We start from the raw sequence: 70,320 nt of genomic DNA, 5'->3' as shown, positions 1-70,320 counted from the left end.
CAGCATCTATCTCTAGAGATGGAATTGTTGGATTCGAAGGAAGACTAGAAGCTGCCACCTGCCTCAGTTTAAAATGGTCCTAGGAAAAAGTGGTGACAGGTTAAGTGGGATTTTATTCATTCATTTGACATACCTACTGAGGGCCTGTTGTGTGCTTGGCAGTATTCTTGATGCTACGGACATGCAGGTGAACAGGCAGATGAAGTCTCTGCCAAAATGCAGGTTGGTGCAGCTGAGGGGCTTAAATTCTGTGTAGAAAAGGAAAATACAGTTGCTAAATTCTCATTGGAAGGTGATTTAAAAATGCTTTCCTTAAGAGCCAAAACTCAGTTCCAGCTCTTGTTAATATTTATCCTATAGTAATGAGATGGTCTCAGCCATACAAATCTCAAATTTAAATGGTTTGTGTGTGTTTTGGGGGCACCTGCCTGGCTCACTCAGTAAGCATGTGACTCTGGGTCTTGGGATTGATTATGAGTTCAAGCCCCACATTGGGTGTAGAGATTACTTAAAAATAAAATCTTAAATAGTTTGCTTGTGTTTTGGGACAAAGCAGGTTAAAAAGAAATAAGTAAGTTTTCTTAAATTACTAGGTGGTATTATATCCTTAGGACCAATGAGAGAAACTGATCATGAAAAATGATGAGGAAAAGAAAGTGATTTCATTTACATTCTTGCCCTTTATGTATTTTTAAAAATAGCTTTCTTGAGGTATAATTGACATGCAAAAAAATGCACATATTTAAAGTGTAGAATTTTAGGGGTGCCTGGGTGGCTCAGTGGGTTGGTCTTCTGCCTTCAACTCAGGTTGTGATCCCAGGGTCCTGGGGTAGAGCCCTGCACCAGGCTCCCTGCTCAGCGGGGAGCCTGCTTCTCCCTCTCCATCTGCCCCTCCCCCCTGCTTGTGCTCTCTCTCAAATGAATAAATAAAAAATCTTTTAAAAATTAAGTATACAGGGATCCCTGGGTGGCGCAGTGGTTTAGCGCCTGCCTTTGGCCCAGGGCGCGATCCTGGAGACCCTGGATCGAATCCCATGTCGGGCTTCCGGTGCATGGAGCCTGCTTCTCCCTCTGCCTATGTCTCTGCCTCTCTCTCTCTCTCTGTGTGACTATCATAAATAAATAAAAATTTTTAAAAAATTAAAAAAATAAAAATTAAGTATACAGTTTTATAAGTTTGACATATATATGTGTATACACACACACACACACGTCCATGGAACCATCACCAGTCAAGATAGTGAATATATCCAGTGTACTAGCCAGAGTAATCTTAGTTTGTATAAAGTAAAAGTAAATGCTGATTATAGCTGGGACTTTTCACATACCACATCTTAATTACGTTCAGTTGCGTATTTGTCATATGACTGACTGTAGTCAGTTATTGAACAATCATGGGAATTTAGTTTTTAAAAACGGATTTTCAGTAAAGGTGCCAACATAATTCAATGAGGAAAGAATAGTCTTTTCAATGAATGGTGTCAGAACAACTGGATATCCATATACGTATGATGAAGTTGGACCCGTCTCTCACTGCATATGAAAATTAACCCAAAATGGGTCAAAGACAAAGTGTAAAAGCAAAACTATAAGACTCAGATGAAAACATAGTTGTAAATATTTGTGACTTTGGATTAGGCAGTGGTTTTTTAGACATGGCACCTAAAGCACAGGTGACAAAATGAAAAGTAGTTAAAATTTAAGGCTTTTGTGCTTCAAAAGACACCAAGAAAATGAAAACGCGACTCAAAGTATGTGAAAAATATTTATAAATCATGTATCTGATAAGGGTCTAGTACTTAAGTATCCTAAGTAAGAACCTTTAACTCTTTTTATTCTTTTAATTTTTTAAATTTTTATTTATTTTTTAAAAGATTTTATTTATTCATGAGAGAGAGAGGCAGAGACACAGGCAGAGGAAGAAGCAGGCTCCATGCAGGGAGCCCGATGCGGGAGGACTCGATCCCAGGACTCCAGGATCATGCCTGGAGCCAAAGGCAGACAGTTTAACCGCTGAGCCGCCCAGGTGTCCTCCCCCCGCTTTTTAAAAATGAGGCTCCACACTGTGTGGGGCTTAAACTCATGGCCCTGAGATTGAGAGTTGTGTGCTCTACCAACTGAGCCAGCCAGGTGCACCAAGAGTTCTTTAACTTTTAATCAGTAAAATGACAATCCAATTTAAAATGGGCAAAAGATTTGAATAGACCTTTCTACAAAGAAGATACACAAATGGTCAATAAGAACATAAAAAGATGTTCAGGGTGCCTGGGTGGCTCAGTTGGTTAAGCGTCTGCCTTCAGCTCAGGTCATGATCCCAGGGTCCTGGGAGTGAGCCCCATATCAGGGTCCCTGCTGGGCATGGAGTCTGCTTCTCCTTCTGCTCCTCCCCTCTGCTTGTGCTCTCACACTGTCAAATACATAAAATCTTAAAAAAAGATTACAATGATTTACTACTTCATCCACTAGCATGGCTATAATTAAAATGAGGGACGATAAGAACGATGGCAAGGCTGTGGAGAAATTGGAAGACTCATACCCTGCTGGTGGGAAGGTAAAATGGTACAGCTCCTTTGGAAAACGGTTTGGCAGCTCCTCAAAATATTAAGTAATTACCGTGTAACCTAGCAATTCAAATCCTAAGTGTACTATACATTCAAGAGAATTGAAAAGATATGTTCATGCAAAAACTTCTGCAAAAATGTTTACAACACCGTTCATAATAGGCAACACATGGAGATCACCTGAATGTCTATCAGCTGATGAATGGAGGAACAAATGTGGTATGTCCAGACAATAGAATATTACTCAACCATAAACAGGCAGGAAGCATAGGTACATGCTGCAGTATGCATGCACCTTGAGATCATGATGCTAAGTGAAAGAAGCCAGGTGCAAAAGGCCACATATTATATGATCCTGTTTGTATGAAATGTCCACAGTAGGAAAATCCATAGAGATAGAAAGTGGATTAGTGGTTGCATAGGGCTGGGGGAAGGGAATACTGGGGATTGATTGCTAATGAGTATGAGGTTTCTGTTTGGGGTGAGGAAATATTCCAGATATTACATAATGGTGATAGTTGCAGAACCCCTGTGAATATCCTAAAAGTCACCAACCTGTACATTTCAAAAGGGTGGCTTTTATGGTGTGTGAATCATATAAAAAAAAAAGAAAAAGAAAAATAGGGAGTAGATAACAGAGGCCTCAGAAAAACACAATATGTATACACAATAATGGGGCCAAGCCTCATGTTCTTTCTTCAGAGGGGAGCACCTCAGGTCCTTACACGGTGTTTGTGTGTCTTTCTTTTTTTAGATTTATTTATTTATTTTAGAGACAGCGAGAGGGCATAGGTAGGAGGGGCAGAGGGAGAGATCTCAAGCAGAGTCCATGCTGAGTGTGGAGATGATGCAGGGCTTGATCTCATGACCCTGAGATCGCGTCCAGAGCTGAAACCAAGAGTTGGACACAACTGCACCACTCAGGCACCCTCACAGAACTTATCTTTAATTTATATTAAGTTCTTTTTTTTTCTTAAAGACTTTGGTTTTTTAGAGCATTTTTAGATTCACAGTAAAACTGAGCGGAAGGTACACAGAATTCCTCTGTACACCTGCTCTCACACATCCATAATATCCCTTTTGTTAACGTTCCCTACCAGAGTGTTACTTTTGTTTAAACTGTTGAACCTACATCAATACTAACCATCCAAGGGCTATATAATTTCCATTAGGGCAGCCAGCAGCCTCTATGATAGTGGCTGCACCACAGCAACTTCTTGCTAGACACGTCTTGAAAGGCAAGGGAAACAAAGGCAAAAATGAACTATTGGGACTTCATCAAGATAAAAAGCTTTTGCACAGCGAAGGAAAATAGTTGACAAAACCAAAAGACAACTGACAGAATGGGAGAAGATATTTGCAATTGTCTTATCAGACAAAGGGATGATATCCAAAATCTGTACAGAACTTATCAAACTCAATACCCAAAAAACAAATAATCCAACCAAGAAATGGGCAGAAGACGTGAACAGATATTTTTCCAAAAAAGACACAAATGTTCAACAGACACATGAAAAAGTGTTCAACATCACTCAGCATCAGGGAAATACAAATCAAAACCACAATGAGATACCACCTCACCAGTAAGAATAGCTAAAGTTGACAAACCAGGAAACAGATGTTAGCAAGGATGCAGAGAAAGGGGAACCCTCTTTACACTTTTGGTGGGAATGCAATCGAATGCAGCCACTCTGGAAAACAGTAGAGAGGTTCCTCAAAAAGTTGAAAAAAAAATATCACTGGAATACTACTCAGCCATCAAAAAATTGAAATATTGATATTTGCAACAACATGGATGGAACTAGAGGATATTATGCTAAGCAAAATAAGTCAATCAGAGAAAAAATTCTATGATCTCGCTTGTGTGAAATTTAAGAAACAAAATAGAGGATCATAGGGGAAGAAAGGAAAAATCAGACAAAATCAGGGAGACAAACCATAAGAGACTCTTAATCATAGGAAACAAACTAAGGGTCGCTGGAGGGGAAGGGGGTGAGGGGACGGGATAACTTGGGTGATGGACATTAAGGAGGGCACGTGATATAATGAGCATTGGGTATTATATAAGACTGATAAATCACCTCTACTTCTCCTCTACTTCTTAAACTAGTAATACATCATAATCTTAAACTAGTAATACATCATAATTAATTGAATTTAAGTCAAAAAAATTTTAATGAGAAGATAAGCCAAATACTAGGAAAAATATTTAGAAAAGACATATCTAATAAAGGACTATTATCTAAAATATATAATTCTTCAAATTTGAATTCTTCAAATTTAATGGTAAGAAAACAACCCAATTTAAACATGGGTCAAACACCTTAAGACCCTTAAACAAAAAAGATAGATGGCAAATAAGCATATGAAAATATGCTCCAGATCATATGTCATCTGGGAAATACAAACTAAAACAACAATGAGTTGCCAGTGCACACCTATTAGAATGGCTCAAATCTGGAGCATTGACAACACCAAATGCTGACAAGGATATAATATAATAGGAACTCTCATACATTGCTGATAGGAATGCAAAATGCTACAGCTAATTTGGGAGACAGTTTGGAGGTTACTTAACAAAACTCAAGAAACTCTTACCATACCATCCAGCAATAGCACTCCTTGGTATTTACCTAAAGAAGATGAAAACTTATGTCCACCCAAAAACCTGCAGAGGGATGTTTATAGAAGGCTTATTTACAATTGCCAAACTTGGAAGCAACCAAGGTGTCCTTCAGTAGCTAAATGGATAAATAAATATATAATGGCATTTAGCACTAAAAAGAAATGAGCTATTAAGCCATGAAAAGACATGGAGGAAACTTAAATGTATATTGCTAAGTGAAAGAAGCCAATCTGAAAAGTCTACATACTGTATGATTCCAACTATCATTTTGAAAAGGCAAAACTATGGAGATAGTAAGATGATTAGTGGTTGCCAGGAGTCAGGTTAGGCAAAGGTTGAATAGGCTGAGCGCATTTTTTTAAGGCAGTGAAAATACTTTGTGGGATACTATGATGATGGTTATATGCCATTATATATGTATTCAAACACATAGAAGGTATAACACCCTAATGTAAACTACATAGACCTTGGGTGGTTATGACATATCGTTTTAACATAATTTAGATTAAGTTCTAACGTCTGGATCATCTGATTCCTTTGTGCAGACTAAGCCAGTTTATCACAACACTCTTCCTCTGAAAACTGTCCTCGCATAGGGTGGCCTCAGTAGCCATTTTTGTACTATGGGACCTTATCAACTGGACCACACAGGAACCTAACCCAAAAGGGCCACTCTGATTCTCTCCTCTGGTACTGTGGCTCTGGGAGAGAAGCAGCCTTTTGTTCTCTGCAAATGACTAATGGCTAGAATTGAGTTGATGTAACCTTCCGGCAATGGCAGAGTCCCATCCATGGAGAAGCCCAGCAGAGGAGTCTGCAGAAACAAGAGAATGAAACAGACAGGCAAAGGGGCCCACAGGTGAAAGTGACTAAGAAAATGGCCTCTTTGTTTTCTGCTGAGTTTCTGTTTCCTGCTTCTGCCCCCTTGGTTCACTTTTGCCCCCATAGCCTGATGATAAATGTTCATTGCTTTCCCTCTTAAGCTAGTAGGCTCTGAAACTTAGAATTGAAAAGACTTTAGCTATGGTGCTAGATTCTAAGAGGTGAAAAATGTACTGTCACCAGTAATATGGGCATTAAATGTTTGTGTGAATGCAGCAAATTATTATTTTTTTATTATTATTTTTTGTTTTTTTATTTTTTGAATGCAGCAAATTAAAGGTGTGAGGCACTGCCTGAAGCCACCAATAATGGAGAGTGGTAATAAATAAATTCATAGCCCATAAAAACAAATAAGTCCCATTGGAAAGTGGAGCCAAGACCTCCAAAATGCTCACCAGTCTGGGGCCACTTATTTGAGAGGCTTGAAGTGGCCCATCATGATGCACATGAGGGTGCCATTTGGTCATAGTATGCTAAGAATGATGTTTGTTACAATAGTCATGAGCCATAAAAGGCCTGTCAGATGAAGCTGGATTCTTTGTTCAGGAGTATCTTAAATGGAAAAAAAAGTTTAAATGAAATGTTCAGGCATTTAAAGATGTAAGATTCACTTATTTGGCACACAGACATTGTGAAATACATCACTGTATAACATAATGACAGATACATTGAGTCCAAATGTATAATTATATATACTTCCAGAAATAGCATATCCCCTAAATAAAGAACAAGTTGGAGCAAAAGTGAGGAATACATTATTTTATAATTTTGCTGTTTCTTTTCCCATGGAGTCTTTGAGACTGAAACTCTTATGGAATATAGAAAAAAACAAAACAAAACTCTGACTCTTTTCTAATAGGCCATGTGATAATCACAGATAATCCATCCTCCATGCTCAATCAGTGGATCTCAACCCTATCTGGCCCGGTGTCCCTTTAACGAGAAATGTTTTCTAAATCTCATTAGGAGCCCTGAAAGAAATTAATATGCACTGTAATCTATCCACACTCAAATGTATATGTATATGTGGATGTTTGTATATATATTTGATTTGCATTGTCGTAATTAATAATATTGAATTTTTAAATATGTGCTTATTGGCCAATCTGTACATCTTTGGAGAAATGCCTGTTCAGATCCTTTTTTTAATTGAGTGATTTGCCTCTTTAAATTTTTTTAAAAGATTTTATTTATTTATTCATGAGAGACACAGAGAGAGAGAGACAGAGACACAGGCAGAGGGAGAAGTAGGCTCCATGCAGGGAGCCCAACGTGGGACTCGATCTTGGGTCTCCAGGATCACACCCTTGGCTGAAGGTGGCACTAAACCGTTGAGCCACCCGGGCTGCCCTGCCTCTTTAAATTTTAAGAGTTCTTTATATGTTCTAGATACAATTCCTTATCAATATATGCTCTGCAGATGTCCTCTCCCATTCGGGGCGGGAGGGTTACATATTGTTGAAATACAGAAAATGGGAAGTATGATATTCTTGCAGATGAACTGGATCTATTTCTGTAACTGTGTTTTGAAATCCCAGCACATTTGACAGTTGGTTTCAGACATAAAAAAGACCTCAGATGGGACGCCTGGATGGCTCAGCAGTTGAGCATCTGCCTTTGGCCCAGGGCATGATCCCGGGATCCCCGGACCTGGGATCAAGTCCCATATCAGGCTCCTTGCAAGGAGCCTGCTTCTCCCTCGGCCTGTGTCTCTGCCTCCCTTTGTGTCTCTCATGAATAAATAAATAAAATCTTAAATAGGGCGAAAAGCTGTGAACTCAAGAGGTGATGGAACAGTTGTGAGGTCGACCTGTAAGGACTAGGTCTGGTGTCACTGAAAACAAGGTATTCAGGAATGGGTCCTGTGTGCCAGACACTGGTATATGATTATTTACTGGTTGTGCATCCTTTGAGCTAGTAACATTTTTGGCATGTGTTTCTTTATATATCAGATAGGGACCAATGTTACTGTGTCAAGTATTAGATTGTCTTTATGATAGTGAGAACAATAGCCAAGACACTGTTAAATGCTTTCTAGGCTTCATTTCATTCAGTCTCCCAGGAAGCATGAGGTAGGCACTGAGGGCTACCACAGATTTTTGTGAGCCCATACAAGCAGTAGAGTCAGGATTTTTTTTTTAATTTTTATTTATTTATGATAGTCACACAGAGAGCGAGAGAGAGAGAGGCAGAGACACAGGCAGAGGGAGAAGCAGGCTCCATGCACCGGGAGCCCGACGTGGGATTCGATCCGGGGTCTCCGGGATCGCGCCCTGGGCCAAAGGCAGGCGCCAAACCGCTGCGCCACCCAGGGATCCCTAGAGTCTTTGCTCTTAAGTGTTTCATTAGGTGGCCTTCAAATGCTGTCATTTTGTTTGCTCTAAATCATTGTGCAATATTATGTGGGATGTTTTTACGGTTCTTTTGCCTGCTGTGTACCAAGATTAAGGGATAATGAGGATTGTGGGGATTGACTTGAAATGGGAAAAATCTTGCTTGTACAGATGATAGTTATTGGAACCCCATATGTTTTGTCCTGTTCCCTTACCTTAGCATATAATGTGACCAAATATCCTTGCAAATTTACTTACAAAATATTAGATTCTAAATATTTGGAAGGATTATACAACAGACTTACGAAAATAAGACCCAAAGATATGGTCCCATTAGTGTCAAAATGTTAACTTTCTAAGATGGTGTCTTAATTACTGTGGGAGGCAGAATGATGCCTCCACTCCAGATCCCTATCCTAATCCCAGAAACCTGTGACTTTGTTACCTTATATGACAAAAGGAACTTTGCCTATATGATTAAATTAAGGGTTTTGAGATGGGGAGGTTGTCCAGGATTATCCAAGTGAGCTTATTCACAAGCATCCTTAAAAAAAAAAATGGAAAGGGATCCCTGGGTGGCGCAGCGGTTTGGCGCCTGCCTTTGGCCCAGGGCGCGATCCTGGAGACCCGGGATCGAATCCCACGTCAGGCTCCCGGTGCATGGAGCCTGCTTCTCCCTCTGCCTGTGTCTCTGCCTCTCTCTATCTCTCTGTGACTATCATAAATAAATAAAAATTTTAAAAAAAAATGGAAAGGAGGGGCCAAAGCATCAGCCAGAAAGGACCTGTGACAACAGCAACACAGGTCAGAGTAACGATATTGCTAGTTGGAGGCCAGGGGCCACTGAACGAGGCTGGAAAAGGCAACAGGTGAATTCCCCCTAGAGCCTCCAGAAAGAATGCAGCCCTACCAACACCTTGATTTTAGTTGGCAAGACCCATTTTGGATTTCTGACCTGCAGAACTATAAAATAATATATCTGTGTTGTTTTAAGCCACTAAATTTGTGGCAGTTTGTTACAGTGTCAATAGGAAACTAATACAGTTACTAACTCCATAGAAATATTATGAACATAATATTTGCTGGGGGAGCAGCAGGCAGAGGGAGAGGGAAAAGCAGACTCCCCGCTGAACAAGGAGCACGATGCAGGGCTCAATCCCAGGACCCTGGGATCATGAGCTGAGCCGAAGGCAGACGCTTAACCGACTGAGCCACCCAGGTGCTCTGAACATAAGAGTCTTAATTCAGGGGGATCCCTGGATGGCTCAGCGGTTTAGCGCCTGCCTTTGGCCCAGGGCGCGATCTTGGAGTCCCGGGATCCAGTCCCACGTCAGGCTCCCGGCTTGGAGTCTGCTTCTCCCTCCTCCTGTGTCTCTGCCTCTCTCTCTCTCTCTCTATCATAAGTAAATAAATCTTTTTTTTTTTTTTAAAAAGAGTCTTAATTCAGATTAAGCTACAAAGAATTTTATTTACTATTAATAGCTTTAGTTAGTAAGCTCGGGACAGTTTGGTTTGTTTCCTTCTGGGAGGATTTTGGTGTATGTTTTTTTTTTTTATGTACAGTCAAATATGCGGCAAGGGACCAGGGCTCGGGGGAGAAGTACAAAGCTAAGTTAATCAGATAAATGATTATCCCCCCACAAAATAAGTCTTACAAGCACAGAAAAAAATCCTCTTACCCGAAAAAAATGAGAGCTTTAAAAAAAATCCAAGATCATTTGTGTGAATTTGGATTTTTTCTTCCTTTTAAAAAGATTTTATTTTTATTTATTTATTTGAGAGAGAATGACAGAGCAAGAGAGAGAGTGCGTGCACATGTGGCAGTGAGAGAGGCAGAGAGAGTGGGAGAAGCAGACTCCTTGCTGAGCAGGTAGCCCAACACAGGCTTTGATCCCAGGACCTATAAGGATCATGACCTGAGCCGAAGGCAGATGCTTAACAGACTGCACCACCCAGGTGCTCCAGGATTTTTTTCTCTTTTTTATTTTAAATATTTTATTTATTTATTCATGAGAGACACACAGAGAGAGGCAGAGACACAGGCAGAGGAAGAAGCAGGCTCCCTGTGGGGAACCTGATGTGGAACTTTATCTCATGACCCTGGGATCTTGAGCTGAAGGCAGACACTCAACCACTGAGCCACCCGGGGACCACAGATTTTTTTCTCTTAAAAAATAAGTGGGAAAATAAAGATTTTTAACAAAGTAGGAATGTTTGCCTCATTTAATGATGACTTTGTGGAACTAGATGGGAATCCTATTCAGTGGTAGAAAAAGATACTGTGGTAGGTGATGTAAAGCGACAAAGGCTACAAAGCACAGAGGTTTAACTTGAAAAGTTTATAGTGGTTTGAATCCCGCTCAGGATGTATCGGTACAGCTTAAAGCAAGGGAGGACATCCTTAGGTGATAATCATCCAGGTTTCCTTGGGACTGAGATGGGATCTTTAGTACTAAAACTGGGGAAGTCCCCTGGAAAACAGGTAAGTTGGAGGCCTTGGAAGGCCTAGCTTCAGGAAGACTCACAATAGCAGGGATTCTTTTTTTTTTTTTTTAACTTATCTGACAAATATTGTATTTCTTTATTATATATATATATATATATATATATATATATATATATATATTTTAAATTGAAGTTCTATTTGCCAACATATAGTATAACACCCAGTGCTCAGCCCGTCAAGTGCCCTCCTCAGTGCCTGTCACCCAGTCACCCCATCCCCCTGCCTATCTCCCCTTCCACTACCCCTTGTTCATTTCCCAGAGTTAGGAGTCTCTCATGTTATGTCACCCTCTCTAATTTTTCCTACTCATTTTCCCTCCTTTCCCCTATAATCCCTTTCACTATTTCTTATATTCTCCATATGCGTGAAACCATATAATAATTGTCCTTCTCTGATTGATTTACTTCACTCTGCATAATACCTTCCACTTCCATCCACATCGAAGCAAATGGTGGGTATTCGTCCTTTCTGATGGCTGAGTAATATTCCATTGTATATATATAGCATGGATTCTGAGACAAGCCCCCACAGGTCACCAACACTGCTTACACGCCCCACCCCTGGTTCCACCCCAAGCTTCACTCTTAAGGTATTTGTACTGGTTAAACTTGAATCTGATCTGTTAAAAAACAGAAAGGGCTGTTGCAAAAAGCATGGATGCTCTCTAGGAAATAATGGCCTCTAAACCTGACTTTTCCTGCTCTTACATCAAATAACTTGAAGCTTACTTGGAAGTCTAATGATGAAGCAAAACAAAACAATAGCAACAGCAAAAAGCATCAGGGGTGTACTTTTTATATAACTTGTCTCATTATGAAAACCTATCTACTTTGTTCTCTAGTGAAAACATAGTTTTCTGGAATACACAGACTATGTGTTAATCTTTTCCAGCCACTGATGATTATTGTATCTTATTAGCCAAGTGAACAGCCTCTAGCAGATCTAAATCCAACACAATGGAATCCAGGTTTCTTTGGCAAAAGAAATATAGCACTTATTCCAAAAACCACCTACATGTGAGTGATACTCAGAATCCCATTTTACAGTTGAGTAAAAGCTCCATCTCATTAGTGTTTGACGAGCAGCCCGGAAATGTTGCTTTTTGTCATTATTATGGCCCTGTCATAAGAGATTTCTTTTGGTAATAATTGGTGGATAAGAGAATGAAAGCACAGAGGGAAGGACACGTCAGATTCCAAAAACAACGACCTGATGTTAACACTTTGAATTCCTGTTGTTTGGATGCAGATAGCAATAATCTCTAAGTTCATGTAAGCAAACCACAAAGCTTTCTCTTGGAATTTTCCCAGGTCTTTTCTATCCTTAAGTGTAGCCCCTGAAAACTATGTATCTGAGTAGTAGGATAACTATCAAGTCTTAGGTGTGTGTGATGTGAGACGTCTGAGATACGTGAGGTATATGGTGTGCCCTATGGGTTAGCTCAACCAATAGGAAGTGTTTGTAGAGGGTGGCACCTTATCTCTTCAGTTGCTCCCCCCCTTTTCTGGTTTTGTCATTTCTCTATCAGTCAGTAGGAAATTAAATGGGAAGTGGGGGGAGAAACTGCTGTCATTTTTTTGAGTCAGCTGAGGGTAAATGTTGCCTCTTTTCCTATCCTGAAAATTATCCAGAAGGCTCATCTCCTGGTCCTTGCAATGAGCCTCTTTATTAGGGGTGGGACCCATTGACGTCAGCCTTCTGTTTGGTCCAAATCTGCCATTTGGCTTTGGTTTTGGTCTCAGCCTCTGGAAACCGAAGTAGTCATATGACTACTTCAAATCTTTTCTGGCCTCTCTGAATTTGTATGCCACCAATGAATGTGGGATTGCATAACCAGTGTAACCACTGTCTCCAGAGTATTGATATCAGTAGTATGAATGAGGCTTGTTATTGCAATGCTATTAATATATTAATATTCACTTTTGAATGTAGGTGAGCATTCTAGTTGTAACGAGTGAAAAGAGTCTCCTTAGGTTCTTTATATGTTGAAATTTTATCAATAATTTGTTTATTTATTTTTTAATGATTTTATTTATTCATTTGACAGAGAGAGAGAGAGAAAGCACAAGCAGGGGGAGCAGGAGAGGGAGAAGCAGGCTTCCTGATGAGCAGGTGGCCTGATGTGGGGCCTGATCCCAGGACCTTGGGATCATGACCTGAGCTGAAGCAGACACTCAATCGACTGAGCCACCCAGGTGCCCCTTACCAGTAGTTAAAATATACACTTAGATTTATAACTAAAGTAAAATAATGATTGGAATGATTTTATTTTTCAAAATAATAACTAAGAACTCTCAAATAGTTTAATAGAAAAATTGATGGACAGACTATTAGAGATTTTTGGTGACCGGGTAATTATTTGAATAAGAATAAAGGCCTAGGGGCACCTTGGTGGCTCAACTGAATGTCTGGCTCTTGATTTCAGCTTAGGCCATGATCTCAGGGTCACAGAATCAAGGCCTGTGTGCAGTTCCATGCTCAATGGGGAGCCTGCTTGAGAGTCTTCCTCTGACCCTCTCCCACCTCTCTTTCTCTCCTAAAACAAATAAATATAATTTTTTTAAAAAAAGAATAAAGGCCTAAGGATATTAGAAATTTAAAATATGAGTGAAGAAAATCTATAATTTACTCTTGAGAATATTCAGAAAGTATCTTCAAACAGTATGTAGAGATTCAGTTTATGGGATCATTTCCATGAAGTTACATCATCATCAACTTAGTTTTTGCATACAGAAGTTGAGGAGTACATGTCTTTACCAGGATGATATAGAACCTAGAAGGGAGGAAATTTGGTCATTTTATGGCAACATCACTATAAACAGAATATCAACTGCTATTCTGGCAAAGCAGGCAAAAGTATCTTAGAACAACTTAAAGTGAACGTCTAATGGAAATCCAAATGTTCAGTGGAGTGAGCAATCATAGGGATACTCTTAAGGAATTAATGTTCATATATTATAAAAACCAAACTTTAAAATTTGATTAGTAAAATATAATAATAAAATTGAAATAACAAACCTCTGGGAAATCTCCAGATTTATTCTTATACTGTGACAGTGAAGTTGGGCTGTAATTATTGATTTTAACAGCCATTTGGCCAAGTGTATATTTGGCGTGTGTTATGTATGGTATATATGTGTATTCACAAAATATAAAATTAACTTTTCTTTAGTTTTTTTTTAGATTTATTTATTTATTTTAGAGGGAAAGAGAGCATCTGTGTATTGGGGGAAGGAGGGGAAGGAAGAGAGTCTTAAGTGGACTTCATGCTGAAAATGGAGCCTAACACATTTCAGGCTTGATCTCATGACCTGAAATCATGACCTGAGCTGAAACCAAAAGTTGGATGCTTAACCGACTGTGCTGTCCAGTCGCCCCTAAAATTAACTATTTTAAAGTGAGCAATTCAGTGACATTTGATACACACACAATGTTCTGCATCCACTACCTTTATCTAGTTCCAAATCACTTGTATCCCCACAAAAGGAAACCCCACACCCATTAAAGAGTGGTTCCCTATTTCTCCCTCTTTCTCAGCTCCTGGCAACTGCTAAGCTGCTCACTGTCTCTATGGATTCACCTAGTCTGCATATTTCATGTAAATGGAATCCTACAACATTTTATGTCTGGCTTCTTTTATTTAGCATCATGTTTTTGAGGTTCATCCACATCAATATTTCTTCCTTTTTTTAAAAAAAATTTTATTTATTTATTAGAGACACACACACAGAGAGGGAGAGAGAGATTGAGATTGAGAGAGAGAGAGAGAGAGAGAGGCAGAAACACAGGCAGAGGGAGAAGCAGGCTCCATGCAGGGAGCCTGATGTGGGACTCAATCCCGGGTCTCCAGGATCACGCCCTGGGCTGAAGGCAGCGCTAAACCTGTGAGCCACTGGGGCTGCCCTATTTCTTCCTTTTTATGGCCCAATAATATTCTGTTGTATGGATATATCACATTTATTTATCTACTTATCAGTTGATGGACATTGGGGTTGCTTTCATCTTTTTGCTAGTGTGAGTAGTGCTGCAATGAACACATATGTACAAGGACTAGTCTGAGTCCCTGTTTTTTATTCTTGTAGTATATACCTAAGAGGAGGTTTGCTGGGTCATATGGTAATTCTATGTTTAACTTATTATGCTGCCACCAAACTGATCTCCCCTTTGTTATTCTTCATACCCAGGATGTGTGCACAGTTGTGGCCTCTGAACCAGAAATTCATACTTTCTTTGAGTGGCTCTAAAAATAACCAAGGTGTGGTAACACCGTGTCACTGGTATGATCAGATTCCAGAGACCTTTGCCAGGATTCCTTTACAGTTGTCCTTGTACCTGAGCAAATCTGCTAAAGACAAACCAAAACATCTGTGTTGGGAAAAACTTACCTGACCTCAATTGTACTGTTTTGGGAAAAAATTACCTGACCTCAATTGTACTGGCTTACTGGGGACATTCATCTCTGCATTCATCAAATAGTTTATCTAGAAACAAATAGGCAAAAAATCTCTGCCTCAAGAAATTTATATTCCAGGGTTAGGAGACAGGCAGTAGACAATAAAAATAATAAGTAGGGGGCAGTCAGAGAAAGCCATGCAAATTTATTAGCCTGTGGTTGTTTATAATTGTCTTAATATTTTAAAAATTTCTGTTGTGGCTATCATTATGTTTTACTTTTTCTTTAGTTTATTTGCTTCTTTTTCTTAGACACACATCTCTGCCAAGACTTTCTGTCTTTTTAATTTTTTTTGGAGAACCAGCTTCTAGTTTTGTTAATTGTCTCAGTTGTTTGATATTTCATTGATTCCAGGTTGAATGCTTAGCTGATGTCTTTTTAAAATCTTCCTTGTTTTCTGTCTATAAAGCTATACATTTCCCTTTAAAGTAGTGGCATTTGCTGTGTCCCACCAATTTTGATGTGTGCTATTTTCATTATTGCTCAGTTTTATGCATTTCTAAAAGTCATTTAGAAATATGTTATTTGGCTTCCAAATACTTTTAAAATCCGTCTTTAAAAAATTAATTTCTAACTTCATTGAAATGCAGTTGGACAACCTAGTCTGTATCATACTGATTGTTAAAGCAGTTCATGTCTACTTTTGTAAATGTTCCTCATGCACCTCTAAAGAATGTGTATTCATGGCTGGGTGCTGAATTCTCTATATATCTATTAGCTCAAGGGAGGCCCTCTCTAAGGAAGTACATTTGAGCTGAGATCTGAATGTCAAGAAGGAGCCAACTCTTCGAACATCGGGGAAGAAAGGATTGCAGGCAGAGAGGACAGCAAGTGTGAAGACCCTGATGTATCAACAAGCTTGGTTATGTCCCAGAAGCAGAAAGAGGGCATTATGAATGGAGTGTAGTGGGCTAAGATCCTGAGAGGAGGAAGTCAGAGGCCCATCAAGTAGGGCCTCAGAGGCCATGGTATGGATTTTTTATTTGACTTGATTTTTCTTCCTTTTTTTTTTTTTTAAGATTTATTTAATTGAGAGAGAGAGCACACATGGGGTTGGTGAGGGGAAGGGGCAGAGAGAGAGAGAGTCACAAGCAGACTTCCTGCTGTACATGGAACCCAATGTGGAGCTTGATCTCATGACTCTGAGATCATGACCTGAGCTGAAACCAAGAGTCAGACGCTTAACAACTGAACCACCCAGGCACCCCATGGACTTTTGATTTTAACTAGCGCAGTATATTCACTGACCACTTACCAGGTGCTTTGCTAAGCACTTTGTATAAGCTGGATGTCAAGTACAAACTGATCTCATTTTATACAATGGAGGAATCATTTTGATATTAAAAGTACTTTAATGATCATATTTAGCCCTGTTCTTTTCTTTTGTTAATTAGAAAACTGAGATAAGGCTGGAGGGTTCTCACAGCTAATTGCTTGCAGCCCAGGCTCTGGACATCCCCACATCTCTTTGATAGATAAGCTCCTAAAAAGGAGGACTCCATTTTTATATAGTTTCATTGAAATGTTATTGAAAGGAATCTTATTTGGGCGGCCCGGGGTGGCTCAGCAGTTTAGTGCCTCCTTCAGCCCGGCGCCTGACGTCGGGCTCCCTGCCTGGAGCCTGCTTCTCCCTCTGCTTATGTCTCTGCCTCTCTCTCTCTCTCTCTCTCTCTCTCTCTCTCTCTCTCATTAATAAATAAATAAATAAATCTTTTAAAAAAAGGAAACTTATCTTGTTATGAACCCCTCTGTAAAACAGAAATCACTTTCACCCATACTATGTGCTGATTTTGTACATCTAGATTTTTATTGATTGGATTTATTTAAAGTAAGTTTCCCACAGGGGCTCCTTCCTCTCCTAAAACATTCTGCTCACTCTAATTTTACCCCTCTGCTTCTGGTTGACATTTTGGACGTGTTTCTATGAGGCAGCAGCTTCACTGCCTTTTATTCTCCTAGGTGCCACCTTCATTTCCAGGATGACCTACCCCAGCCCTTTTTTGATGCGGCCTCTTTGGCACATTCAAAAGCCTCCACATCATAAAGGAGTCCTCCTTTGTAGGAGCTTTTTATTCTTAGGACTTCTTTTTCTTTCTTTTCTTCCTATCACCCCACCAAATTAGTAGTCCAGGTTGTTTACTGAGTCACTCCTCTATGATCCCAGCTGGCTTCCTAAGTAATCTTCCTTCCCAGCATTTTCCTCCAGGCAACATCTTCTTGGCTATGTGAAGGATGTTCTTAGGTCACTGCTTTCCTCGTGTCCTGTTAGCCCAAGAATCTCCATTTTGACTTTGGAATTGGTCTAAACACCTCTGCCTTTTCTTTCTTTTTTTTTCAAGATTTTTCCCAAATCAATTTCCATTTCATTATCTACTTTCTTCTCATTCTAGAGAGCCAGCCAGGTCTACCAGTAATCTGAGCACATACCATACTAATTTCTTTCGGAGCGCCTGGCTTGTGCTGCTGTTCCTTTCAGGAGGGTCTCTTCTTGTCCCACCAGATGTTTCTGGCCTTTTCATCTAGAGAGGGCCAGCTGGTGTCGTCACAAAACTCCCTGTGGTTACTCTCACCTATGTGGATTTTGCCTTTCTTTGAACTTTTGGTTCAATGAGATGGGCCCACATAGTTTATGAAGCAGTAAGAAAATGAGGCTTTGTCTCTCCCTGGATAGACGTAGAAGACAAGGACCGTGTTGTAAATGTCCCCATCACACTGGCCATCTGACAATTCTAGGAACATGCTAACTTTCTTTCCCCACTTCAATGTTTGCATTTGCTGTCCCTCTGTTCCTCCAACTTATCACAGCCAGCTTCTTCCTGACATTCAGATCTAGCTTAAATGTCACTTCCTCGGAGAGGCCATTCCTGACCCCTGTCAGAAATAACACCATTGTTTCTGTCTTGGCATGCTGCTTGTTTTTTTTTATACCCTTTACCCCAAGCTTTTCTCATCTCATTTCTTTATACATTGCTCGCCCACATTTTCTACTGTGCCTAACCTCCTGGAGAGCCTGTCGTCTTCACCTGTTTATCCCTAGAACCTGCACAGTGCCAGGGTGCTCACTAAATGTTTGCCGAGTGAATTAATGAGATTGAATGGGATGGGGATAGAGAAGGGGGACAGGAGATGTGGATAACTGTTGCTTGTATTTCTGGTTTGGGAGATTGAGCTGGTGGCATGTGGTGCTCATGAACTGAGTGGGATTTCTGGGGGAGTACCTGTGGGTGAGGAGGAGTGAGTAGAATATGTAACGGTGTTAAATATATGGGCCTGGAGTTTAGGAGTGATATTAAGGTACCACCCAGATAACAGTAATAGCTAACATGGTTAGATTTATGGTTAAAACTTTAAAAATAATAATAGCTAACCTTTATTTTTTAAAAAGATTTATTTTAGGGGATCCCTGGGTGGCGCAGCGGTTTGGCGCCTGCCTTTGGCCCGGGGCGCGATCCTGGAGACCCGGGATCGAATCCCACATCAGGCTCCCAGTGCATGGAGCCTGCTTCTCCCTCCGCCTGTGTCTCTGCCTCTCTCTCTCTCTCTCTCTCTGTGACTATCATAAATAAATAAAAAAAAAAAAAAAAGAAAAAAAAAAAAAGAAAAAAAAAAAAAGATTTATTTTAGAGAGAATGAGCACAAGTAGGAGGGAGAAGGAGAGAGAGAATCTTTTTTAAAAATTAAAAAAAATTTTTAAAGATTTTATTTATTTGAGAGAGAGAGAGCGCGCGCACACAAGTGGGGGTGGGGATGGGCAGAGAGAGAAGCAGACTCCCCACTGAGCAGGGAGCCTAAGGCGGGGCTCACTTCCAGGGACTTGCAATCATGACCTGAGCCAAAGACAGGTGTTTAACGGACTGAACCACCCAGGCATCTGGAGAGAGAATATTTTTTTTTAAATATTTTATTTTATTCATGAGAGACAGAGAGAGAGACAGACAGACAGACAGACAGAGACAGAGACACAGGCAGAGGGAGAAGCAGGCCCCCCGCAGGGAGCCCTACATGGGACTCGATCCCGGGGCCCCAGGATCACACCCTGGGGCGAAGGCAGCGCTAAACCGCTGGGCCACTGGGGCTGCCCCCGAGAGATAATCTTAAGCAGACTTTGAGCTGAGCCTAGAGACTGACATGGGGCTCAATCTCATGACCCCGAGATCATGACCTGAGCTGAAATAAAGAGTCAGACACTTAACCAACTGTGACACCCAGGCGCCCCCAATAGCTAACATTTATTGAGTGCTTACTCTCTAACAGGCAGTGAGCAAAGTGCTCTACATACATTTATACCTACAACATTTAAGACCTAAAACAACCATTGGACGCAAAGATACAAGGATTCTAAGCATTGGATAAGCTGCCTGAGGCCACTTAGCTAATTAGTGACTCAGGATTTGACTCTAGGTCATCAGTTTCCAGAGTCTCTTTCCCACTGCACCACTGTGCTGGAATGGCATGTAATGGCCCCAAAACCAAGATGAGTTCTTTCCCTTTGAGGAAATAAAATATGTATGGCAAGTATTTGGTTAAAATGGCCATTTAGTGTTGGGTACCTCCTCTACTGATTCCAGAAGACTCAGTCTCATGTGACCTTCACAATTAAGAGGAACTAAGGATGTTAGGATTGCAAAATCATCATTTATTTTGGAAACATAATTTACAACCCTTTATAGCTGACTGCAAAAAAAGGAGCCTGAAAGATCACAGTAAAAGCCGAAGAAGATAGTGAGCAGAAGGAGTGAGTGAGGGGACGTTTGGGATTCCCAGAATGATGACTGCATGGGATTAGAATATGTGTTAAGAAATATATGAGCAGCAGGAAGTGAAACTGCACCCAGTGTACCCATTGGCTAATTTGAATAAAAGGGGGTAATGATTCCAGTTTCTTGTGGACTCTAGGAGGCAGGGCTTTGTGCAGACAATGACTATGCAGAAGCCAAGCCAAGCCTCTAATTTTTGAGGGTGGCTGGTTGGCCTGGAATTAGGGGTGCTTTACTCACCTCCTTTACACCCTATTGGTGAGGGAAGGATTCCCACCCTAAGGTAATGGAGATCGCCAATGCATGACATCCAACAGTAAGTCAAATGATATTGGCAGCAGTATGTATGTATGTATTTATTTATTTATTTATACATATTTAATTTATTTATTTGATAGAGAGAGAGTGAGACAGCACAAGCAATGGGACTGGGAGAGGGAGAAGCAAGCTTCTTGCTGAGCAGAGAGCTGGATGCTGGGCTCCATCTCAGGACCCTGGGATCATGACCCGAGCAAAGGCAGACACTTAACTGACTGAGGCTCTCAGGCACCCCTTTGGCAGGAGTTTATTAGTCATATAACCACAGCTCGGGGAGGTTGCATTTGGGAACAGAGTGAACAACCAGAGGTGGTGGGAGGCAGGCGTGCTTTGCAGTATCAAGAGGGTGGTGTGCCCTGTCCTTCCCACAGGAGGATGTGATTGTCTTTTGGATAATTCCACGGGTGGCAGAGAACTTAATCCCACTACTCAGGGGTCAGCAGGAAGTGCCTCTGCTCCATTTGCTAAAGAAGGTATTTATCTAGGTGACCTTTCCATGGGAGTAGGTTGGAGAGGGAAGCTTGCAGGTAAGCCATTCTAGACCTACTTCCTGATTTCATCAGATGTCAAGCCATCATGTAACATTAGTGGCTGGTGTGCTATAGAATGAGATACATCAGCAGTTCTCTTGACTGCCCATTGTCTCTAGATTTGGCACATTCTTACCCCTGACCTGAACCTTTAACAAATGGTCTCAGCCCCACCAAGGAACAGGAAATATTCTAAAAATCAAGGCACACTAGTTTTTCCTCCTTTTTTTTTTCTTGCGGCTGTTCTTTCTGTGACTTCCCAAGATGAAGAGGAGGAGAGAAAAGAGAATCAGCTCAAATTTTGCTGCATATTTGTGGCAAATGTTTCATGGAGTAGGGAAAGACTGAAATAAAAATTAAAACTATTTACCACCACTTCTCGTTCATTCTCCTGCAGCGATCAGAATGATCTTTTAAAAAACAAATATAATCTTACCAGGCTGCTACTTAAAACCCTTCCATGGCTGTCCGGTGATCTTAGGATAAAGACAAAACTCCTTGCCATGGCCTGCAAGGCTCTATGCAGTCCAGTCCCTGCCTGCCTGTCCTGTCTTATCTCTTACTTTACTTTCTCTTATTATCTGTAGAATAGGCATTCAGATCTCCTTTAAGTTCTGTAAACCTGCTATGCATTTCCTGCCCCAGGGCCTTCACACATGCTAGTCTTTCTGCCTAGAATGCTCTTTCCTACCTTATTCACCTAGTTACCCAGTACTTACCCTTCAGATTTCAGCTCAAGGGCTGCATCCTCAAGGAGGACCTCTCTAATCCCCCCAAATGGTCAAATTCCCCTATTTTAGGCTCTCAGAGGATCATTTTTTCTTCTTCATCAGGATTCACAAGATGCAAATTTAAATTTGAATTTTTTGATTAATGTTCATGTCCTCATGTCTCCATGACAGTAGCAACGTTATCTATCATTGGTCTCTAGTGAGTGCCTAAAAGAAAATTCTTTTTCCTATCCTCTACTTGTAATACTTCTGTGGCACCAAATTTTTTATGGGGTTTTCCCACACCAACCAATTCTCCAACTCTCCAGACACCAGCTGAGTGTCCTACAATTCAATTGTGTTATTAACTACTGGAGTTAGCCTAGACCCCATAGGTTGAGGCCTCTATCCCACAGGATTGTCCCCCACTTCAGATGCTAGTCACAAGTCCCAGCTGTAACCTGTATTTCAGACCAACTGGCTGTAAATTGAAGGTTCCCATAACCCCCTTCTCAGGTTCAATCATTTGCCATAATGGTTCATAGAACTCAGGGAAACTCTTGTTTATATTTACTGGTTTATTATAAAGGGTATAATGATACATATGAACAACTAGACAAAGAGGTACATAGGGCAAGGTCGAGAAGGGTCCTTAGCACAGATGCTTCTGTCCCTGTGGAGTTGGGGTACACCACTCTCCCAGCATGTAGATGTGTTCATCAGTTCAGAAGCTCTCCAAATCTTGTGATTTAGACATTTTTAATGGGAGCTTCATCATATGGGCACAATCAATTATTAATTTAATTTCCAATCCTCTACTCTGAAGAACTTGGAACTCTTAGAAGTCCTAAGTTCTGACCATGGCTTTGTCTTTCTGGCAACCAGTCCCTATCCTGAAGTTAAGAGCCTACTAAGCGTTTCCTTGTTAGAACACAAGACACTCTCATCAGCCCAGAAATTCTAAGGGATTTGGGAACTCTGTGTTAGCACCTGGGAGCAGAGATCAAATACATATCTTTTTTTTTTAAGATTTTATTTATTTATTCATGAGAGACAGAGAGAGAGAGAGAGAGAGAGAGAGAGAGAGAGGCAGAGACACAGGCAGAGGGAGAAGCAGGCTCCATGCAGGGACTCGATCCCCGGATCACTCCCCGGACCAAAGGCAGGTGCTAAACCACTGAGCCACCCAGGGATCCCCTCAAATACATATCTTTTTTTTTAAAGATTTTATTTATTTATTCATGAGAGACACAGAGAGAGAAAGAGAAAGAGAGAGAGAGGCAGAGTCATAGGCAGAGGGAGAAGCAGGCTCCATGCATGGAGCCCGACATGGGACTCGATCCCAGGTCTCCAGGATCACACCCCAGGCTGCAGGTGGCTCTAAACCGCTGCGCCACCAGGGCTGCCCTCAAATACATATCTTATTATGTCATAGTGCTTCAATGACTATATGTTGAATGAAAGTGTCAATGAATGAACTGTGATTTGGGGATCTTCTGAGAAAAGGAAGTAAAAGGAACACTTTAGTAATCATAAATCATACATTATTTTTTATAATCAAAACATTGATACAATATTTTATTATCAAAACAGGTTATCTAGTTAGGACATGTACATTGGCAAACTAGAATTAGTAAGTGTTTAAAAACTGGTGCCCTCTGAAGAGAGTAATGCAAGTTCATTACCAATTCTACATGAAACCAGTCAATGTGACAAGAAAGCAGATCTCTAATACAGACACGAAGTAATGAATACTGGGCAATTACCATATAGAATAATGTATTTAAGTACAAGCAAACATCCTACAGAGTGTGATTCTCCTTGGGATGTCTTTGCTGGTGACATTACTTTATGCAGTAGACTAAAAACAAGACATAAATGTGATGCATGTTATTGTAGGAAGTGTCAAGACATTTTACACATGGATGACATAACACATCACCCTCTCACTTAAAGCATCTGTGGGGAAGGTGAAGGAAGACAGGTGGATCTAATGACTAATTGTCATTCTAAATTCTGACTCCATCTGGGGCCCCCAGAGGTGATAAAAATACGCTGGGGATAAGGCACACACGCACAAAAAGGTATAAAGTCTTAGATGTTTATCAGAATGGAAATCTGTAGCTCATACATAGAATTCTAGGAGTAAAAATTTAAATTCTGCAGAAGTCATATGTAATCCACTTTTCAAATATATATCATACATATAAGAAGTCATTTATAATTTACTATCTCTGAAAGGTTGTAAAAATGAAATTTCAGTCTGGCCTACCATATTCCTGAGTTTAAAGCCAGATAAAATCCTGGATCAAAAAAAGAAAGGTTTTGCCCATATTTACTTTATGTGAATATAGTAAAAAGCATCTGGTTTTTAAAAGGTATCAAAATGGTACATCTCAGAATATGTATTTAAAAAAACTCACAGATCCTTCATCAGTTACAGTGTTTTTTTTTTTTTTAGTTACAGTGTTGAATAGTGGCCTCCATTTATTCTTTAAAATAGTTGTTTAGGAATAATCAATTCTAATACCAGAAAAATGAAAAGGAAATCCCAAAGAAGGATACTAAAACTTCTGACTATCCATTTTCATATTCTTAGCAGTTGATGTACAGAAATGGTAAAGGTTTGGGTGTGAGTTACTTTTTAAAGTAGCATCCAGATTGCATCCATTCTAATTGGCTGCAAAGTACAGGGTGTTGAAGGCATAAACTTGGCCTTTTCCAGTTTTAACAGCAGTAGCTACTTCCAGTTGCAGAGATAGGATGTATATTAGAATATATCAGGTAGTTCAGCAGTTAGGTTGGATAGATTCCAGGCCTGGTCTGGTGGGTTACCTGATTTGGTCTGCAGCTTTGACAGAGGTGCCGAACAGAAACCTAAGCCCCTGTGGGGCTTCAGGGGTGGTCCAAGCTCCCTAAAAACCTTAGAACCGGGGGATCCCTGGACGGCTCAGAGGTTTAGTGCCTGCCTTCAGCCCAGGGCGTGGTCCTGGAGTCCAGGGATCGGGTCCCGCGTTGATCTTCCTGCAGGGAGCCTGCTTCTCTCTCTGCCTGTGTCTCTGATTCTCTTTCTGTCTCTCATGAATGCATGAATAAAATCTTAGAAAAACAAACAAACAAAAAACCTTAGAACCATGGAAAGTATGGGCTGAGTCTATGTTCCACTGAGTCAGGCTTCCTCACTGCCCCAGAGTGTTGCTGCATAACAAACAACATAAAACTTAGTGGCTTAAAACAACACTTTTGTTCTGTGCAGGGCATCTCATATAGTTGCAGTCCTATGTTAGCAGGGTGTGGAATCATCCGAAAGCATCAGTACATATCCGAAAGCATATGTACTGAGTGGCTCTCCCATGTCTAGTGACTGAGTTTGTTTGGCTTGGAAGCTGGGAACTGGAGGCATCTCTTTTCTCCATGTAGCTTCTTGAATTTCCTCACAGTAGGGTGGTCTCAGGATAGCCAGACCTTTGTATGGGGGCTGGCTTCCTTCACAGCAGACGTGGGACAGGATAGGAAGTGGAAGCTGCCAGCCTCAAGACCAAGACCCCAAAGCTGGCACAGTGTCACTTCCACTGCTGGATAAAGCCATCAGAACTGCCTAGATACAAGGGGAGGAGACATAACTCTCAGGGACAAGTGCCAAAGAATTTGTGGCCACTTTTAAAAAATATATATTTTATTTATTTATTCATGAGAGAGAGAGAAAGAGGGGCAGAGACACAGGCAGAGAAAGAAGCAGGCTCCATGCAGGGAGCCCGATGTGGGACTTGATCCTAGGACTCTAGGATCACGCCCTGGGGCGAAGGCAGGCGCTAAACCGCTGAGTGTGGCCACTTTTAATCCTCCATCTTCTCCAACCAGCACCCAAAGGGTTGGTTCATAGTTGTACATTTTCCCAGTGTGGCCCAGAAGGAGCTGCTTTGCATTCACATAGCTCTTTGTGCAGTAGCAAGAAAATGCACACTCTCTAAGTTTCTTCTCCCGATGTCTCTGTGGAATAGCAGGTTGGATAGTAAGGCAGCTGAGGCACAGAGTTAAAGCCCTAGGATCATACAACTTCCCAGGGATGGAATTGAGGCATAGATCTGAATCTCTTGACTCTCAGTCCATGCTGAGGGATTCTAGTTTATTTGTTGGGTTGTTTAGTCTGCTCTCTGACACATCTAGAGCTGCAGGAGAGGAAACACATCTCCCTTTGGTTGAAAATTTGGCCACAGATCTTTGCAGGTCAAGCTCAGGTGCAAACAAAGGGAACGTTAACGTGCTTGCTCAGCCCTGTGCCATCAGTAAGGACTCCTGAAGCCACTGTACTGGCCTTCACTCTTGGGAAATTCTCTCCGGATTCTCCAGCGGCAGCAGCTGGGCAGGATGGCAAAGTCGGCTAGGTCCTGGGAGCCAAAGCGCCAGGTGGTGTAGCACCTGTAGGCACAGTGCCGCAGCCGGCTGTTGGAGTTTTCATCCAGCACCAGCAAGGGCTCCTGGTAGAGCAGGAGGAACTGCAGGACCTGTCGGGACAAGATGAGCTTCCTGAACGGCTCTGAGGTGGTAATGCAGGCACCAGCCTTTTTCCGACAGCACAGCTCTTCCAGGCATCGCTGGCTCTCGGGGAGCTGGGATGGGAGGCAGTGTCCACACTGGCACCAGTCTGGGCTGTTGCTGGATCTAGGGGTCGCTTCTTCACTTAACAGCTGCATCTCCTCTGATTGTCCAGGAATAGGGGACGGGTCATGGAGAGACAGGGACAGCCTGGACAAGTCTGTGAATTCCATTGAGGGTCTCTGAAAAAGTCAAGTTTCCAAACCCATCAGCAGTGACCACCCCTAAGGTTCTAGGTTCTTTAATTTTGTTATTAACTTATAACATTGCACTTTGTCACATAAATATAATAGTCATCATTTATTAAATGTATGTATCAAGAACATGCTAGTGTTTTATAAACTCACCTTGTTTAGCCTTTGAAGAATCTCATGAGACATGTGTCCTTATCTCCCATTTTACAGATTTGAAAAGTGAAATTCAGACAAGCCAGGCCGCAAGGCAGGTATAACCTCTTCATGGAGACCTTCTTGCCCTGACCACCCGATCCAGGTGGTTCCCTTCCACCCAGATCACTCTCTTAGCACATCATGAGATTTCGTGTTCTTCACAGTACTTATCACTATCTGAAATGATCCCACTAATTGATATGTTCTCTTGATGATTCTTCTTCCACATGAAAGCAGGGGCCCTGTCTGCTTTGTTACTGCTATATCCCCAGTGCCTAGGACAGGAAGCAGCACATAGTGGACAGTAAATATTTGTTGACTTTGCTCTACTGCTTCCTTTTCCTCCAGCCTTCCTCTTTTAGCAAATCCATTTGTTATCCTCCAAGAGAAGGTTGCCATAATTGACATCATTTATATCTGTTCTTTGTAACAGAGACCTTCATTCACTGGACAAAGATGGAATCAGCACATTAAAATAAATAGTTCTTGTACATGAGCAACTACAGCAGTACTATTTTACAATAGCCAAAGGTTTGCACCCCAAATATCCATCAACGGATAAATGGATAAAAATGTTATGTTCAAAGACTGTACTTTCAGGGATCATTTCTATAGTTTGTTAACAATGTTATGTCCATATAGTGGAGTATTATTCAGCCAGAAAAAGGGGAACAATGTACTGACACCTGCTATGATATGAACCTTGAAGACATTAGGAAAAGTGGGAGAAGCCAGTCACAAAAAGGCAAATACTGTATGATTCCATTTATATGAAATGTCCCAAAATAGGCAAATCCATGCTGACAGAAAGATTAATGATTGCCAGGGACTAGGGGGAAGTGGGTGTGAGGAATGGCTGCTGAATGGATGCAGCACTTCCTTTTGGGTCAATGAAAAAGTTGTGGAACTAGATAGTGAGATAGCTGCACAGCATGTGGATAAACTTTTGAATTTTAAAGGTTTTATTTATTTAGGAGAGACACGGAGAGGTAGAGACATAGGCAGAGGGATAAGCAAGCTCCCTGTGGGGAGCCCAGTGTGGGACTCCATCCTGGGACTCCAGGATCACTCCCTGAGCCAAAGGCAAATGCTCAACCACTGAGCCACCTAGGTGTCCCTGAATTTTGAATTTTAAATGTCACTGAACTGTACACTTTATAATGGTTAAAATGATAAATTTTATGTGTATTCTCTGCCCTGCCAGCCTCTAGTTCACATTATATCCAAACCCAACAAGGACATTATAAGAATGGAAAAATTCTGGCCAGTCTCTCTCAATAAGAGACATAAAAATCTATAATATTAGTGAATCAAATCCAGCAATAAATACAAAGAGTAATATATTACATTCAAATTGATTCTACTGTAGGAATGCAAGGTTGGCTCAATATTTGAAAATCAGTTTGTGTAATTCACCACATCCATAGAGAAAAGAAAACTCATTGATTGTTTTTTTTAAAAATCAGAAAAAAGTATTATTTTAAAATTCAGTATTCATTTATGATAAAGATTCTTAGCAAACTAGAACAGGGGAGACTTTTCTTAATTCAATAAAGCATTCTTTAAAACCCTACAGCAAATATGATAGTGAAATGTGAAAGCTTTCTTCCTGAGATAGGGAATGAGACAAAAAGATGTTTGCTCTTACCATCAGCATTGTACCAGTGGTTCTAACAGGTGTAATAAACACCAGGAACTGGAAGAGGCAAGGAAGGATCCTCCCCTTGGGCTTTTGGACAGAGCCCTACCAACACCTTGACTTCTGACTTCCAGCCTCCAGAAGTGTATGAGAATGAATTTCTGTTGCTTTAAGCTACTTAGTTGTGGTGATTTATTTTGGAAGCTGTAGAAATAATACAGTTAATGAAGATGTCCAGCAATCAGAGCTGCTGAGGAGAGTGGGAATTAAAACACCCCCTTTAGAGGATGGTTTGGTAGTATCATAGGCCTGCCTTCCGACCCAGCAGGTCCACTTGTAGGCACCATATGTTTACCATGGCGGCATTTCTGCATGAGCTCCAAACTGGAAACTACCAAATGTCTACCAACAATGGAAGGGATAAATATATTGGATGTTTATAAAGTGGAAATTATACAACAATGGAATGAACTATTGCTATATGCAGTGTCATAGATGACTCACAAAAACAATGTTGAGTGAAAGAAGCCAGACATTTCACAGAGTATATGGTGAGTGAGTACATATGGGATTCAAATTTTATAAAATTCTGGAAGAGATAAAACTAACCTTTGGGTACAGAATAATGATGACATTTAAGGGAAGGTAGTGGGTGGAGACATGGAAAAGGCTTTTACTAATATTCTGGGTTACATGTACATACTGTGTTAAAATTGCAATTTATACAAATTTGTAGCTATATTTATATTTAATAGTAACTTTTCTTTAACAAAAATCCAGTGTTTTAACTTACTGGGACTTTTTCACCTTTGACATCTTGTAGACGTCTTCCAAGTAGCTGTTGGTCCACCATCCTAATGTGGGCTTCATCCACAAAGGACACGTATTTTAATGTCTAAGAAAAGACAGTTAAAATTTTTACCCATTTTTGTACAGAATTATCCACAATCACATTCCTGAACATATCTAAAGGCAAGTATTATTCCTATTTACCAAATGACAAACTGTTAGAGAAGCTGACCAAAAACTCTTGCTGGCTGAGGATGAATGATTTCTGAGTCCAAAGGTAAATCAGTAGTGGAACTCGATGTACCTTAATATGTGAGCTCAGAGTCTCCATAGCTTGCTGCCTGATGTTTTTAGGTCTTCCACATGCTATGTCAAAGCCCTTTCTTGTATCTCCTCAATTTGAGTTACTCTTGATTGAGTACCCCCAGAAAGTGTGACTATTGCAACTTAAATTATTTATATTTTTGTTGACTTTCATCCCATCTTGGGCTTTTATTTTTAGTTGCAAAATGGTAATTATTTTTAGTTGCAAAAATGCACTTTTATTTCATATTGTAGAATACATGTACAGTGACCGTGAACCGTGCATTCAGCTGCTGGGAAAAGGACAGTCATATTCTTATGAGGGAAAGACAGAGAAAGCCTCTTTGTTGTTTTAAGCACTGGAGATTTCTCCTTGATTGGGAGAAATCATGGAATCAAGGATAGGAGACCTGCTTGGTAGAACCCAAATTAAATCAAAACAATGCAAATGAGCTAAAATTCTATTTGACTAGTCCTTCATCCTAGGCTCCTTTGCAGAAGGAATCGTTGTTGTCACTTTTGTGTGTGTCCAGTGCCTTTTTGTATACATGTTATCCTCCCTATACACATTCATGCATGTGTATAATAAGTGTAGAAAATATATAGAATATATAAAATATCTAGAATATATGTGTGTATTTATGTGTATATATGTACACATTTACATATAGAAAATATGTGAGATTAGTTCATATGTGTAGTTGTCTTTTAACCTACCTATCATAGGGATCCCTAGGTGGCTTAGTGGTTTTGTGCCTGCCTTTGGCCCAGGGTGTGATCCTGGAGTCCCAGGATCAAGTCCCACGTCGGGATCCCTGCATGGAGCCTGCTTCTCCCTCTGCCTGTGTCTCTGCCTCTCTCTCTCTGTGTGTCTCTCATGAATAAATAAAAATCTTTAAAAAAAATACCCCTCTCATACCATATATATTATTCTATAGTTTGCTTTTTTCCTTTCAACAACACATTTTGGATATTTGTTCATGCCAGTAGCTCTAACATATCAGTTATTAAGATGGATTCTGAAACCAGCCTGTCTGAGTTAGAATTGTAGCTCTTCCATCTACTAGCTATATGACTCTGGGCAAACTATTTACCCCTTCCTGCACATCAATTGTCTCATCTTTAGAAAGATATTAGCGTATATTTATAGGGTTGTCCTGAAAATTCAATGAATTAATATATAGAAAGCACTTTGAAGAGTTCTATAAATGTTTGCTCTTATTATTATTCACATCATTCTTTTAAACTGGTGCTTGGCACTCCTTGCTATGGACTGGTCTTAGTTTCTCTCACCATCCACCTGTTGGACATTTGGCTGGATATTCTTTCTTCACTGTTACTAAAGACAGCGCTGAGGTGGATTTAGTTACATGGCACTACTGGGGCACTTAAGTGAGTGTTACTTGCGGGTTGGCATGGAGAAGCGGAAATGCCAGGCTGTAAAGCATATCCCACCTAAGTATTATTAGATACTGCCAAATTGTCTCCAAAGTCACTATACTATTCTTTTTGGCTGCACCAATTTAATAAATCTGACAAAACTGACAAGTCCTAGAACATAAAAATTCATTCTCCCAAAAAAAAAAAAATTCATTCTCCCTCTTTCTGGCCTCTTCATTTTGTTTCTCTTCTTCCCTAAGACCAAAGGATTCATCTGAGAAATGGTGGATCAAGGTAGAGTCCAGAGACTTGTCCACTATGGGATGACACCTGTGATTTTGGCCTTATTTTTGCATAAAATACACCTGACTCTCCAGGTATTTTGGCACCTACTGATTCAGTGAGCCTTACCGGCTTTGGCTCCACAATGGTCTCACACTTCTTCTTGTAGTAGTATTCATTGACTGCACAGTATTCACAGCACTTGAAACAGGGATAAATGTGGGATCGACAGCATTTACTCGAGTAAGTGTTGATGAGAAAGTCAATGAACAGAGTGGCCTAGGAAGAACCCAGATCAGTGCCAGTTAGTGAGATTTCTTTTCTTTTTTTTTTCCAAATCACTTTCCTAAAGTGTGGGAAAGAGAACCCCTTACCAAACCAAAGTAGGAGAGGGTTGAGCCAATGTACACGACCAACTGGATAATGTCAAATTTTCCTCCCTGAAAACAAAATGGTAAAGATTACTTAGCTGACATTCAGAGCAATGGCCTTTGCTCTACCATGTAATTGTCAGCTCCAGCAGATGAGAGAGGCCATGGCCATGACTTCAATAGATCATGCAAGGTGTTTATGGCAACAGATGCTGCAGACTGAAAATAGGAATCCCATTCATCCTATTTCTGCCTTCTGGGATCCGCTCGAAAACATGAATGTGTTCAACAAAGAAGCACTAGAACCCACACACTGAGTTTGTTGTTTTCCCATACAAGGTGAGAATTTCGGGCAAGTTTTCCCTAAAAGTGGTTTGAGATTACCTTGGAAGCAGAGGGAAAGAATATCTGCACACTCTTCCCTTAGGTGTCCTCGTGGTTTTTCTTCTCAAAGATCTTTCCATCCTCTCAGCTTCTATCTCATCGACTCTTGTGTTGCTTACCACCATATGACATAACATATGATGTAAATAATACAGTTTTGGACAAGGCATTATGGGCATCTACAGATTTTTGCATGCCCAGAATACCCTCCCTCCTTCTTGTGGAAACAACACCCAGTTTTCCTTCAGAAAACCATATCTGTTCATGCTTGGTCCAAATAGTTGGAGGGAAAGGGGCTGGGTCAGGGCAGGTCCAAGGCCACTGACATTATGGTGTGACCTAAATATAGTGATTAGCACAGGGCATGGGGCCCATGTTGGGCCAGTCAGAGCCAATGGTATCTGCCTGAATTCTTTGCCAAACCTTTTATAGCAAAGATATGTTCTTGTTTTATTGAGATTGCTGGACTGGTAAAGGTATAAGGAGCTGCCTGAAATCACGGTGTAGACACAGCCAGCTGAGGATGATGCCAAAACAGAGGAGAACAGACGTAAGAAATGAAGGGAAGAAGATTCTTAAGGATGTTGTTTGAATATCCAGCCATGCCCGAAGCCTGAAACTGCCCCTGGATTTTTCAGCTATGTGAAATTAAACAAAAACAAAAACAAAAACAAAAAACAAAAACAAAAAAACAAAAACAACTTTTTTCCCCCTAAGCCAATTTGCATTGGATTCTTTTACTTACAAAGTGTTTTGCAAAAGGATTTCTTACTTTCTCTCTTTTTTAAGCATCGGAGTATTTTTAAAGTTGAATATTCAGTGTTTTTCCCCAATCCCACTCTTGTACTCATCAGTTGACTTCATCTTGGACAGGACCCCAAGGACATTTCTTCCCCCTCTTATCCCACATGTGAGATGCACAGTGCCAGCTAATGACTATGACTGAAACATGTACCCTTTGAGGCACTACAGCAATAATTAGGACACAGTCGCAGGAATGGAGGTGCCAGTGGCTGGGAGCAGAGACTTACGGTGCCAAAAACCAGGATGTCAAAACGGATCCCAAAGACTTTTATCAGAGTCCGTTTTTCAACGTTGTTTTCCTTATAGTACTTGGCGTATCTGTAGGAGGAGAAGGATCCATGTTTAAAAGATCTGTGTGAACATGCTGGTATTTCATGAAAGGAAAACCCAAAACAGGAGCCGAGCTAGTCTTACTTGTTTATCTTCTAGTTCTGCTGCAGTTGGCAGAGGGAAGAACATTATTCAAACCCACAAATTACTCTCTTGGAACCAAAGCACCACTTCCCACATTGCCTCCTCTTCTTCCACCATCACAGAGTGGTACAAAATCTCCTTTCCATTTAAGATGAAAATGAACAATTTTTAATGAGTACAGTATTAACAATAAGCAGAGAAATTTAAAAAAATAGTCTCAAGCAAATCTGATTATTTCTTAAGAGGGTTTGGCTTCTAGAACAAAGTGGGGTGGGGATCTTGGCTACTTATTGGTGGATTGGGGCTAGGTGCCCCTCAGCAATCTGTTCTAATTGTATTTTCTTAGATTCTGTATTTGTCTGTGTGCATCTATTACAACAGGGTCAAACTAACAGCCACAATTGTTTATATCTTCCTTGTGATCCAGCTTTTGCAAGAGCCTGAAAATCATGTTAAAGACCCTCTGCTGATCCTGAATCCATATCTCCAACCACCTTCGCTTTCTACCCTCACACATGGAGCCACTATTTCCCCTGCACCAGGTCACCCAAGGCCAGGTACCCAAAGCTAGCACCTGTAGCCCAGAGCCTGCTCACATTACTCAAGCAGGCTGATTCTAAGCTGTTGCCCTGCCCTGCCTTGCCTGTCCCATGGAAAACACAATGAAGGTTCTGGGCCATGCTTTCCCTTGATCATTCCACCTCCTGACCAAACCTGGTGCTTCCCTTGTGGCCTTGTGTGGCATGGTGTGCCCCTCCTCTTGGGAAATATAATAAAGTTCTTTCAGTGGCAGTGACCTCTCTGTATCATTTCTTAGGTATATTTATAAATTAAGACTCAGGCACAAATCACAACCACCCCAAATGCGTAGCTCTCACCAGTGTTGCAGTCAGGAAAAGCAGAATGTTTTGTTTTCATGGAAAATTAGGAAGGCTTAAACCACATGCGTCACAAAACTTTTAAATCTGTCCCTCCCTCTTACCACCTTTTGGAGGTTGTTTTTAGGTAAGATATTTTCTGAGTTACTAATTCACAGTCTATTTACAGGTGTGGAGAGAGAAGGAAACAGAAGGCAGATGCTCTGTTAGAATACAGTACAGAGTATTTGAAACTCCTGTCTTTTTTGACTCTCAAAATGTGTTGAGCACCAATTTCTGGCCAGAGGGGTTTTGATTTCTTTGTCTCTGATGGTTCTCATCCCCATGACAGTTCTTTCTTCTGCTGCTCTACCAAGTGATTTATTTTTTTAAAACACAAAGCAAAAGGTCTTGGTACAGTGGTTCTTGAACTAAGGATAAGAATCATTTGGGAAATGTGTTCAAGGGTAGATTCCTGGGCCTCACCCCCCAGAGCGTGGTTTCAGAAGGTTTGAGATGTTTCTAGAAAGGTGCTAGGTGGATCTGGTGCACGAGGTCAGTGGTCCACACTCTGAGAAACACTAGGGCTGGAGCAGGCTGTTTTCTGCACACTGTAATGGCTTGAATAATGGCCACCCAAGAAGGTAGGTCCAAGGGCCAAACCCCTGTACCTGTGAATGTGACCTTCTTTGGAATAGGATCTTTGCAGATGTGATTAAGGACCTTAAGATGAGATCATCCTGGATTTAGGGTGAAACCAATGACTGATAACTTTATAAAAAAGAGAGGAGAGTTGAAACAGAAACACAGAGGGGAAGCCCGCATAAAGATGGATACAGATATTAGCGTGATGCAGCCTCAAGTCAAGGAACACCGAGAGCCACAGGGAGCTGGGAGAAGCAAGGAAGGATCCTCCCCTCGAGACTTCAGGGAGTGTGTCCCTGCTGACTGCTTGATTTTAGACTTCTGTCACCCAGAACTGTGAGAAAATACACTTCTATTGTTTTGAACCACCAAGTTTGTGGTCATTTGTTATAGCAGGCACAGGAAACTAACACATGCATATGCCCATTCTGAACCAGAGAGGTGCATCAGGCATGCACTGAGGGTCTGCCCTACTTTATACGTGCTGCAAATAAACCGAATCACATGTTCACTGAATAAGGACCTTTGGGCATTGATCTTTTGTTAAAGGACAAAATTCTGTGATGTGATCAACTTCTTCAACTTCCTATGTTTTAGGAAGTTATATTTTTTCATAAAACTCATATGCAATTCTCTTCTCATTTTTTTGTGGCTGTTTGAAAATAACCTATCCAGTTATCCATCAGAACTTGGAACTTTATTTCTGGCCAAAGATTTCTTCTGGCGTTCATTCCAGACAACAAATGCTCTAACATTTTGTTCTAAAAGAATACTAACATCATAACCACCTCAGTTCTTTAGAAAGCACAGATCTCTCCAGGAGCTGATGTTCTTAGGCTTACCTCAAAGACTCAAAGGATATATGCTAACATCTGTTTGGGACATTGCCCTGCATGCTTCTGCAGACTGCTAAAAAAAAAAAAAAAAAAAAAAACTAAATGCAAACATCCTGCAAAGGCAGTCAGAGGACCACTGATCCAATCATCTCTTGTTGCTAATGGCCCTAAGTCTGTTCAGTGGAACAGCAGGGGATATCAAAACATCTAAACTAGGAGCTGCTTCAGGGCCCTGGATGAAACTCCACTGACTCAGAGGAGGCAAAAAACATCTTGTGTCTTGATCTCAGCTGGCCTTTTTTTTTTTTTTTAAAGATTTAATTCATTTATTCATGAAAGACACACACACAGAGAGAGAGAGAGAGAGAGAGACAGACAGACAGACAGAGGCAGAGGGAGAAACAGGCTCCATTCCATGCAGGGAGCCTGACATCAGCTGGCCTTTAGTCAAGGGTCTCAAACTCAAATGCCTATAGGGTTGAGGCAGATGATGGAATGAATATTGCAGGCCAGCTATAAGGCAATAGGGAGTGGTGGGGACAGTGGAGAACAACAACAACAAAAAAATCACATGCCCTTTCTAAAGGGAACCACTGTCACTCATCTCCAACAGAGTGCTGCTGTGTGAAATATGAACCTAGAGTTGTCAAATGGTTTAGTTTTTTTCCCCCAATACTTAAAATTTTTGAGAAAAGTAGGAAGTCCAGATTTTTATGTAGAATGTCTCAACTCTTAAAACATTGCATAAGCAAAAAATAAGTAAAGAAAAATAAAGACACAGTTTGGAGGCTTCCTGCCACTTTATGATGCTGCTTTAGGTAAAATGTAGAGACCCGTTTGCTTGAGCAGACCCCTCCAGAAGTCAGTAGGAATGCTAGCAGAAGTGTTAGGAAGCAATGAATGTGTGTGTGCATGCACATGTGCCCTTTTGCCTACACTTGCATGTACAGATTAAGTAGATGCCTTATTGTATTCACTGCCCCAGGAAACTGGCAACCTCATCATAGAGACAAAATGTAGTCAGGTGAAACATCTAAGAAGAAAGTATGTTTGGGGTACTAAATGATAGAGTCTAGACTAGTGCTTCTCAAACTTCAATGTGCACATGAATCTTCTGGGAATCTTGTTAAAATGCAGATTTTGATTCAGTTAATCAAGAGTGGGGCCTGAGACTATAATAAGCTCCCAGGTAAGGCCATGCTGCTGGTTCCAGGACTACACTTTGAGTATTGAGGTTCTAGATCAGTGGTTCTCACACGTGAGAGGCTCTTACCTGGAGGGCTTGTGAAGACAATCCACAACATGTCTGATTCAGTAGGTCCAAGGCAGAGCCTGCAAATTTGGATTTCTAACACATTCCCAGCATGCTGATGCTGGGAATTGTACTTTGAGAACCCCTGATCTAGACTGTTAATACTACAAGTTTCTCTAAAGAAACTACAAACTTTTGCAGGGCTATTCCCCTAACATGGGCTCCAGTCTGTGCAGTTTCTCTTCCTAACTAGGAAAGCACAAGCCTCACAAAAGCAGATAATATCTGCAGGGGTCCTACCCTGTGCTTGGAGAGGCGTTCTCTGGTCTCTCCCCTGACCCCTACCCCTGTTCCGCCCTAACCCTGCAGCACAGTATCTTGTTTGATTTTCTTCACAGCATTTATCATTCATTATCTGAAATGGTCTTACTGGGGTTATTTGCTCTATTAAGGTATAGTTTACATAAAATATGTATTATATAACATAAGTCCTCCAAAAGTTGAGTTCAATGAATTTTGACAGATAAATACACTGTATAACCTATATCCCTATCAAGATCTAGAACATTCCATGGCCTCAGAAAATCTCCTGTGCTCCTTTCTAATCAGTACCTATTTTCCTCTCCCATCTCCTACTCCCCAGACCAGCACCCACTGTTGTCTTTTATCATCACAGAAAAGCTGTCTTGCTTGTTCTTGTACTTCATGTAAATGGCATCATACAGTATGGCTCCTTTTACTCCACATAATGTCGGTAGGATACCTCTGTGTTGTTGCATGTGTGAGCATATTGTTCCTTCTTTGTGTATACTAATTAGTGCTTTATTGTATAAATATATACCACAATTTACTTCTCTAATCACCTATTGGACATTTAGGTTGTTTCTGGGTTTTGGTAATTATGGCAAAGGCTGTTGTGAACATTCATATACAAATCTTGGTATGGACTTTTGTTTCCTTTCTAAGAGTGGGGTTTCTGGATTATAGGATAGATGTATGTTTAACTTCATAAGAAATTTTCCAGCAGTTCTCTACCATGGTTGTACCATCTTACACTACCATCCGGGAAAAGGGAGAGTTCCAGTTGCTTCTCCTTCTTGTCAGCACTTGGAACTGCCAGCCTTTCAAAAAGTTTTACCTATTCTTGGGGGTATATGTAGGTGTTTCTCATTGTGATTTACATTTGCATTTCCCCGATGACTAATGATGTTGCCTTGTTGGAGTTTTTAATTTACTTATATTTTTGTCTTATGTTATAATTACTAATATTCATGTCCTATTACAACATAAGCTAAGTAGTAACTTTGTCTATTTTGTTTACCAATATATACCCACTGGCACAACAAGATTTTTTCTTCAACATGTATTTGATGAATGAATAAATAAGTAGTGTCAATATCAATTACCTACTGGCTTCATAGGCAAAATGGTTGAATAGCCATTATTCTAGGGATGTAGTTGACAACTCTTTCTGAAAAGGGAACAGCATAAGCCTACTTTGTGTCTGGAACCAGGGTGCAAAATGGTCAGCCATAATTACAGTCGCTGAAACCTGCCCGGTAGCTGCAAGCAATGAGAGGTCATGGAGCCTTGAACTCTAGGGACAAGTTAGTGCTGGGACAGAGTTGTAGGAACAGGCTGAAAAAATGATCTAGACAGAGGAGGTAACACGGACATCAAGTTAGGACCTCACAGGATCATTACTGGGGGAAACATTAGGAGCAGACGGGTGAACTGTGCCAAGGGTCAAAACAAGAGCAGGTCAGCACCAAACCCACTCCAGCCAATTTAAATGGTGAAAACGGACCAGGAATCTAGTCAATTCTTATAGGGCTGAAGTCCAGAAGTAAGAAGCATACAAGATAAACTACAAAGAACCCGAAAAGTCAGACAAGACTGCAGGTATGGAAGCAATGTGGCATCAGGAGTCTTGAAGATATTCTTACCAAAAGGATTTCCAATCAAGGTGGCAGCCTGAGCGCTAAGCCCACCACCTCCCACCATACACAAAGAAATGCAAGATAAAATATTCTTTAAAAGTCATATCAACGTATTAGTGAACTCAAAACAAGGAAAGACATTTTCTAGGTGCTAGAGATGAGTAGGGAGTAGGAACTGGAGCCATGTTTGGAGTCTGAAGTCTGTCCCCTAGTAGGACCCCAATCAGATCTGTATCTGAGGAGCTAGAATCTTAAACTTCTAGGGAAGGGAGCAGAGGTTGCAGAAGCCCTACACAGAGAGGGAGCAGGGATAGGACCCTTTCAGCAGAGTGAAAACATCTAGCACCCAGAAATTAAACCAAAAACTGGTTGATAATTGATAGATACCATACAGGCCTGCAGACTACAAAATTACATAATCACCCCAGAGGAATGCCTCTGCATCCATGGCATACACAGAACTTTGCACAAGGCCTTTCCTGCTGAAACTCCCCAACAAATACTTTAAAGCCTCGGAAGAAGAAATCCCACACGTTACTATAGATAATGGGTCAGTGTGAAAGGGTATGTTATACAGTAGAATAGACAGAAGGAATAGGATCCATAAGTTAAGAATGGACCTCACTGAAACAGGAATAGTTGGCTTTGAGAAAGAACTGAATATAAACTTGAGAGATGAAAAATATAGCCATAGAAAAAAATTAAAAACCTGAAAGTATCTGATAAAATGTTAATCACCTTTGATCCAGTAATTCTACTTCTAAGAATTTATCCTAAGGAAACAATCTGAAATTTGAAGATTTATGTACAAAAATGTGCAGTGTAGGATTATTTGTAATAGAAAAGCTGGAAGCACTCCAAATGTCCAGTAATGGAGGAATAGGCAAGAAAACCATGCAATGAAAGGAAAAGTTGTGGGTTTGGGGGTCAGAGTGACCTAGGTTAGCTGGAGTTATGGAACTACTGTTAGCTGTGGGTCCAGGGCAAATCATTCAAAGCATTCACCTTTCTCAGCTCTACCTGGGAACACTAATATCCACCTTCCAGGGTTGATGTATGGTGATGACATTGAGGTTCTGGTATAAAAAAGACCCACCCTAGATTGTGCCTCTTTTTATCATTATGCTTGCACAATAGGGTCATTTAACGTGATGGTCGCAAGGAATTCTGAGTGACCCAGGGATTGGCAAAACAAACACACACAATACCAGGTTATAAGTGTGATATGATCTCACAGAAGCCTCATTAAAGAATCAGTTAAACGGTTAGTAACTTCTTGCAAGATACATCCACGAAGGCAAAAGAAACAAAAGCAAAAATGAACTATTGGGACTTCATCAAGATAAGAAGCTTTTGCACAGCAAAAGAAACAGTCAACAAAGCTAAAAGACAACCTACAGAATGGGAGAAGAGATTTGCAAATGACGTATCAGATAAAGGGCTAGTTTCCAAGATCTATAAAGAACTTCTTAAACTCAACAGCAAAGAAACAAACAATCCAATCATGAAATGGGCAAAAGACATGAAGAGAAATCTCACAGAGGAAGACATGGACATGGCCAACACGCACATGAGAAAATGCTCCTCATCACTGGCCATCAGGGAAATACAAATCAAAACCACAATGAGATCCCACCTCACATCAGTGAGAATGGGGAAAATTAACAAGGCAGGAAACCACAAATGCTGGAGAGGATGCGGAGAAAAGGGAACCCTCTTGCACCGTTGGTGGGAATGTGAACTGGTGCAGCCTCTCTGGAAAACTGTGTGGAGGTTTCTCAAAGAGTTAAAAATAGACCTGCCCTACGACCCAGCAATTGCACTGTTGGGGATTTACCCCAAAGATACAGATGCAGTGAAACGCCGGGACACCTGCACCCCGATGTTTCTAGCAGCAATGTCCACAATAGCCAAAGTGTGGAAGGAGCCTCGGTGTCCATCGAAAGATGATGGATAAAAAGCATGTGGTTTATGTATACAATGGAATATTCCTCAGCCATTAGAAACGACAAATACCCACCATTTGCTCTGATGTGGCTGAAACTTGGAGGGTATTATGCTGAGTGAAGTAAGTCAGTCGGAGAAGGACAAACAGTGTATGTTCTCATTCATTTGGGGAATATAAATAATAGTGAAAGGGAATATAAAGGAAGGGAGAAGAAATGTGTGGGAAATGTCAGAAAGGGAGACAGAACATAAAGACTCCTAACTCTGGGAAATGAACTAGGGGTGGTGGAAGGGGAGGAGGGCAGGGGATGGGGATGAGTGGGTGACGGGCACTGAGGGGGGCACTTGACCGGATGAGCACTGGGTGTTATTCTGTATGTTGGTAAATTAAACACCAATAAAAAATTATTTAAAAAAAAAGGGGGATCCCTGGGTGGCGCAGCGGTTTAGCGCCTGCCTTTGGCCCAGGGCGCGATCCTGGAGACCCGGGATCAAATCCCACATTGGGCTCCCGGTGCATGGACCCTGCTTCTCCCTCTGCCTATGTCTCTGCCTCTCTCTCTCTCTCTCTCTGTGTGTGTGTGTGTGACTATCATAAATAAATAAAAATTAAAAACCAAAAAGAATCAGTTAAAGGAAGGAAAATTTACCAGTTATCTTTGATTATCTCAGGCTTGAGGAATTATGGGTGATTTATATACTCCTCTCTTGCTCTTCTCTGTTTCCCCAGTTTTGTTTCTGTTTTACAAAGAGTGTGCATCACTTTAAGAATTAAAAAGAAAAAAAATGCATACAAAAATCCAGTCACCCCTAGTTCTTAGAAGAAGCCTTTTGCATTCATCTTGTTGCCTTGGGAATGAAAATTCCTTCTCACTGACTGCTGGGGATACAATTCAGTAGGGCCTGGAGGTTTCTGGGTGCTTACCTGAAGTTGTAGCCAGGGTACAAGGACTCAGTGGTGGTGTTCTTGTCATCAAGGCGGCGGAAACTGTATTTTGGACGGCAATGATGGAACCAACTGTCCAAGTTGCAGTCCCAATGGATCTCAATGCCCATGATCCCTCCCTGGAGAAGACAAGGAGATACAGTCTCTAAGTCCTGCTGCACATGGGATGCAGCCACCAGACCTCTCCCTGCACAGGGATGATCAATAAGGGAAAGGTTTTCTCTTTAGAGGGGAACACAGATTAAAGTTTCAGAGCCATGAGCACAGTCCCATCTAACACACACAAGTGGCTGCGAATTCACTTCCCTGCTCCTCCTCCCATCCGAGACACACTGATAGATTTATTTTCCTAAAACACAGCTCCCATAATCTAACACCTGGAATGGCTCCCATTGAAGATTATACAGCTTGTTACACTGGAATTCAGGGCACCCCATCACATATCTTTTCTGCTTTCCCTCCCAACACTCCCCTAGAGAAAGCTCTTATTCCACACTGTCTACACTTTGCCCTAAACACACTTGGCATTTTCATTTCTTTTTTTAAAACAGCTTTATTAAGATATAATTCACATACAATTTGTGCAAGTGCATAAAACTGTATAATTCAACAGTTTTTAGTATATTCATGTATACGTGTGACCGTCACCATAATAAATTTTACAACAGTTTTATTGCCTCCAATGGAAACCCTTAAACTTTTTGTCAGTGCCCCTTTGCCCCACCCATCTCTCAGTGTTAAGCAACCACTAATTTACTTTCTGTCTCTATAGAGTTTCTTATTCTGAACTTTCCTATGAATGAAATCATATAATGTGATCTTTTGTGACTGGCTTCTTTCACTTAGCATAATATTTATTTGTTTATTTATTTATTTATTTGTTTATTTGTTTATTTATTTATTTATTTATTTATTTTAAGTGGGGCCTGAATTCACAACCCTGAGACCAAGACCTGAACGAGATCAAAAGTTGGATGCCTAACCTACTGAGCCACCCAGACACCCCCCACTTAGCATAATATTTTAAAAGTTCACCTATATCGTAGCCCCTATCAGTACTTTATTCCTTTTTATGGTGGAAGAATATTCCACTCTGTGGATAGACTACATCTGGTTTATCTATTTACCCTTTGATAGACATTTGGATTGTTTCTACCTTTTGGCTATTGTGAATAATGCTGCTGTGAACACTTATGTGTGAGTTTTTGTGTGGACCTGTGGTGTTATTCCTCTTGGGAATATACTTAGAAATGGAATTTCTGGGTACATGTTGAACTTCTAGATCTCGGCCCCAGTCTTTTTTCTCCCATTGAAATATTTCTCCCACCATCTCTCTAGCTAAATCCTCATCACCCTCCAAGACTCAACTTACATCCTTCCTTATCCATTCAGCCACCCCTGTCTTCCTCAATTCAAAGTGATCTTTCTCTTCTCTGAACTAACATATCTCTATTTGGTACTTCTTTCTTCCTACAAACATGTTTTGAGTGCTATCCTGTTTCACTGAGTCTTAGACACCATTGCTTATCAGACACATAATTTTCTTTTTATGTTCTCAGAAGGAAATGCTGCCAATTAGGCCATGAAATTCCATCAATCAAAAGCACTTTTTGACTTTAGAAATATTCAAGTGTGAAAAAAGTATGCCTTTGAATCAATGAGAGATAGTATTTCAAGACAGGATAGTATTTCAAGCATCCCTAGATGCTAGGGATAAAAAGATGAGTAGCCAGCAGACTCTGACTTGGAGAAAGGGAAAATAATACAGAGTAATCACAATTGTCCTTTACTGGCAATAAGCCATGTATGCTGCATATTACTGTGAATATCTGATGTTTCTATCACTCAGCATCTAGTTCTTCTGGTATAAGTGCCTGGAATTTTCTTTGGGAAACATCTCTCCTATCTGAATTTTTTTTTTTAAGATTTTATTTATTTATTCATGAGAGACACAGAGAGATAGAGAGAGAGGAGGAGACACAGGCAGAGGAAGAAGCAGGCTCCATGCAGGGAGCCCGATGTAGGACTCAATTCCAGGTCTTCAGGATCAGGCCTTGGGCTGAAGGCAGCGCTAAACCGTGGAGCCACTCGGGCTGCCCCCATCTGAATGGTTTGAATGGGATTGTCCCCTCTTCCAGCTCCAGGAATGGCAACATGATCTGGGACTGGCCAGTAAGGACCATGTATCCCTCTGGACCTGGTGACTGGTTCAGGAATAGGTATGTGGCCCACGATAGACCAATCAGAGTCCTCTCTGAGACATTTTGCCAGAACCATTAAAAAAAAAAAAAAAAAAGAAGTCCTCTATTGGTTGGGAGCACTAGCTAGAGATTGTAACAATCCAGAGCAACATTGTCCAACAGAATCTTCTGCAATGATGGAAATATTTTATATTCATGCTGTGTAATAAAGCAGCCACTGGCCACATGTGGCTTTTAAGTGATGGAAATGTGGCTAGTATGACAGAGGAAATAAATATTTCATTTCATTGCATTTCATTGCATTTCATTGCATTGCATTGCATTGCATTTCAGTTAAAGTTTAAATAGCTTCATGTGACTAGTGGCTACCATATCAGACAGCACAGTTGTAGGGCTTTGATGGCTTTGCCTTGACATGTGGACATTTTGTCTGAGAATGATAGCATCATAAGGAAACAGCAAAGAGATGAAAAGAGTCGGATTCCTAAAGACATCATTTGAGTTCCTGGATGCAGCCATGCCTACTGCTATCCCATGCTTCATTCTATCAACAAATATATATTGAGTGCCCATTATGCTGAGAATTCTACAAAATTAACAAAAGATTCCAAAGATGCCTACTGTCATGGAATTTACATTCCAGTCAGGGAAGACATACAACAAACAAATGGTATAAAATATATAGTATTACCTAGATAGTGCTAGGTGCCAGTGATATAATAATAAACTGGCAAGGGCCATAGAGCATGCTGGGATTGAGGTAGAAACTGAAATTGTCCTTTTAAGATTTTTTTTTTTTCAGAGAAGGAGGGAGGCAGGGCGAGAGAGAGAGAGAGAGAGAGAGAGAGAGAGAGTCTTAAGCAGGCTCCATGCCCAGTACAGAGCCAATGCAGGGCTCAATCTCATGACCCTGATACTATGACTTGAACCTAAATCAAGAATTGACTGAGGCACCCAGGTGCCCTGAAATTGTTGTTTTAAAGGTATTGGTAAGGGAAAGCTTCACTGAGCTTATATTTGAGCAAATATTAGAAGCAGGTGAAGGAGACAGCTAATGCCCTGTCTGGGGCAAGACTGTTCCAGGCAAAGGAGAAAAGCTGAAGAAACCTCACAAGGCGGGATGTTCTCTGTCTAAAACAAACAAATAAAATCTTAAAAAAAAAGAAAAATCTCTCAGGGTATGAAAATGCCTTGGATGTACTAGAAGGTCCATTATCCTGATGTCTTTATGTGAGTTAATAATACATGGTTCTTTTTTTTTTTTTTTGCTTAAGCCAATTGAGTTTGGTTTCTTTTTGCCCCCAAAGTAATTTTTAATTTATTCTTTGCTTACATCGTTTGAGTTGAATGTCTATAAGGTGCAACTGGAAGAATCCTGACTAATCCAAGTGTAATAGTCTGAGTAATGGCTCCAAGGGAGCCATTATTAGAAATAATGATATTCCTAACCCCAGGTCCCAATCCTCAGAATCTTTGGATATATATTATTTTCCATGGCAAAAGAGACTGCAGATGTGATTAAATTAAGGATCTTGAGATAGGAAGATTATCTTGGGTTATCCAGATGGACCCTATTTATAAAAATGCTCTCTTTGAAGAAGACCAGTATCTTTATAAGTGGGAGACAGAGGGAGATTTGACACAGAATAAGAAGTCAAGGTGACCACTATGTAGCTGGCTTTGAAGCTTGGAGAAGGGGCTATGAGCTTCTAGCTCTAGAAGGAGGAAAAGACAAGGAAATGGATTCTCCTTGAAGACTCTGTAGGGAGCATGGTCCCACTGATATCTTGATTTTGGCCCAGAGAAACTGATTTTGGACTTCTGACCTCTAGAAGTGTAAAAAAAAAAATTGTGTTACTTTAAGCCACCGAGATCATGTTTGTTTATTACAGTAGCCGCAGGAAACTACTGCCCCATGGGGATGCGTTCACAGGGTTGTTGTGGAATTAGAGGAGGTAATACAGGAAAAGGCCTTGGCACTGTGAAGGGATCTACTAAATGCTCAATAAAGGGAGCCCTATAACTAATACCCAGGGGTCCAGCTTCCTGGCCATTTGACATCTTCCATCCCCCAACTCATACCCTCACTGTATAAAGACGCCACCAACCTGAATTGCCACATCTGAAAAATTATCTCCTGTTTGTTGGAAGATATCTCCTAATCGAAAAATGGGACACTGTGGGTTCTGAGTCTTGTGAAAGGTACAAGTGATGTTTATATCTGGCAAGATGTTTCTCCTGTATGCAACGAGAAGCAAACAAACATGTTTTTGAAAACTGAGACCTGTCTCTTTCATAGAAGTGAGCCAGTTGGTAGCTGGGTTCCATGAGGGCCCCCAGGGATCCTCAGCCCCTGGGATTCACACCCTTGTGTGGTCCCCTCCCACACTGTGCAGGGTTGGTCTGTGTGACCAATAGCATGTGACAGAAGTGATGGTGTGTCACTTGTGAGGTTAAGTCATAAAAGATTGCGGCTTCCATCTTGTTTACTGTCTTGCTTGCTTATTATCTGTCCCTCTTGGATCACTTGCTCTGGGGGAAGCCAGACACCATTCTTAAGGACACTCAAGCAGTCCTAGGGAGAGGTCCATATAGTGGGGAACTGAACTTCTTGCTGACAACCAGGTGAGTGAGCTTGGAAGAGGATTCTCAGCCCCAGTCAACCCAGAGATGGCTGTGGTCCCCAGTGACAGCTTGACTGCAACCCAAGAGACCCTAAATCACAACCACCTGGTGAAGTCATTCCCACATTACTTACCCACAGAAACTGCATCAGATAATGAATGTTGGTTGTTAAGTTTCTAATTTTTGGTGTACATAATCCATTACACAGCATTAGATAGTTAACAGCTAGACATTCTAGGCACTTACGTGGTGTAGTTGTGGCCAGGGAAGTCAATGTTATTCTTGATGAGCACAGTGAAATTTTCAGCACTGTTCAAGAGTGCAGGCCTGAGAGAGTAAGAGGTGAAATGAGGATCAGTGGGCCAGTGGGACCATAGGCTTCTGGTTTCTGGCTCGGGTCATTGCAATGAGTAAAGAGAAATGTAGTCCAGTCCTAAAAATCTAAAAAAGAGGAAAAACTTCTCTCTTCCTGAGGCCCCATGGCATTTACTATAACAACCCTTCTCACACTCTGATGTAATTGTATGTTTAGGTATGTGTGGTGGTGTGCTGGTAAAGGTTTACAACCAGGTCTCCAGGGGGAAAAGAAAGGCTCTGATATGTACATTAATGATTTCTGTAGTATAAGTACTTCCACTGTGGCTGATCTCAAGCTATTAGCGGGTATCACTGCACTTGGAGTTGGGAAGGGATGAGCATAATTGGCTCAGAGTCAATGTAAGCCAGCTCCAGCACACCTCTGTTTGTACCTCCCAATAGTCTTAGAGTTCCTGCAGGTTAGGACAATGATTTTTTTAAATCTCAGTATTCCCAGGCTTTAGCAGAGGGCCACACATGTATAGTGGACTGTATCAGTCATAGGTTGATAGACTCTGAGTAGCATAAATTCTCCATGAATTAGAGGAGCTCAAATCGTAGACTTTAGAAAAGCCCACCCACAATCTATCCATCCATTCATTTGGCAAATATTTATTCTGCTGGGTGTGAGGCTGGGCATTGTGAATATAGTGATGAACAAGATGGTCAAGGCTTTTGTCCTTATGTGCTTGACAGTCTGTTAAAGATGGAGAGAACTGGCTGTGGATAAGGAGATACAGCTGGTACCTAATTGTTGGCAGGCCCACCCAAGTGGGTGGCACATATGTATACTGGAATTAGCACCAGGAAACGATGGAGGTATTTGGAAGGAGGCACCAAGAATGATCTGCTTTTTATTCCAGAATTGCCAGAGCCCAGATTTGCCTCTATTTAGGATATAACTACAGAGAACACCATAGTTTTTGTCTGCCCAGGATCCATTCCCCATCTGTTAGAAGCACCTCTGTTTTCTCCCTTTGGGGTAACCAGGTCTCTTCCACTCTTATCCCAGAAGGGGATAGATGGGTAGAGATGAATCCATCTTCTGCCCATTGTTACAGACCCTAGGGTGGGCAAGTGACCCAGAGCTGGCTAACAGAATAACCCAATTCTCTTGGCCATAGTAATTGGTTCATAGATTGTCACATGACTTAGGCCAGTGAAAACATTCTAAGTCTTTTGTAGGAAATACTAGAAAAAGAAAAACTCATTTTCTTTAGGATTGCTAGTAGTAAAGACAGTATAGACTTGGAGTTCCCTGGACCATAGTGTGAGGAAAGCCAAAATGGGAGAAAGTAACTGGGAGGTGGAGGTGGGGACCAGGGTTAGAAGAGACAGAAAGAGAATCTTAATGACATCATTTTTATTTGAAGCCTGGATCAGTCCTTTCCTGAAGGATCCCCTATTTACGGATTCCGCATTTATAGGAATAAAAAAATAACATTTTCCCCCTGAAGCCAGTTTAAATTGTATTTCTGATATTTGCATTAAAAAACCTTATTTATAACAAATATCTATTACATGCCAGACCATTTATTTTTAGAATATCCTAAATCCACGCTTCCTGGGCAAAATCTAAGAATAAGGGGACTTGAAACTCTAAGGATCAAAGCCTTTTATTCCTCTCTTATGACACTCTTAACTTCCTATCTTGAATTCTAATTCTCTGTGCACGTTTCTTATCTCTTTGATTAGGCTGCAAGAGGCTTGGGACCTGCTCCCTATCTAGGTCTTCTTGTATTTTTAGTATAGTCTCTTGCACATAGTTACATGTAAAATAAATATCTAATGCCTCCTATGTGGTATTGGATGTGTTGACTGAATGATTAAATGAATCATTTTAGTATAACATGGAGGAAAACATAGGAGGAAACTGAAGTTCAGGGGGTTACTTGCCCAAGGGCATGTAAAATTGCAGTCCAAGGACCTGAACATTGGTGATGTACAGTATTTGTCTGATGAATAAGTTGGTGACTGAAAACCAGAGACCATCAAGAGGCCTCTTACCTTGAACTAGAGACTACTTACTTGAGTGTTAGTTCTAACCGATCTCATTCAGGCCCTGGGCAATTCTTTCTGTGAAAAAGAAACTCCTCTGAACTAGAAATAAACCTGGGTGGTACCATTAATGATTGAGGGCCAGGTAGCCTGACACTACTGAATGCTTCCCACCCTGACATGGGAAGCCTTTGCCTGGGTCTTCTAAAAAGTCAGCTTGGGCAATCTTCTCTTTGCCCCAAAGAGGCTGATGGTGTGATCTTGAGTCACATTCATCTAGAGCAAGTATCATCTCATTTAATTCTCACAACAGTCCTGCAAGGTAAGAGCAACTATTATCTTCGTTTTACAAATGAGGAAACTGAAGCTCAGAGAGGTTAAGCCACTTGCTCAAGGTCACATGGCAAGGAAGAGTTAGAATCCGAATTTGAATCAAAGTCTCTCTATTTTTCTGAAATGCACCAATCCCTGTGGTTTCTGAGATTTAACATCGAGTTCTGCTTTCTGGGCCTGACTTGTGTGTTAAAGAGAAGAATCAATACAGGGGATCAACAAATCTGTATGTCACTGTGATCATTTAATTTAAGAAAACTTCTCTTCCTCCCCTGCTCTTTTCCCCATCTTGCTCTCTCCTTCCCTTCCCCTTTCTTCCTTCCCTTCTTGTCACCTTCCCATCCTTAATTGCTCAGTATGGACACTGGCCAGTCAGAGTGGGACCTGCTATAGTGCTAGAGAAGGGCTCCGGTGGTGCTCTGTAAGGTGCTGGGACAGCCAAGGGCCCAGGGGCACCCAAGGGTGCTCAGGGTAGTAGTTATTTGCCAGCCAGTACAGAATTATTGCAATATTTTAACAATTAGCATGGTCTTCTCAGAGATCACTAATATGCCTGGGACAGAGGGTCACCAAGTCAGTAGGACCCAGGACTTTTCATCTGCTCACTGGTCAGGGCCACCCCATCTGTCCCCCAAACTGCAGCTCACCGGGGGGCCTCTTCCACTGCCTCGATGGGACACCAGGCGGAGACTTCACAAGTCTTCTGCTTCCCTTTATACTCTATACACCTTCCGGTCTGGATCCCTGGTTGGTGGGGGGTGGGGGGGAGGTCAAGGGGCCAGAGAAGCACAGGTGTGAAAACCACGAGTGCGTCATGAACTCAGTCTCAGCAAGACACTCTTTACTTATGCTTTTCAACCGAAGCAGTTTCAGCTTCCACAAAACCCCATTTGAACCACAAACTTACATAAGGCAACCCAAGCAAGGAACACGTCAGACAGTAAGTTAAAAAAAAAAAAAAAAGTTCAGAGAGAAGACAGAGAGACTGTGGATGCTGTTGGCTTTTTTGGTTTCTTTGCAAGGAAAGAGGAGCTGAGCAGGGTGTGTTCCTTGCCTAACATAAATGGACTAGAATTTGGCTTCTAAGTGGGCACCTGTCACTTAGGGGTGTACAGCATGGACCAGAGATGTGCAAAGCCACAGAATGAATATGGCACATCTTTCTGGTTAGTGTCACCAGCAGATTCCTGAGGGGGACTCAAACACACACATCTTATAATATAACATCTATATGTCTTTTTTTGTTTCTGTGTGTGTGTTATAACCACTGATGGGTTTTTTGTGTGTGTGTGGTCATTTTTTTAAAAAAAAATGGTCATGTGCCTCTTTAAGTTTAAATGAGAGACATAGAAATTCTGCAGGCTAATCGTGATACTGTCTCCAGGTGCCCTGGGGCTACAATTCATACTCCTCAGTGTTTGGGGAAGTTCAAGGTAGAAAGCTCCTCAGACACAGATGACAACGTGGGCTATTGGATTTTCCTGTCAATGAGAACCCTGAATATGCTAATTATGGAGGTTTTCAGGAGCTGCCCTCATTGGGGAATTAGGTCACATCCCTAGTCAAGTGGCTAGTCCTCTGGGGACAGAGTGCAGGCCTGGGCCAGCCACAGCTCTCCCATGGCCTGGTGAGGGTGGAAGAAGGCAGCTGAGAGCCAGAGCCTAAAGATTTGAACTTTAGGGCATTGTGAATTCACCAAAATACCAGACTACCCACCCCCAGGATCCCAGAAAAGAAAGAGAACATACCCTTGCTTTGTGGGTCCATCCATCCTTTTTTACAGCCCCAGTCATTGGAACAGAGTGTCCTGCGGGTGGGAAACTGCAGAGAGGACAGGATAGTGGGGAGTAAGCCACTTGTGTCTCTAAGATATAGAAAAGCAGATGCCTGTGTCCACACGAAAACTTGTACACAAACGTTCACAGCAACACTATTCACTGAGGCCAAAAAGTAGAAACAACCTGAATATTCATCAGCTGATACACGGAAAAATAAAGCATAGTGCATTCATACAATGGGGGTGACTCAGCTGTAAAAAAGGAAAGAAGCACTGCGCCTGCTACAACAGGATGACCCTTCTATTTTTTTGTTTAATTTATTTATTAATGAGAGACACACAGAGAGGCAGAGGGAGAAGCAGGCTCCCTGTAGGGAGCCCGATGTGGGACTCTATCCCAGGACTCCAGGATCACAACATGAGCCAAAGGCAGATGCTCAACCACTGAGCTACCCAGGTGCCCCAGGGTGACCCTTCTAAACGTGATGCCGAGTGAAAGGAGCCAGACACAAAAGGACACATAGTGTATGATACATATTGTATGAGCTCAGTGATATGAAATACACAGAATAGGCAAATCCACAGACAGAAAGTAGATCAGGGCTCACCAGAAGCTGAGGGGCAGGGGTGGGACTGGGGAAATGACTGCTAATAGATACAGGACTTCTTTTTGGGGTGACGAAAATGTCCTGGAATTAGGTAGTGATGTGGTTGGTACAACATTGTGAAAATACTAAGAATCACTAATTTCTACACTTTAAAGAGTCCACTTTAAAATGGTGGACTCTATGGTATATGAGTTACATATCAATAAAAAAAGGAAAGTAAATAAAAATCTACAAAGCAGATGCTGAGCAGCCAGGTACCACTCTCAGGGGAGGCCCTTGGGGTGGAGAGCAGGGACCTGGTCCAAGCAGGAGCCCTGTGGCTGCTGAACTGGGCAAGGTGACAAGCATAAAGGCTCAACAGGAAATGGGAAGTACAGGGTGCCAGCCAGCATGTTCTCCTGGCCTCAGAAAATGAGGTCAGTTAGGCCTCAGACCTGAGGACAGAAGAGGGAAAAGAGAAATGGGATGGTTAGTTTATGCACGTTTGACTTCTTGTTTTCTAGGAAGCAGGTTTAGTGGACAGTCTTAGGGCAACCAGAGCCTGACCCTGACATGCAAATGGCCTCTGCCCATTATCTTCCTTTGACCTGTGCCTCCTCCAGCAACTCTTCTCACCTGCTGACCACTCCGGGTCCCCTCCTTACCTCAGGACAGAACCCCTGCTGTTGACCTTCTGTCTTGAGAAAGTTTGTCATCACGAAGAAGGAGTTCCCCTGTGGAGAAAGAGGAGAGCAGAGCTACTTAATCATAATAATCCAGCTTGCTCCATGCCTGGGGGCAAACCTTCCACCTTTCTAAACTACACTCTAGAAATCTGGTCTGGGAGCAACTTGGACTATGCTGAGGGTTTAATATCAAAGCTGGTTGAGCCGCCCTGCTGAGCCAAGGGAGAGCGCAAGGACATTCAGATTGATTGAGTATTCTTTCTCCATTCCAGCCTCAAAAGCAGCCTTTTCATTTTTTGAACACATTAAATCGAAATGTAAGAGACCTGGGGGGGGGGGGGGGGGGGAGAGTGTTGGCTTCATCAGAACGCAGTTCAGATAATCCAGGATTTTAATTAAATAAAAGGCAAAAGGCATCCCACAGCCCAGGAAATAGCTGGAGATCTTACTGACCTGCTGGTAGAAACAGATAGTGGCCTGGGTTTTATGATTTTGCAAAGCACCCCAGCTCCCAGAAGCTGCAGAAGTGCCCTTTTGTCCCTCCAGCCTCCCTATCCGTTCTTTGGTGTTTGGTGTTCTCATTCCAACTTTGATTTCTCCTTTTTGACTATCCTACTTTTATTTTCTCTTCTTGCAAATTTAAGCAGTCACATAGCCTTTCCCTGTGATCCACATCCTTCCTTTCTTTGTCATCTATTTCCTTTCCCTTGTGCAAAAATGTATCGGGATGTCTTTCTTCCTGAAGACATTTTTGTTGATAAAACGCCACACAAACAATATAGAAGGGCCAGTCCTGTCCAGGCAGGAATTTCTATGTCCTTATGAATCTAGGCAGACCTTGCTGACTTGACGGCCCTGCTTCTAAAAAGCTGTGTAGAAATCAATTGTGAGTGAATCAAATCGTGCTTTAAATGCACCAGGACACACTGCTATTTTGAGAAACCCTGTAGGACTTGATAAAGCATAGAATCATTTTTGAGCTGCTGGATCTGACCCAATTTTGCAATTTTTAGGTTTTCTCAGCTGGGATTTTCACAGAGCTTTTTAAAATAGGGCCAGTATTTTTCTAGAGTGAGGCTCCAGTCCCAGGGGAGGGAGGCAAAGGCCCTGGTGACAGCAACCAGGGAGGAGTCCTTGGGAGTTGTTGACAAGTGCTTACCTGCAAGGGGAAGGTGTAATCCGCAGTGTCGAAGACAGTAGACACCATCTTCTTGATTCCATTCTCCAATATCTCCATTTTCACCTCTGCTGTCCCTTTCACCTTGGTGTGTACAGAACTGATAAGAGGCTCTTTCTGTTGGTACCGCTTGTCACTGATTAAAGCGAAGCTAAATGGCAGACACAGAAAAGTGTCAAATGGTTTTCTCAAGGGAGGCACAATGCAGTGGTTTTGCATGTAAGTTCTGGAGGATGCCTCTATTCAAATCTTAGCTTTGCTGAGTGACTCTGGGCAGGCTACTTGCCTTCTCTGTGACTCATTTTCCTTATCTGTAAAGTGGGAAGAATAGTCATACCTACCTCAGGAGTTGTGAGGATGGAATGAGGCATGTGTGCAAACTCTTCAGCATAGTATCCAGCACATTGTGAGCATTCAGCACGTGGAAACTATTGCCCCTAATGTCAACCTCCAATATTTCCTAATATAGACCCTAGGGCAGCTTCTTAAATCCCAAAGCCCAGCGCTAGATTGGTCCACCTGCATTGTCCTGGGGCTGAGCAACGTATCAACTGTGTCCAGCAGGTCAGCCACCTATTTTCCAGAAACACACACCTGGTTTATAAATAATACTGATAATCGTAGTTGCCCTTTACAGAGCACTTAATACATGCCAAGGGCTTTACGTGCCTCATCTGTTTAATCTTCGTGGCAATAGGAGATAGTTACTGTCATCTCACTTTTGTAGATGAGAGAATGGTCTCAGAGAGGTAAAGCAAACTGCCCAAGATAACCCAGATTGTCAGCGGCAGAACTGAGGTCCTCTGTTGGTCTGCCTTCGAGTCCAGAGCCAGACCTCTTAACCACGAGCTAGGTTTGTTCTGCCTCAGTTTCCTGCCTTTGATCAGTTCATTAGGTGTTAATACCTTCTTTAGAATATGAATCGAAATGATTATAGTGGGAGGAAGAGAGGGAGAAGATGGAATTAATAATTAAAAATGGTAGATTCCATCTCTGTTTGTTTTTCCTGCTTGCATTGCCCTGAATAATTCTGACTTTATTTTAAATACTTTGTTTATTCATTCAGCACGGATTTATTTGGTCTCTTCCCTCAGGCCAGCCCCTAATATCTGAATGATTTAGGAAGTATAATCCAGTGGCTGTTAAAAGAGGAACTAACCTTGGGAAACCAGCACAGAGTGGGCCAAGACTTGGTCCCAGCTCTTCTCAACCTTGGCTGTGTATTATAATCCTCAGAGAGCTTTCAAAATTGCAACTCCCCAGTCCCATCCCTGGAAATTCTGATTCAGTAAGTCTGGGGCGTTATCCAAGTACTTATATATTTTTAAAAAGTTTATTGGGTGATTTTAATGCACAGCCAGGGTTGAGAGCCCTGGGAGACTATTGAAAAGATAGTTCACATTTGTTTTTTGTTTTTTATTTTTTAAAATTTCTATATGTATTTTTTTTCTTTGTAAGTCCTCTTTTTAAAATTTAAATTCAATTAATTAATGTATAATGTATTATTGGTTTCAGAGGTAGAGTTCAGTGATTCATTAGTCTTATATAACACCCAGGGTTCCTGGGTGTTATACTATATGTTGGCAAATCGAACTCCCATAAAAATAATACATAAAAAAACCACCCAGTGCTCATTATATCACGTGCCCTCCTTAATGTCCATCATCTGGTTACCCCATACCCCACTCTCCACCTCTACATTGACTCTCAGTTTGTTTCCTATGATTATGAGTCTCTTATGGTTTGTCTCTCTCTCTGATTTTGTCTTGTTTTATTTTTCCTCTCTTCCCCTATGGTCCTCTGTTTTGTTTCTTAAATTCCACATAGGAGTGAGATCCTATGATAATTGTCTTTCTCTGATTGACTTATTTCACTTAGCATAATATCCTCTAGTTCCATCCACAGCAAGATTTCATTTTTTTGATGGCTGAGTAATATTGCATTGTATATATACCATATCTTCATTATCCATTCGATAATGGATGGACATCTGGGCTCTTTCCATATTCAGCTGTTGTGGACATTGCTGCTATGAACATTGGGGTACAGGTGCCCCTTCAGATCACTGCATTTGTATCTTTGGGGTAAATACCCAGTAGTACAATTGCTGGGTCATAGGGTAGCTCTATTTTCAACTTTTTAAGGAACCTCCATACTGTCTTCCAGAGTGGCCGTACCAGATTGTATTCCCAGGCAGCTCACATTGGCATTATGAAGTACATTTAAAGAAGTGCATCTCCCAGGACCCCGCAATTTTGCTCTTGGGTATATTCCCTAGAGAAACCCTCGTCCATATGTCCAAGGAGTTATGTATAAGAATGTTTATGGCAGCCTTATTTGTAAGAGGGAAAATGAAATAACCTGAATTCCTTGAACATTAAATAAGTAAATAAATTTTTGGATTCATACAATAGGGATGCTCTAGTCACAATGAATGGAGAGCTACTTATACCAATATGGAAATAATACAATGTTGAGAAAATAAAACATGTCACGGTATGACATAAAGTTTAAAGAAATCCAAAACAGCATTCTACACTCAAACAAAGGCCTGTCCATGAATGCTCACAGCATAATTCATAATAGCCAATGGAAATAGCCTACATGTTCAACAGTAGATGAATAGAAAAACAAAATGTGGTCTACCCAAACGAAATGTTATTGGGTTATAAAAAAGAATGAAGTGCTGAGACAGGTTATACTGTGCAGGAACCTCAAAAACATTATGCTAAGTAAAAGAAGACAGATGCGAAAGGTAACATGTTGAATGATTCTATTTATATATGAAATAATCCAGAATAGGTAAATCCATAGAGACAGTAGATTGATGGGTGCTAGGGCTGGGGAACCAAGGTGACTATGAATGCATGTGGTTTTCTTTTGGAGTGGTGAAAATGTTTTGGAACTAGATAGAGGTGGTGGATGCACAACAATGTGTATTACTAAATGCCACTGACTTGATCACTTTATTTTTTTAAAGATTTTATTTATTTACTTGACAGAGAGAGAGAGAGAGAGAGAGCACGCACGCATGAAGAAGCAGGAGGAGCAGCAGAGGGAGAAGGAGAAGCAGATTTCCCACTGAGCAGGGAGCCTGATGCGGGGCTTGATCCCAAGACCCCGAGATCATGACCTGAGCTGAAGGCAAATGCTTAATGGACTGAGCCATCCAGGCGCCCCATGACTTGATCACTTTAAAATGGCCATTTTATATGATATGAATCTCACCTCAATAAAAAAGGGAAAAATGTTTTTGTAGCTATAGACATATGTTGTAGAGATATAAAAATGAACACGGAATGACAAACACCAAATTCAGGATGATGTTTATAAGGGAAGAAGAAAGAAAATGGGATCTGGGCTGGGTCGTCAGGGAACTAAAACTGGATTAGTAATGTTTTATTTCTTAAGTTGGAGAGTGGAACGTGGTGTTTATTATGTTATTCTCAGTATATTTTAGTATTTATATACCATTCATTTAAAAAGCTCATCAGGGGCACCTGGCTGGCTATATCAGTGGAGTGTGTGTGGCTCTTGGTCTCGAGGATGTGACTTCCAGCCCCATCTTGTGTGTAGAGATTACTCAAAAATGAAATCTTAAGAAAAATAAAAGAAAAAAGAAGTCTCATCAAGAAGGACATTGGAGCTAGAGATCCAGGTTTTAGGTCCAATCAGCATATATGAGAAAGCTATTTCATACGATTCCATAGACAACTATAATACTTGTTGGACAATGTATTTCAGCCTAGCATCACAATGTGGACATGATCTATGCAGTGTTTTTGTGTCAGACGTGGTGACATTCTCCCAGAATAACACTGGGTCAGTTTGGCCCAGTGCTTGGGAAGCTCAATTCGAAGCTGCCATATTCATTCCAGAATGCACAACATATTACAGGTCAGCTGTAATGGAACCCAGCCCTCTCATAAGTCAGAAAATTTGTCTTTGTATGATAATGAACCTACCATATAAGAACTGCATCAAAGGAAAAAGGAGGAAAAGAGTTGGCAGGATCCTGCCCTAAGGACCATCCCTAAGACTCAGACAAGCCATGTCACCTCTGGCCATGGGTGTAGTTCCTGAGCAAGGGGAGGGCTGCTTGGCTCCCTGATCCCCGTGAACTTTCAGCTCCAAGAAGTTGCAATTCTGTGCATGCTGAAGACGGCAAACCTACCGGTCCCTCTGGCACAAGGGCAGGAAGGAGCTGGGAGTTTATTGACACCTTGTAGGATGAGGAGAAAGAGATGGTGCAGTGGAAAGCTGACGAGACTGGGGAGGTAGAGGGGACTTGCATATACTCTGAATATGAAGGGCTTTCTCAGGGGGCACCTCAGGGGGCCCGGCCTCCATGTCAGCCTGGCGAGAGAATCCTCAAAGGGCCGCAGGTAGGAAGCACTGCTTAGTGAAGCCTGGCTCTTCTTCACAGCGCCTGAGCTCACTGAGTGAAGGTAACTCTAGAATAAAAGGATAGGATCTGAAGGTGGGCCATCCTCAAATCTGGTTTACTGACACTTAGCCCAAGGCCAACATTTTCTTGGCCCCTAAATGAAACCATGGGCCCTGGACACTGTATCCTTTGTGCCTCACAGAGAGGTTGGGCCTGCAGCCTCTGCTTTATTGTGTTTAAAACCCTAAGAGAAGAATCCAATTGTTTCCACCCCTGGCCCACTCTGAGGTGGGAGGACAGGGGCCAAGGACAGCAAGAGATATGCTGAGAAGAAAGTAGAGGAGAGCCTGCACCCCCAAGGCAAGTTAAGTACCCATTATATTAGTTTTCCATTGCTGCTGTAACAAGTTACCACAAACTTAGTGTCTTAATATAAATTTATTCTCTTAGTTCTGGGGGACAGATACATAAAATTGGTTTCATGGGACTGAAATCAAGGTGACTCCCAGAGGGCTGGTTCCTTCTGGAGGCCTCCATGACAGAATCTGTTCCTCACCATATCCAGCTTCTAGAAGCTGCCATGGAATTCCTGGGCTCCTGGCTGTGTCAGTCCAACCTCAGCTCCTGTCATCATATCTCCTTTTTCTAACTTTTACCTTCTTACTTCCTTTCTTTGAAGACTCTTGTGATTACATCGGGGACACTCAGATAATCAAGGATAATCTCCCCATTTTAAGACCTTGAACCCAATCACATCTGCAGAGTTCCATTTTGCCATATAAGGTAACAGATTCACAGGTCCTGGGGATTGGGAGTGGATATCTTTTGTGGGCCATTATTCAGCCTACTACAATACAGTTGGCCTATTGTAGCTTTATAAGAGCTTTAGGGCAGCTCCGGTGGCCCAGCGGTTTGGCGCCACCTTCAGCCCAGGGCCTGATCCTGGAGACCGGGGATTGAGTCCCACGTCAGGCTCCCTGCATGGAGCCTGCTTCTCCCTCTGCCTGTGTCTCTGCCTCTCTCTCTCTCTCTCTCTCTCTCTCTCTCTGTGTCTGTCATGAATAAATAACTAAATAAAAATCTTAAAAAAAAAAAAAGAGCTCCGCCCTCTACCCTATTCTATCCTACCCCACCTTTTCTTGAGCTAGAGTGAAGGAGTTTCAGTTCCTTGCTACCCACAGCTTAACTAAGACATCATCTTCGCTTCTAATTTCCTTTGGCTATTGCATTTCTTCTCCGTCAGCCAACACTTCTGGAAAACCCTTCCTTAAATGCTTCCCAAATGCTCTCTCATTCAAAGAACTTGTACTGCAGAATACAATACTTTCTACATATTCAACTCTGGAGAACAGAGAGTAAATCTTAAGCTATTAGTTAAAGTTAATCAAGTAGAGGAAGAATAATGGATACATGTAAAATCCTTACCTTGAAGTAAAAAATTCAGTTATGCCAGTACAAACTGTAGCCTACCCAAGGTGGCAGAAGTTTATGTTAGACGCCTGAAAATTTTAGATAATCCTAAACCCATATAAACCAACATTATATCATCCAGAAGAAAACAAAACAAGCAACTAGTGTTATCTTAAGCTTCAGTGAAAGAAGTAGAATATTTCACTATTGGGTGGTGGTAAGCCAATGACCTATGGCCTTATTAGGCAGCAAGCTATAGGAGCCCCATGCTTGGGTTTTATGAGGCACATTTTTCAAGAAAACCCCTTTAGTTGTTGTGAAAGTGTAAATTTCATAGAACTGCCCAAAGAATATGAAAGCTTCCAACATTCTCCCTCCCAGAGGTTACTGCTGTTGAAACAAGAGTATTTTCCAGGTATCTCTTTATGCCCACACTTTGACACCCAAACATGGCCATACTCTACATGTTTTAATACAGTTCAGCCTAAGAGGCAAGTCGTGATAATTTGCCCCCAGTCTCTTCCTGGTGGATATTTAACTAGAAGTTTTGCTCAGTTTTTCCAATTGCAAACATTTTTTTGGTAACCCTGATACAGCTCTGCTATGTACCAAACCACTCTTTTAAGCATATATTAATAATATATATTGACTCTTTGAATTTTTACCTGCTGATGTAGAGAAACACAACTGATTTTTATGTGTGGATCTTGTACCTCAAAACTTCACTGAATTGGTTTATTAACTTTAATAGCTTTTTGTGACTTCTTTTGGATTCTCCATATATAGGATGATATTATCTGAGTGGTGTTTTACTTCTTCTTTTCCAATTTGGATGGCTTCTATTTCTTTTTCTTGCCTAATTGCTCTGGCTAGAACTTTGAGTACAGTGCTGAATAGGAGCAGTGAGAACAGGCATCCTTGTTTTGTTCCCGATTTTTGGGGGATAAGCATTCATTCTTTCACTACTGGTCTGTTCTCTTAAGCACTATTTTTCATTGTCTCTCCACCTCCTCTCTCATGTTGCCAGGCATATACTTGCAAAAGAATCCTTTCACACCAAAGATAAATTTCACACCTTAAGATAAATTTCTGGGTTAAAGAATGCATACATTTTTTAAAAGATTTTATTTATTTATTCATGAGAAACACAGAGAGAGAGAGAGAGGCAGAGACATAGGCAAAAGGAGAAGCAAGCTCCCTGTGGGGAACCTGATGCGGGACTCGATCCCAAGACCCCTGGATCACGACATGAGCCGAAGGCAGATGCTCAACCACTGAGCCACCCAGGCATACCAGGATGCATACATTTTATATTTCAATTCATTTAGCCAAATCACAAAAAGTTGAACCATTTCATGCTTCCATCAGCAAAGTAAGAGTGCATGTACCACTTTTAAGAAGGCCTTGACAAAAAAAAAAAAAAAAAAGCCTTGACAAAATAAGAGTGTGGGGTTGTGTGGGCTTGGCTGAGATAGTAAAGGATCTGGATACCATGTTGAGGGCACATGGCCAGAGGGATTGGGATTATTATTTTACAGTAAAGGAAAAATACAATAGCAGGGTACAGTCATTTGAAGAGTGTCAACCAGAAGCGGGATCACAAAGCAGAACTCTAACCAAAGGGGAAAAATTACAGGGACACTGAGCTGGGCTCAGTGTAAGGAAGAAACTTCTAATGGTTAGTCCAAGAAAAGAATAAGCTTTCTTTGTGGTTGCTATTTGGTGATAGTGATGATGATGATGATAATTTTCATTTATCTCATCATCTCCCTTTCTCTGGTCTCCTCTCCATCTGCATTCCAACATCATTTCCCATCTTAAAAATAAATCCTCTTTCAACCCCACATTCTTCTCCTACCACCACTCAGTGCCTCTCTTCTCCTTTGTAGCCAAGTCTCTTGAAAGAATGAGTCACTACATCCATTTCTGCATCTTCATTCACTCCTCCGCCCACTCCAGTCTGGCTCCCGCTCTACACTTCTCTAAAGTCTCTCTTGCCAAATAAATAGCAACGTCATCCTTGCTAACTCTGATAGACATACTACAGATCTGATCTTAAAACTCTCAGCAGCATTTGACACCAATGACCATGCAACACCTCCTTCCCCTTCTTCCCTTAGCTTCTTGGAATCCACATTCCCTAGACTTTCTTTGGATCTCCATGGCCACCCCTTCTAAGAATCCTTCAGGGACTTCTGTGCTTGCCCATCACTTAGCATTCCTCAAGGGTCTGTTTTAACCCTCTTGCTTTCTCATTTACGTCTGCTCTTGCTGGCCAGTTGTAGCTACTTCCAGGGTTCTAGTTACCATCTATATGCTGGTGATATATTAATCTTTATCTCTAGTTCCAGATTCACATATCCATCAGCTAAGCATCTAAATTAAGCATCTAAATTTGTATGTCCCATATACATGACAAACTCAATGCCTTCAGTTCTGAACTCATCTTTCACCCCAGATGGGCTTTCCCCTCCTACATTTCCTATCCCAGTAAGTTCTCCCACCACATCAGTTGCCCAATCCAGAAACATTCCTTAGCATCCTTTTCCTCATTACCCCTCAACCATTCAATTGTCAAATCCTGTTTTATCCTCCTTATGTTATTCAACTACGTCTCTCCTCTACCACTTTCACCTCCTCATTCTAGATCACCATCAACTCTCATCTGGACCACCTGGTAGCCTCCTGAATGGTCTCCCTGCCTCCACTTGTGCTCCTGTCTCCTCCATATTCTACATGATTTCATAAAAGCTTGGGCTCTGGAGTGAGGAGCTTCGGTTCAATCTTGGCTCTGCAACTTACTCACTACATGGCCATGGGTAAGTTACTTAGTCCTTCTGGATCATTGTTTCTTCTTCTTTAATAAGGAGATATTAGTGTTATATTGGGCGGGATATCTAGTTCTACACAGAATCTGCTCTGCTGAGTTTGAGAATATTGTCTAGAAAAGTTGAAATTTTTCATAATGAAGTGTTGGTGGCAGGGTGGGGATGACTCTGTGCTTTCTCAGTGTCCCCAGGATAGAGTTCAAGGCTGTTGATAATATGATCTTTGCTGGCTTCTCCAGTGTCACCTTTGCCTCTCTTTCTTGGCATCTTGCATGTCAGCCAGCTGATGCCTGCTGCTCAGTGAATAATCCATATAATCAGGTCCTTCCTCTTTTCAGCACTATGCTAAGAACCCAGGAGGGTTGGGAGGTTCCTCTCCTGGGTGGGAGGCTGGGCTGGAGTGGCCGTGCCCCAAAGCCTGTGGCTATGTGAGAGATGGTCTGCAGAGAAGCCTCAGCTTCCAGGGTGAAATGAGAAAACCAGGACAACAAGGCAAGCTCTCCAAAAAGCTAAATTTATTCATTTGAAAGGACCATTTTTGTAGACTATGTGCTTCCAGCTTTTTTAATGTTTTAGTTTAGACATTAATGGAGGGATGCCAATAGATGGTAGTAGTTGTTTGCTTGCTTGACGCTGTTAACAATGCTGTTAGTTGACAAGTTGGCCACTCCTGTTTTCCTCCTGTCAGTCAAGGCATCATCACCCACTTGGGAACCCAGAGCCATCTTCCACCTCCTAGCAAATTTGTCAGTTCTGCCTCCAAAATGTATTCCTGCTTTGCCCACTTCTGGCTACCTGCGCTGTCCTGTTATTATCCAGGTGGCCAGGCCTCTCATCTGGGCAATGCTGGCGCCTTTCTCACTGTCCTCCTCCCATCACTCTTGCCCCCTACAATCTGCCTTCCACACAGTAGCCAGAGAGTGTTTTTAGGAACAGGAATCAAACGGTTTCACTCCTCCACTGTAAACCTTGTCAGTGACTTCCCACAGCCTTTAGGAGCAAATTCCAACTCTTCCCCCTGTCGGGCCCTTGCCTGCATCTCTGCTCTTGGGCCCCTGCTTCTCCCTTCTCTCTCACCAGGTTCTGGAACATACTATCCTGGATATCCCTCTTTCTTGCTTTCAGATATGTGCATTCGCTGTTCTTTAGGTCCCTTGAGTCAGGTGGCTGGATTCTCCTCTTCTAGAGGCCATGCCCTCCCAAAGCAGATCTTTTCTCTATCTCTATCACATCACCCAGGAGTTCAGGCAAGGATGAGAATGTGGCAAATCTCTTCATGTTTCTGTTGCCCTCAAGTGACAGGGGCCAGAGGGGCCAAGCCTGGGTTGGATCTGCCCCTCCCATCTCTGTGGTGGGTCCACTTCTACAGTTGGAAGAGGCCTGGCCTCACAGGTAGGTGTGTGCCAACCCTCCCATGAAACAGGCAGCCAGCCAGGAGCTACATTTTAACAGCCACAAACTAGCACCATCTCCATGGTGACAGACAGCCTGAGGCTGTGCAGGACTATACTGTGCTTTCTTTTAGCCTGGGGAGAGATTGACTGGGTAAGGGAGAAGAAGCATTTGGAGTGGGGTTTCTTCTCCTGTTTTTCTCTCAGTTTTCCCTAGTCTTCTGTATTCACTGGAATAGCTTCTGAGACGGCTAGTCTCCAGGGAAGAGGGAAATCTTCCCAAGAAAATGAAAACATCTTTTACTTCTCTACTTAAAATCCTCCTATGACTTCTTGACTCACTCAAAATAAAATCCAAAGAACTCAGAGTGGCCTCCAAGGCCCTGTGTGATCTGCCCTTCCTCCCCCACCTATGTTATCTCTCCAGTTTACACACTTCCTCTCATTCACTAACTTATTCCCTTTGCTCCAGCCACACTGACCTCCTTTTCCTTGAACACCCTATGAAGTCCCTACCTCAGAGCCTTTGTACTTGCTGTTCTCCCCACCAGAAACATTCTTCTCTTAGATATTTCGTGTCTTGCTCCCTCTCTTCAAACAGATCTCAGCCCAAATGTCTATCCCATACATGTTAGCCCAAATGTCTATCCCACACATACTCACCTTTGCCCATTATCTTTCTCTGTCCTTTCTCTGCTTTATTACTCTTCATAGTATTTATCGCCATCAGATTTTATGTCTTTTTTTTTTTTTGCTTTTTTTGGTATCATCTCTCTCTCCTCCACTGGCATATAGCCCCATGAGTTGTTGTTTAGCTCACTGTTATAATCTCTAGAGCCATGAACAGTGCCTGACTCATAGTAGATAGTCTAAAATTAATTTGGAGAAATAAATGAATAATAGAAAAGGGTAAGCTTAAAAAAAAAAAGAAAGAAAAGAAAAGGGTAAGCTTATGGGATCCTTATTACAGCCTCCTTCCTTGTTCTGCCCAGGCCATCCCAGAAAGACAAAGATCATGGTGAAGAAGGAAGGATGATTGATTGACCAAGGATTGAGGAGGCCTAGTACTCAGGCTTTTGCAGTCTGCCAGGTAACCACTTCAGTATGTGCTTTCTGGGTTAAGAGCATTGGATAGGTTTTGGATTTGAATCCTTCTTTGAAACCCACTTTCTACCTGGATGATCTTTTAGAAATTAACTCCAACTTTCATAGGTTTTCTTTCCTTATCTGTGCTACAATAATGAGAAGAATAACTACATCCCAGCATATCAATTGAGATGATATAAATAAAGCCAACTGTATAAGTTTGCTGGGAAGTTATTTTTATTGTCATTCATGTTTTTCATCTCAGTTTTCCTGGGAGCATAGTCATCATTATCCCATTCTTCCCATCTCATTGAGGCCAGAAGACAAAACAGAATCATGGGTTGGAAAACCCTATGGAATCCCTGGAGCTGATTCTCAGAGGAAATTTCTGTTGAGAATACCAAGGGCCCTGCCCTGGCAATAACCTGGGGCAGTGTCTCCACAGCCCAGGTGCAGGGCTGAGACAAGCTAGGGATAGAGCAGTAGTCTTCAGAAGTCTCTGGAATCTCTGGGTTTTGGAAAGACCTTGTACAGGATGTTTGTTTTCTCTTTGCCCCCCCTCCTCCCCCCGCCGCTTCTTTCCCCATTTCTTCTGGCAACAGTATTCTTCTTTCCTAAGGTAAAGTCACTGGATGTGGTTCAGATTGGGCTCATTGGGCCCTGCACCCTCTCCCTACTTCCTGCCCCGGGAGTGAGCACATGACCCAGGATTGGCCAGTCAGGTGACACCATGCCGTAGCCACAAGGATTGGTTCAGGGGTGGAAATGTAATTTAAGCTTTACCAACGGAAACTTTCCTGGGACTTTCATGCCAGAGCTATCAGGAAAGACTTGCTTGTTACTCTGGAGTTGCTGAGGATATGAGTGTGGCATCTTGCTACATAGAAAGCCTATTCAAGAACAAAGCCAAATAGAGCCACAGTGTGGGGAGAGGGACCCAACCTGATGATAGTGTGAGCTTTTATAACCATCCATGCCTGAGGGCAGCATCACCTCTCCTGCCGTGTAGCTTGTTGCCTAACTTGAGTTAGGTCTCTGTCATTTACTATCCAAACGATTCTGACTAGCACAGGCCTACTCAGCATCCTGCTTACACACTCCTGTAACCCTGGAAGCTGGAGCCCCTTGATCTGCTATAGCTGGAGCCCCTGCCTTTGATTCTAATCTGAACTTGGTTTAAGGGACTATGAGAAACTAACCAGCCTCTTGTCTTATTTCTTCTATTGACAGCCCCTTCTTTGTACCCCAGCCTCAATAGCTGAAGCCCTGTCTTACTTCATTATCCTGGCTCTTTGCCTTTTCAATTCTCCTATGGACAGGCTCTGAACCTAGGACTCCATGGCTAGAACCCACCGTCTGCTGCTATATAGCTTGAATATTACCTGAACCTGTCTAGACTTCCATGTGTGGTCCATACCAGTCCTGTTTGATGCAAATTACCACTCCTAATCCCTGTGTACCATGGGTCTACCCATCCCACAAATGGCCAAATTGCAATTTTATCAACTTGAGGCCTCACAGTACAACTTTCCCAAACTGTGGTCTATGGGACTCGATTCAGTGGGACGTAAATAGATATTCCATTAACATAGAGGGGAAAAAGCAAAGCTGGCAATAGTTTTTCTTTAATTTTATCTTTTAAAATATATTTTAAAAATGGAGTAGCATTTTACATAGGAGTTATCTTCTAAAGTTGGTACTTAAGGAAAAAAATCTTATCTTGTCAAAACTGCCTTTGGTAAACCCTTGACACAAAGCATAGCAAACAGATCTTCTACCTTCCAACAAGTCCACCAGAGCCTATTTTTCCTCCAGCCCTGGAACAAATTGCTATTTTTCCAGTTTTGCTCCAGGTGAAGGTGAAAGAGGAGGATTTTTTTAGGGAACATGTTGAGTGGAGAGGATGTATCTAGATTCTTAGGTAGGGTGGGCAAGACAGTCACTCTGTGAAAGGCATGTGGGAACAGAAACTGGCTGAAGGCCCGACTCAAGTATCCCATCTCACACTTGGTTTGGGGCCCCCCAGTCACTCAGTCATTACATTGTTTAAATTGCGCTGTCTCTCCAGGCACCCGTGGAACATGTATAACTGGATTTGAGGGAACTAAGTGCATATAAGATAAGATTCCACCATATGAGAGAAAAATATTTATCATTATAAGGTGCTCTCATAATAATCTGCTTTTATATATAATAATTTGCTTTTAAGAAATTGTATGCCAAGAATACCAGGAAATCACATCACTTGTTACATGCAGTTGTGACACATGATCTATGTATTGGTGCATAAAGGAACATTTACTAACTATACTCTTCATCATCAGTTCTATATCTGGCTTAAGTAACATGTCTTATTTTAGAATTTAATATATCTGTTTATTATTTAGTGTTTGTTGCATAGTAAACATAGGAATCACATTGTGTTAATCCTAATAATATTATTAATAGGAAGAAGTAACACTTGGGTAAGGGCTTGCCATACATCAGTTATTTTCAAAGCAATTTTGCATTTAATAGCTCATTTAATTCTTTTGTTAAAAAGATTTTATTTATTTATTCATGAGAGACACAGAGAGAGAGGTAGAGACATAGGCAGAGGGCTCCCCGCAGGGAGTCTTATGCAGGACTTGATCCCAGGACCCTGGGATCACACCCTGAGCAGAAGGTAGACGCTCAACCACCGAGCCACCCAGGTGCCCATGTAACTCATTTAATTCTTACTACCTTTGTCCCCATTTGAGAGATGAGAAACTCAAGGCTCAAAGCAGTGAAGGATTATTGAATCCACATTTCCAGATCTCAAATCCCAGGCATGGATGTGGTTATTTTGGCAGTCAGCAGAGAGAATGCATATGAAAGTGCCTATTATATTCAAAAAGATTATTTTGACTCTTTTTTTATATTCAAGTATAATTAACATAGTGTTATATTAGTTTCAGGTATACAATATATGATTCAACAATTCTATACATTTCTCAATGCTGATTGAGATGTGCCCTCTTAATCTCTTTTATCTATTTCACCCATTCCCCTATCCATCTCCCTTTGGTGGCCACCAGTTTGTTCTCTACGTTTAAGAGTCTAGTTTTTTTGTTTGCATGTTTTTTCTTTGTTCATTTGTTTTGTTTCCTAATTCCACGTATGAGTGAAATCATATGGCATTTGTCTTTCTCTGACTGACATATTTCACTTAACATTATACCTTTTAGGTCCATCCATGGTGTTGCAAATGGCAAGATTTCAGTCTTTTTTATCACTGAGCAATATTCCATTGTATCTATACCACATCTTCTTTATCCATCCCTCTATTAGTGGGCACTTGGGTTGCTTCCATATCTTGGCTATTGTAAATAATGCTGCAATAAACACAGGGATGCACATATCTTTTCCAAGTAGTATTTTCATTTCCTTTGCGTAAATACCCAGTAGTGGAATTACCAGATTATATGGCAATTCTATTTTTTTAAGTAAAAAAAGATTGTTTTTAGGGACGCCTGCGTGGCTTAGCAGTTGACGTCTGCCTTTTGCATGGGGTGTGATCCCGGGATCCTGGATCGAGTCCCACATTGGGCTCCTTGCAGGGAGCCTACTTCTCTCTTGGCCTGTGTCTCTGCCCCCCTCTCTCTGTATCTCTTATGAATACATAAATAAAATCTTTTAAAAAAAGATTGTTTTTAAAAATAACTGCTGTTGGTGGAGCTCTTACGCTATGCCAGACATCGAGAAGCATTTGTCACGGCTTTTTTTGTTTAATTATGGACCCTATGAACAGATGCAGAAAGGGAGGCTCAGGTTAAGTGACCTGGCCAGGGAGATTTAGCCAGGATTATGGAATAGGTTGCTCTAACCCTTAGCGAATAAACTACACTCTCTGCCTTTAGAGATGCAAGTTTGCATCATCAGCATCACAAAGAGTTGTGGGGCATTAGCCATTAGGGAAATGTGAATTAAAACCACAATGAGAACCACTCACAGCTCACTAGGATTCCCAAAGTCCAAAAACCAGATGAGAGCAAGTGTTTGGTTAAGGATGTGGAGAAACTGGAACATACATTGCTGGTGGGAATATGGAATGGTATAGCCAACTCTGAAAACAGGTGAGTGCTTTCTCAAAATGTTGAAAATAAAGTTACAGATGATCTTTTAGTTTCACTTGTAGGTCAGACCCAAGAAAACTGAAAAAGTGTTCATGCAAACACAGATACACCAGTATTCATAGCAGCATTATCCATAATAGCCCCAAACTGGAAACAACCCAAATGTCCACCAAAAAAAAAAAAAGGTCTATCCAGACAATGGAATATTACTTGGCCATAAAGAGGAATGAAGTAGAAATACATGTTCCAACATGAATGCACTTTGGTAACATGATGCCGAGTGGAAGAATCCAGACACAAAGGACCACATAGTGCATGATTCCATTTCTATGACATATCCAGAATAGGCGATTCCTACAGACAAAGAGTAGATCAGTGGATCACCAGAGCTACAGGGGAGCAGAAGGATTGGGAATGATGGCTCAGGGCTGTGGAGTTTCTTTTTTGAGGTGATGAAAATTTTCTAAAATTGATTGTGGTGATGGTTACACAACACTGAATGTGATAAAACTCACTAAACTGTATATTTTATTTTTATTTATTTTTTAAAGATTTATTTATTTATTTATTTATTTGAGAGAGAGCAAGCGAGTATGTGAGCAGGGGAAGGAGCAAAGGGAGAGGGAGAGAATCTTAAGCAGACTCCATGCTGAGTGCAGAGCCTGATGTGGGGCTTAATCATGACCTGAACCAAAGTCAAGAGTCAGATGCTTAACCGACCTAGCCACCCAGATGCCCCTAAATTGTACACTTTAAATGAGTGAGTTATATAGTGTATGAACTATATCTCAGTAAACTATTAAGAAACAAAATCAAAAAAGCAAGGGAGGGGCCTTTCTAACACTAGAGAGGACTTAAAGTTACATTGACAAGTCTAGTCCTATTCCTCCCCTAAGTGGTGGTGATTCAGACAGATGCCAGCATTATCACTAGATGTGCCCTGAATCCTTGCCTCCTTCCTCAGAACCCAGGGTGTTGCCCTGTTTGCTACTTTGCCCAGGCATGCCCTGACCAGCTCACCCTGGCAGGCCTGGAGTAGAACACAAAGAGCCATTGCCTCTTATGGCTTCTTTTTGCAGCAGACTGGCACTATTTCCTGCCGCCTGCCGCTGTACCCCGACCTCAAACCTTCCCCCCACCTCCAGCCACAGCTTGCTATTAGAAAAGTTTCAGATTTTAAAACCACATAGAATTCAAGATGTGCACCAGAAGCTGCACCTTGGGGATTTTTGTGCTGTCGAACACTGCAGACATTTGGGGTAATCCCCACATCCTGCTTACCTGATGTAAGAAAAGATGATCACATGGAAGATCCACTTAATGGTGCCATAATTCATGCTCTGGATCCGGATGATTTTGTTTGTCTCATACTGGAAAATATCGTTACAGCTGCAGCAGGCTGACATGGTGAGAGGCTCACTCTCCACTAGGGTCTGAACGAGGAGGGTTCAATCCTTCCAGACCAAACCACAGCAGGCCTACCAGTAAAAGGAAAATGAAACATTCTGATTCTTAGCAGGAGCCTTTAGGTTTGAGTTCATCCAATGACAGCTGAGTGGGGGCGGGTCCTGGCAGCTGCCCCAGATGTGGCTGGGGATAAACAAGAGAAGGGAAGTCCTACAGGCTTGGCTGGCAGATGACCCTGCTCCAGCCGGCCTCCCCCAGATGCCCGCACAAAGATGGTGTTCAAAGGAAGGGCATTTTTAGAATTCTGCTTTATCCCCTTCTTCTTTCACTTTTTTGGACTCCTTTCAGTTGGGGGAAAGGGGCAGCCCTTCAAATGTCAGGAGACCCAGTGCTTCCATTGTGCCTTAATAAAGAGCCTAGATCTTTCTGTTGCCTCAAGGCCCACTCAAAGGCTGACTGATTCATTTCCACAACCCTTTGTTCAGCCCCAGATGTCTATGAACACTGGGTGAATGGGGTCTCC

General features: G+C 41.6%; 1 protein-coding gene across 1 annotated transcript; it reads right to left on the bottom strand.

Moving 5' to 3' along the window:
* Positions 1-22,987: 22,987 nt before the first annotated feature.
* Positions 22,988-69,852, bottom strand: P2RX7 (purinergic receptor P2X 7). The gene is made up of 13 exons (XM_041729557.1): positions 69,672-69,852; positions 53,174-53,342; positions 51,994-52,062; positions 50,713-50,785; positions 49,612-49,708; positions 46,523-46,603; positions 45,760-45,889; positions 41,430-41,569; positions 32,841-32,931; positions 31,429-31,494; positions 31,184-31,333; positions 29,094-29,195; positions 22,988-26,454 (listed from the first exon to the last, which is right to left on the bottom strand). The coding sequence occupies exons 1-13, from the start codon at positions 69,794-69,796 to the stop codon at positions 25,960-25,962; spliced, it is 1,788 nt and encodes a 595-aa protein (XP_041585491.1). The 5' UTR covers positions 69,797-69,852; the 3' UTR covers positions 22,988-25,959.
* Between the last annotated feature and the right edge of the window lie 468 nt (positions 69,853-70,320).

Source organism: Vulpes lagopus, chromosome 14 (genome assembly GCF_018345385.1).
Source record: "Vulpes lagopus strain Blue_001 chromosome 14, ASM1834538v1, whole genome shotgun sequence".
NCBI lineage: Eukaryota > Metazoa > Chordata > Mammalia > Carnivora > Canidae > Vulpes > Vulpes lagopus.
The sequence above is the reverse complement of the archived record's forward strand: the minus strand, read 5'-3'. Positions and strand labels throughout refer to the sequence as shown.

Bases quoted from the DNA above. Each gene is read 5' to 3' on its own strand.
- P2RX7 (XM_041729557.1), bottom strand. From the start codon at position 69,796: ATGTCAGCCTGCTGCAGCTGTAACGATATTTTCCAGTATGAGACAAAC. The intron at 49,709-50,712 runs GTATGTTCTCTT...CCCACCAACCAG, and splicing joins GATGGACCCACAAAGCAAGG to GGATCCAGACCGGAAGGTGT. The intron at 29,196-31,183 runs GTAAGGCTCACT...GTCTTTTCTTAG, and splicing joins CCATTGTGGAGCCAAAGCCG to ACATTAAAATACGTGTCCTT.